The sequence below is a fragment of the Pongo pygmaeus genome, chromosome 12 (assembly GCF_028885625.2).
Source record: "Pongo pygmaeus isolate AG05252 chromosome 12, NHGRI_mPonPyg2-v2.0_pri, whole genome shotgun sequence".
Taxonomy (NCBI): Eukaryota; Metazoa; Chordata; class Mammalia; order Primates; family Hominidae; genus Pongo; species Pongo pygmaeus.
This window is the reverse complement of record NC_072385.2, coordinates 103,683,781-103,754,896: the sequence shown is the minus strand read 5'-3', so window position 1 is coordinate 103,754,896 and position 71,116 is coordinate 103,683,781. Positions and strand designations below refer to the sequence as shown.

General features: G+C 47.0%; 1 protein-coding gene across 2 annotated transcripts; it reads left to right on the top strand.

Moving 5' to 3' along the window:
* Nucleotides 1-39,410: 39,410 nt before the first annotated feature.
* LBH (LBH regulator of WNT signaling pathway) lies at nt 39,411-68,265 on the top strand. 2 transcript variants are annotated; one of them, XM_054476208.2, is made up of 3 exons: nt 39,411-39,832; nt 42,481-42,583; nt 65,667-68,265. In XM_054476208.2, the coding sequence occupies exons 1-3, from the start codon at nt 39,807-39,809 to the stop codon at nt 65,853-65,855; spliced, it is 318 nt and encodes a 105-aa protein (XP_054332183.1). In that variant the 5' UTR covers nt 39,411-39,806; the 3' UTR covers nt 65,856-68,265. The 2 variants fall into 2 exon arrangements, with proteins under 2 accessions (XP_054332183.1, XP_054332184.1); XM_054476209.2 differs by lacking the exon at nt 39,411-39,832 and adding an exon at nt 40,592-40,667.
* The last annotated feature ends 2,851 nt before the right edge of the window (nt 68,266-71,116 follow it).

Genomic DNA, 71,116 nt, shown 5'->3' with positions numbered 1-71,116 from the left:
CACCTCCTGGTCTCCAGCCCTGCCTGGAGACCCCTCCATGCTCCTGTCCTGCCATCACTGCTATCCTCTGCCCAGCGTGGTGACCAGGTCGCATCAGCAGGGACAGACTCACGTTTCTGGGCACAGGCATGGGAGGACTGGGGTCAGACACACACGCTGTGACATCTTGGGATGAGGCAAGTCAGCAGCTGTCCTCTTTCAGGGCTGGCACAGGCAACTCAGCCGGAGCCTCCCTCCACCCCCGATGCAGCTACCAAGTCATCCCAGTGTGGAGGCTGTCATCCCTTGGGGGTCACCTGGCCTCTCTGGCTTGGATGGCAGCTGGCAGGCCGTGGGAAGGTGAAAATGCTTTCCTGATCTAGCAGGGGCTCTGTATTCTTTTTTTTTTTTTTTTTTTTTTTTGCATCTGCATCAAATTATGTAGCCAGCCTTCCCCTCAGGTCTCTCTTCCTGCCCTTCAGTGAGCACCAGGGTCCCTAGGTCTTGTTTCCTTCTCTCTGTATCACCTGGATGGTGCTCTCATCCTTCCTCCTGTTCCTCTTCTAAGCCCAGCTTAGATTCTGCCCCTGCCCCAGCCCACACTTGCCTTCGTCAGCGTCCTCTTCCTTTCCGTGCCCATGGCACTTAATGCAGCCTGGCTCTTGACCTAGTGGCCTTCACCTCTTTGGGTCTCAGTTTCGTCTTCTTTATAATGGGGAAGAGAAGGCATGGCCAGCTCTTAGGAGCCTGTCCCCAAGGAAAGATACACATTTGTGGGCCTTGCTCCTCAGCAAGGATGCGAACAATTCGAAGGATGAAACTCAGGCTTCCCTTGTGCATGCCTCAGTCCTCATCCCTATACACAGCCCAACACAAACATTTTCGCAGTGTGTCTTGAATTGAATTCCTCAGAACAAAGGTGCGTCAGCCCTTTCAGACTCACCTGATCTCTTGCCCAGTGTGACTTTGAGTTTTTGGATCCATCATGTGTCTCTCAGTTCTTCCAGATGTTTCCAGTGGGCTGAATCCATCACAGTAGGCAGCCTGGGTCAACCTAGAGGTGGCATCTCCTGCCTGTGTGTCCATGAGAGGCCACTGCTGCCCCAGTGTGGGTGCCTGGGGACAGCTTCTCTGACGCACTGTAGCCATCCTGCTCCTGACCTCTGTTGCCAGCTGGAGGGTCAGCTGCCCTTTCGTCCAGGCAGCCACTGGCAGCCACTGGGCCAGACACCAAGGGGGATGATGGCTTGAAGGCAGGCAGCCAGTGTGGGAGTCAAGCCTTCATATAGCACAGTCAAAAATTCATAAGTGTTTGTGCAAGGATGGAATCTGCTTTCCAGGGGAAGCAGCATAGGCCATGGCCCTCAACTCTGTCTGGTGATAGAAAAAAGGCAAGAGACAAGTCCCTTGCCTAAAAAGTGCTAGTGCCAGAGACAGTACAGATTTGAACACAAATAGTCGGGAAGACAATTCTACTCTCTGGGCTTCTCAAATTTTATCATGCACAGGAACCACTTGGGGAGATTATTTAAATCCAGGTTCCCAAACCTCACCCTGCAGAGGGTCTGATTCTGTAGCTCTGCAGGGAGGTAAGGGGGTGCTGAAATCCCAGTTTACAGCAAGCACCTCTAGTGATGCTGCTGCCCTCTCCACAGACCACACTTGGAGGGCAATTCCCCCATCAGCGAGCAGCAGGCCACCTACCCTGCCTGCCCAGGCCACAGCCAGTGACTGGGGGCCAACCACGAGCTGATCCACAGATACTGAGGCTTGACTTCAACTACTGAGCCAGAATAAGAGACAGAGAAGAAACTGGCTAGTTTGTGCAGACCTGAGATAGAAGGTCAGGTAGCCTCAAGGGCTGGACAGCTATGCTGGGTTGTATTAGCCTGAGAAACAGAGGAAGCCTGTGATGGGGCAGAGAACAGAGCAGATGGCTGGAGAGAGACTCAGACAGAGAGAGAGAGACAGAGAGAGAAAATAGGAATCACCACTGGAGCTGCCTTTCTCCTTTCCTTCCTTTCCAAGGTCTGAGGCTTCAGCCACATTACCCTGGGTTCTTGTGCACCTGCACCCATCCAATCCACCCTCCATTCCTGGGGTAACTTGGTTTTTCCTCTAAAGTGCTCTGACACACAGGACTAGTGCTAACCCTTGGCTGGAGCAGGCCCACCTCCCTGGTCGTGGTGGGGAGAACCTGCCTCTGGCAGCCTCTAGAGCCCTGGCCCTGTTGATATCAACAGTAGGGTGTGTGATGGTGCATTCTTATTCTCTATTTTCCTTTTTCTTTCTTTCTTTCTTTCTTTTTTTTTTTTTTTTTTTTTTTTTTTTGAGACAGAGTTTCACTCTTGTTGCCCAGGCTGGAGTGCAGTGGTGCGATCTCAGCTCATTGCAACCTCCGGTTTCAAGCAATTCTCCTGCCTTAGCCTCCCGAGTAGCTTAGACTACCGGCATGTGCCACAATGCCCAGCTAATTTTGTATTTTTAATAGAGACGGGGTTTCTCCATGTTGGTCAGGCTGGTCTCAAACTCCTGACCACAGGTGATCCACTCACCTCGGCCTCCCAAAGTGCTGGGATTACAGGTGTGAACCTGTAATCCCAGCCTCTCTATTTTCTAGGATAGATTCCTGAAAGGGGAATTCTTGACTTGGAGGGTGTGAACTTTTTTTTTTTTTAAGTTTTCCTGTATGTTTCTCATATCTGCTTTCCAGAAACCCTGATCACGTGCCTGTTCTGTAGTTACACACTGAGCAAGCAAAACCCCCATGTTGGGTGGAGAGATTCATGGCGAAGGGAGCCAAACAGGGCTGCACCATACTGGGAAAGACTGCTCAATGTCAAGCACAATCGCTGCGGCTTCTGTTTTCTTCAAAGAAAGCAGATTCCATCCTTGCACTAAAACTTATGAGTTTTTGACTGTGCTAGTCAAGGGTTTCTGCTGTACAAAGTTGAAACTATTCTTGGTTTTCTTAAATAGAATAAGGAAATTCTGGAGGGTGTCATCAGCTGAATAATGTCCCCCCACAGATATCCATGTCCTAGTGCCTGGAACCTGTGAATGTGTTATGTTACCAAAAGGGACTTTGCAGATGTAATTACATTAAGGATCTTGAGATGGTGGCATTATCCTGAATTATCTGGTTACGTCTGATATAATCACAAAAGTCCTTAGAAGAGGGAGGCAGGAAGGTCAGAGTCAGAGAAAGACTTGTGACATCGTCAGAGGCGGAGGTCAAAGAGACTTGAAGATGCTGCACTGCTGACTTTGAAAATGGAAGAAGGAGGCCAGGTCCAGTGGGTCACACCTGTATTCCCGGCACTCTGGGAGGCCAAGGTGGGTGGATCACCTGAGGTCAGGAGTTCAAGACCAGCCTGGCCAACATGACAAAACCCCGTCTCTACTAAAATTACAAAAATTAGCCAGGTGTGGTGGTGCGCGCCTGTAATCCCAGCTACTTGGGAGGCTGAGGCAGGAGAATTGCTTGAACTCAGGAGGTGGAGGTTGCAGAGAGCCAAGATCGCACCACTGCACTCTAGCCTGGGCGACAGAGCAAGACTCAGCCTCGAAAAAAAAAAAGGCTAGGCATCGTGGCTCACATCTGTAATCCCAGCACTTTAGGAGGCCGAGGCGGGTGGATCACCTGACCAACATAGAAAAACCCCGTCTCTACTAAAAATACAAAATTAGCCAGGCGTGGTGGCATATGCCTGTAATCCCAGCTACTTGGGAGGCTGAGGCAGGAGAATTGCTTGAACCCTGGAGGCAGAGGTTGCAGTGAGCTGACATCGTGCCATTGCACTCCACTCCAGCCTGGGCAACAAGAACAAAATTCCATCAAAAAAAAAAGAAAAAGAAAGAAAAGAAAAGAAAACGGAAGAAGGGACCCTGAGTCACAGAATGCAGACAACCCCTTTAAGATGGAAAAGGCAAGGAAATGGGTTTCCCCCTAGAGCCTTCAGCAAGAACCAGTCCTGCCAACACCTTAATTTTACTCTGTAAGACCTATTTCAGACTTCTGACCTCCAGAATTGTAAGACAATAAATGTATGTTGTTTTAAGTCACTGAGTTTGTGGAAATTTGGGAGAGCAGTATCAGGAAATTAATACAGAAGGCTCCAAGCAGCTGAGAACTGCCGGGGAGGCTGGAGAAACTGGCTCAGGCAGGGAGACACAGCAGAGCCCTGCCCCAGGAGTGGCCTGCTCAGGATGCTGCCCCTACTGGACACTTGCCACTGCCTCGGTGGGCACCCCTCCCTGGGACACGTGCAACTGCTGCCAGATCCCACCTCACTTCACACCTTCATCTCGCCCACTCAGGACTCAGGCGGGAGGTCTGGACTAACCTTGCGTGGGCAAGTGCCCACACAGTAGGTGCCAGGGCTGAGGACACAGCTTCCAGTTTCCAAGGCGCAGCAGGGTCTCCGGGTTATCTCAGAAATCCCCCAGATAGGAAGGTATTCAGATGGCAGCTGACTAAAATGGCAAATTTCCACCAGAGTGGCTTTGGGCAGGCTGCCAAACCTCTCTAGACCCCAGTTTCCACATCTTAAGATAAAAGTTTATGGCCAGGCATGGTGGCTCACACCTGTAATCCCAGCACTTTGGGAGGTCAAGGCAGGAGGATCACTTGAGGTCAGGAGTTCAAGACCAGCCTGGCCAGCATGGTGAAACCCTGTGTCTACTAAAAATACAAAAAAATTAGCCGGGTGTGGTGGTACATGTCTGTAGTTCCAGCTACTCAGGAAGCTGAAGCACAAGAATAGCTTGAACTCAGGAGGTGAAGGTTGCAGTGAGCCACGATCGTGCCACTGCACTCCAGCCTGGGCAACAGAATGAAACTCTGTCTCAAAAAAAAGAAAAAAGATAAAAGAAAAAGTTTACTGTTTATCTAAGGTCACTTCCAGTATATACATTCAATAAATATTTGTTAATTTAGCGTTGGGGAGGGAGGTGGCCAGGAGTGGAATGGAGCCGTTTATTTGTTGGCGTGGAGTTCTGAGTAAGAGCCCCTCATAGTCCTGGCCCTGGGAACCACCTCATTGTAATGGCCCTAACCATTCTCTACCATAGGTCTAGAGGTCACAGACTCTTGGTCTGCAGACATCTAGGTCTTTACTCATTTAAACCCACAAAATTTGAATTTGTACATTGAGACTCTTTGAGCAGCTGGCTGCTCTTGAGGTGAAGGGAGTGGAGACCGCAGCTCTATATGGACCCCAGAAAATCCTGCACGTGAATCCTTAACAACTTAGCCAGGAGCAGCACAATCATTCTCCTCTTCATGGGGTCACTCAGGCAACATGAGTCTTCAGCAAGAAACAGCCCTGCCGACACCTTAATTTTATCCTGTAAGGCCTATTTCAGACTTCTGACCTACAGAATTGTAAGATAATAAATGAGTGGCTTTTAAACAACAGAAATCTATTTCTCACAGTGCTGGGGTCTGGAAAGCCCACGATCAAGGTGCTGGCAGAGTTGGTGTCTGATGAGGGCCTATTTCTTGATTCATAGACGGTGCCTGCTGGCTATGTCCTCTGAATAAATTCAGAGGCCTTAGGCAGGAGACACACCATAAACCAAATTCCTCTGACCCATTTCCTGCAGAAAACATTCAGAAAAAGGAGACACAAAGCAATATGCTGCTGGGAAAAGTCATCCTGAACACCAGGGTTTCCTATTTCCCTACTCTGTTCTCGGGCAGGGAATCAACTGAGATGATTAACAACTTATACCCAAACCCCACCATGTGCCAGAGAGAGCAACACTGTGAGAATTGCCTGATTTAAACACAAGAATCGACTGAGTCACAAAAGAACCTCCATTATCCATTACCTAGATTCAACAATTATCAAAGGGGATCCAGATTTTCTTCCTGCTATGGTCTGAATGTTTGTGTTGCTCCAAAAATCACACATTGAAACCTAATCATCAGTTTGATGGTATTACGAGGTGGGGCCTTTGGGAGGTGATAATCTCCTAATCTCACCTTCCAAAGGCCCCACCTCTTAATACCATTCTATTGGGTTGATATTAGCAGACCAGACCCTTTTAATGGAGGCCCCAGAGAGCTGCCTTCCCATTCTACCATGTGAGGACACAGCCAGAAGGCACCATTTATGAACCAAGAAGCAGGCCCTCATCAGACACCAAGTCGGCCAGCACCTTCATCTTGGACTTCCCAGCCCCTAGAACAGTGTGAAGTGGATTTCTGCTGTTCAAAAGCCACCTAGTCTGTGCTATTTGGTTATAGCAGCCCAAACAGACTTAAGACACTTCATTTATCCTTTTTTTTCTTTGCTGAAAAGAAAAAAGCACTAAGCACTGTGTCATTTCAGTATGCATCTGAAAAATGAGAACTTTTCCTACAGAGCCCCAATGTCATTGTCACACCTACCAAAATTAGCAGGAATTCCTTAATATTATCTCATATCTACACTCTAATCAAGTTTTCCAATTATCTCAAAAAATGTCCTTTTAGAGATGGTTTACTCTAATTAGGACCTGAATCAGGTCTACACACTGCATTTGGTGATTCTGTCTCTTAATTCTCTTATAACCTAGCAGTCCACCCTCTCCTATTCTTCACTCCAATTTTTCTCCAACCTATTGGTCTGCTACAGAAACTGGGCCAGTTTCATGGGAGAATAAGTTAGCCAAAGATTAAAAAGAGGAGGACATGGTGGTGCTATCATGGAAGGAGGGTGGGTTTGTAGAGTGTCTTAGGATCAAAGCCTGACACTATGTGTCATTGTGTGTCACTGAGCCTCTCAATATATCCACTGGGGTTTGATCAAAAAGGAAGAACCACTGTGAGTGATATAGAATGAAGACATTTGGGGGAATTAGACCTTACACAATTGTGGGAGCTGATTCAACAGTCTACCGAATGCAGCTGTTGCCATGTCCGGTGTTGGTCCTAAGTCAGCAGAGTCAGCAGTTGGAAAGGAGAGATGAGTGTGAAGAGGCAGAGAGCAAAACTAGATTAGAACCCACGAAGACAAACTGGGACGCTGGAGGACCAACTGGAACTCGCATTTGTCTCACTCTTTCAGTGGTGCAAGTGACCTGCAGGATTCATTGGTGCCCCACAGAGCTGCACAAGCTGGCCCAGGATTTGGAGAAGCAGAAGATTCGACAAGACCAATAAGGGCTGTAGACTCAGCTGCTGTTTCACACTCATAAGGTGGCCAGGAGACCAGCAATTGTGTGCTTGAGCCCACATCAACCTTCAGAGCATAGGAATGGCTGCTATTTCACTTCCACTTCCAAATCTCATGAACTCCTCTTGTGGCCAACCCTAGCCTAGAACAGTATAAGAAAGGGAATTGTGAAAATTCCTTAGTATTTTTGGTTAAAGTGATATACATAGGCACCAAACTCACATAAGGATAGCCTTTCCCATAGGAATGTGGCCAAGCTCACACAGGTGTACAGCAGGGTTGGAGGTCTCCCTGGCCCCTTCAGTTCCACTGCTCATGTCTTTCCCTGCCTTTAGGGCTAGCAGCAAATGATGCAAGTGTGTGCTGGTGCAGGTAAAAGTCCAGGGCTCCAGGCGGAGGGCTGTCTTGCTATAGACACAAATCTCTTTGAGGATAGACTTGTACTCCCAGCAAAAACCTGGCCCCTGCAGGAAGGGAATGGAGCCAAGAGTGCAAATAGACATCTGAGCGTCTCCAAACGTGGCTGAGAGCAGGGGTTATTGGAATGTACTTCTTTTTTTTTTTTTTTTTTTTTTGAGACAGAGTCTTGCACTGTCACCCGGGCTGGAGTGCAATGGCACAATCTTGGCTCACTGCAACCTCCACCTCCTGTGTTCAAGCAATTCTCCTGCCTCAGCCTCCCGAGTAGCTGGGATTACAGGTGCCCACCATTATGCCCAGCTAATTTTTTGTATTTTTAGTGGAGACGGGGTTTCACTCTGTTGGCCAGGCTAGTCTCAAACTCCTGACCTCATGATCTGCCCACCTTGGCCTCCCAAAGTGCTGGGATTACAGGCATCAGCCACCATTCCCGGCCAGGAATGCACTTCTTAAAGGCAGCAGAAATAGCCCCTCTCTACCCCAAACTCCATTTAGAATTTGAGCTCACCACAGATTATGTATAAAAATCAACAATAACAATAATGATAACTAATATTTTGATGGTGATTAGTATTTGCCAGGCACTATTACAAATATTTTATATACACACCACTTTAACTCATGTAACAAATCCATCAGCACTAATGGACTAGGCCCTGTTCGGTTAAAAAAAGAAAAGGTGACAACCACAGACTAATACTATTTAGGTATAAGTTACCACAGATGATTTCAAGATTTGACATTATGTTTTTTAAAAACTTTCATCTTATCAAGAGCTATTTTCATGGAAATGGAGTTTCACTGAACAAGAATATTGTAATCTGCCAACAAGGTCGAAGTACCCTAAGCTTCTCCCATCAAGAGGCGGAGTCTATTTCTCACCCCTTGAGTCTGGGCTGGCCTGTGACTTCCTTTGGAATGCCATGCAAGTGACAGCTCACCAGTTCTGAGCCTAGGCCTCAAGGGACCTTATAGCTTCAGTTCTCTCTTAAAATCTAGTTTTGCCACATGGGACAAGACTAAAAGAAGAGATACTACATGGAAAGAGGCCCCAGATCATCCTGGCTGAGGCCCCAGACATGTGAGTGTGTCCAGGGAACAACAGCCAAGCTTAGCCCAGACCGAAAGGACCTCCCAGCTAAGCCCAGAATCAGGAACTGAATAAATTATTGTTGTTCTTAGTCACATGATTTTGTTATGCAACCAAAACTGATACAGAGGGAGACACTAAAAGCTAGATTTTACGTCTGCCTGATATCCTGGGCTCTTAGTGTTCTTTTCAAAATTATTTCTGCAAATTCATGGAGTCACCTGTACCCTTCATGGTGGGTACTGATTGATGGAGTTTAAGGGTGTCCCTTTTATTCAAACAAATATTTCTCCCCTATCAAGTATATTTTTAAATTCTGACAAGAAAACATGGAAAATATAGAAAAGATTGAACAAGGAAACAAATAAATAAAACCATAATTAAATAATCCACAGATAGGGACTGTTAATATTTATGGTTTTTTCTTTCACATATTTTTCCATTATATATTATTTATATATTATAAATATATACATATGCATATCATATTATTATTCTACATGGGTGTATATATTATACACACGTGTATTATATAATTAGTTTATGCAGTTCCGAATCGCACTTTTCTCTTCACAAGATTCATATATATTCCCAGCCATTAAAATTCTTGGAAAACATCACTCTAATGGGTGTAATTGCCCATCATAAAGATATATCATAATTTATTTAACTGCTTCCCAATTGTTGAACATTATTCTGTCTTCAATTTTTTATTATTGTAAGTGGCAATGTCATGAACATCTGTGTACATCTTTGTTCATATCCCTGAATCTGTCGTCAGGAAGATGGAATTGTTGGGTTAAAGAGCACCAGCATTTAAAGTTTTATCCATAAAAGGAACTACAATCCAAACATCTCGGGAAGAATATCTAAAGGAAGACAATGTTTATCTCTGCTCCCGATGTTTAAGCCGGAAACAGGTCTGCTTTTGTTTTACTGGTACTTGGTCGGGAAAGAAATGCTCAGTGAAACAGAAGTCCAGGCATTCAGTTCTGGACGCCAGGGGACCCTAGCCCAGGGCCCCTCTCTACCGAATTGCTCAGACCCTCCGTGACCACTCTTGAGGTGTATTCTCCTGGCTGGAGAGAGGAGATGCAGGCTGGAGAAGACATGGCAGAGTCCAGGGACCATTCTTGTCCTGGCTCCCGGAACACGCTCCTCTTAGGGGTTTCATGTCCCTCCAGGCTGGGAGTGCTGCCAGGGGGCTGAGGAACCGATGTTCCCAAGGCTGGTACATTTGATTTTCACTCTTGGCTAGAATTCAGAGCAGAGAAAAGTAAACTGCCTCTGGGCCAAGGTGAGCCTGTCTCCTTGGAGGTCCTTGGGCTAAATGGAGGAGAAGGGTATGCAGAGCTGAGAGCCAAGGAAGCCGATGAGGAATCGCACTTGGGTGTGGAGAGCAAAACTACGTGGCCACTGATTGACTCAGGAGCTCTGCTGAAGGTGCCCTTGGCTCCCTGCATCTTAATCCTTGCCTGAGAATGGTCAGTCTACTTGAGGGCCAGTAATACGATCTTAAATCTTCATGACTTATGCCTCAGTACCAAGGCCAGTCCCTTCATTTGAAAAGGAAGAAGGAAGAAAACTAGAATCCATTGGCAATTTGCTGTGTGCCAGGTACTTTACAATACAAAGAAGGCTTATGAATGTTCTCATTTAAAAAAATAAGCAAACCAAGGCCACAGTAAACGATGGGATTTGCTTAAGGTTTTGGGACTAATTAATTCAAAAACTGAGACTTGGCTAGGCACAGTAGCTCACGCTTGTAATCCCAGCACTTTAGGAGGCTGAGGCAGGTGGATCACCTGAGGTCAGGAGTTCAAGACAAGCCTAGCTAACATGGTAAAACCCCGTCTCTACTAAAAATACCAAAAATTAGCCAGGCGTGGTGGCGGGCGCTTGTAATCCCAGCTACCCGGGAGGCTGAGGCAGGAGAATTGCTTGAACCTGCGAGGTGGAGGTTGCAGTGAGCTGAGATTGTACCACTGCACTCCAGCCTGAGCGACAGAGCAAAATTCCATCTCAAAAAAGAAAAGAAAGAAAGAAAATGAAAAAGAAAATAAAAAATGGAGACTTGAATTGGGTGCTTTTTAACCCCTGGATGCAGAGGCAGGTATGGTAAGGCAAGGAAAAGATCACTGAACTTAGATTTTCTCCAAGCCCTGACTCTTATTAATTCTTTGAACTTGGGAATGGTACTCATTCCCTCTGAGCTTCAGCTTCCTATTCTGTAAAATGAGCAGTTTCCTACCCTGCAGGGTTCTAGTTAGGAGTGGCAGGGGGAATGCTTGCAAAAGAGCTAGTGCTGCACTTGACCCACAAGAGAACTCATGAACACCAGTTTTAACGTCCACCCCTTTTGCTTCTGTTGCCTATTCTGGGAGCCCTGGCGGGAAAACCCAGTGAGGTTTAGAATACAGGGGTTTGTGGGAGAGCTCCGTCTCTGGAACGAATCCCCCACTCCTCCATCATGCCCACCACATTGGCTGCTTGATTTCTCTGCCACACTCTAGCTTTTCTCTCTGAAAAACAACTTGCCAGTAACACAGCAAGAAGGCTCAGGGCTCTGAACTATTGTGTGCATCCCAGGTGGACTCAGTCCCCAGATGGAAGAAGGACAAGTCCCCATCTCAGAGACAGGGAGTGGGAAGGTAACTGGAATGTTACCCGTGCAAAGTGCCCTACATCCAGGTGATATTTCATCCTGCCCTGTTCCTTCTTAGAGGTCTCCAGTGAGCAGAAGGGTTCCATGAGCCTTACTCCTCTGGTCCCAGGCCTTGCCAGGCACATGCTGCTTTTCCCTGGGAGTAGGGCTGGGCACTTCTGCCTCCCCATGTCCATCAGCCATGGGGTTCCCTTTAAAGGCTCTGGACTGAGCACAGTCACCTCCAATGGGACCTTGGAGGACCAGCCCAGCAACCTAGAGCTGCTTCCCAGGCTGCCTGGGAATCATTTCATTTTCTATTTGCAGAATCACAGATGTTGACTTTTGATCTCTTCCTCTCTCCCTTGGGGGCCTCAAATCAGTGATGACAGCTATTTCATTCCTTTTTATTTATTTTTTTTTGGTCTTTTCCTTATAAAGAGAAAAGGTCAGAAAGGGCTCAGAAAGGCTTTGAAAATATTGGAAGAGCTACATACTGGCTACTGGAATGCAAAAGAAAAGCTCTAGCCCTCTCTATGGAAAGCTCGTGGCAATGACCAGGCAGAGGCTGGGGTGGGCACTCTTTAAGGCAGTCATTTTAACCTTTAGTGTGCCTGTAAATCATTCAGGAGTCTTGTTATTAATACAATGCAAATTCAGATTCAGTAGGTCTAATGCACTCCCAGGCAAGGTCCATGCTGCCAGCCCAGAACTATGCTTAGAGGAACAGGTGCTGAGTTTCTTCCTTGCCTCCACCTTGTCCCAGTCCTGAATCCTGCAATCTGTAAATGCTCCCTGCTATCTTCATGCAGTTGAGTCTTAACAGGCAAGAAGCCAGCCAAGCGAGAATCTCTCAGCAGACACTTTAATAAAATTAAAACCCACATTTAGATTTTTATCACTTTTGATCATTTAAACAGAAGAACTTTCAGATATATATAGATTTCCAAAGAAGGGATCACAAGAGGACACTCGGGTGAGGGGTGGGGAGTTGGTGGCAGTGTTGGGGGGGCTTTCTTCTCTCACCCCATTCTATCCCCTTTGACTTATTTGTTTCTTTTAAATAGCATTTGGCTCAACTCTTATGATATTATGCTGAATCTTTTGCCATCCCATGAATGGGCAAGCCTCTGTATACACAGTGAAAATTACCTTTTTCTTTCCATAGCTCCCAGTTGCTTTTTTTTTTTTTTTGAGTCAGAGTCTCATTCTGTTGCCCAGGCTATAGTGTAGTAATGTTATCTTGGGTCACTGCAATCTCCTGAATTCAAGTGATTCTCCTGCCTCAACCTCCTAAGGAGCTGGGACTACAGGCATGTGCCACCATGTCAGGCTAATTCTTATATTTTTTAGTAGAGATGGAGTTTTGCCACATTGGCCAGGTTGGTCTCGAACTCCTGACCTCAAGTGATCCACCCGCCTCAGCCTCCCAAAGTGCTGGGATTACAGGTGTGAGCCACCATGCCCGGCCTCCCACCTCCCAGTTACTTTTATAAAAATTTTTCTATGTGTTTTGTGCATGTGGACACAACTTAAAGAAAATGCATTCTATGATAACTCAAACATAATAAGATGGATAAATATTGGTATTAGAAAGCAATGTCCATTTCTAAAATGATTCACTGCATCATGCCATAAGCGATGAGCACTTTCTGGGCCTTTAACCATCAAAAAGTGACTCTCAGGGATTCAGACCTAATTGGCCTGAGGAGGTACTCAGGCACTAATATTTTTTAAAAGCTCTGAAAATGATTCTAATGTACACTCAGGTTTCAATACCACTAGACTAAATGATGTCAAGTTGCTAACTTGAAACCATTCCGATGCCTTCCTATACGTTTATATTCCACACCCATTTTTGAGTGCTTGTCATATGCCAGGCACTATGTGGGCTCCTGAGATATGAGCAGATCAGCCGCAGCTTCTGCCTTCAGGGTATGCACAGTCTAGCAGGGGAGATTTTAAAAAGCAGAATTAATTCTATCTAGAGGCCCCACAAACAGTGAAACAGGGAAATGTTGCCTCTATAAATACAAATAAAAGGAGAGGAGGGAGTGGGGGAACCTGCCCATATCTCCCCCATCATTGTTCTTCCTCTCCCTTCCTCCAGAGGGTACAGAACGTGGATTAAACAGGAACACAATGAGTGCAGGGCAGACCCTCAGCTCTCAGATTTGAGCTCTGGAGACAACGGGCAGGGCCGTGAGCAGCTGAGATGGAGCCTTCCAGGCTGGGCGATTTCTTAATGTAGGAGTGCAAAACCTGGCCCTCAAGTGGCAAAGGCTCAATTGTGAAATGATTTTCAGCAGCTCCTCCACCAAAAGTGTCAGGTAGCTAAAGTCAGCCTCCTCCTCCCTGTCTGCATGCTCTCCAGCTGCCTGCTTTTTGTGCTCTTCCTGCCAGATGCCCTCAGCTGGTCCCTTCACTTATTTATTTATTTGAGACAAGGTTTCGCTCTGTCACCCAGGCTGGAGTGCAGTGGTGTGCTCTCGGCTCCCTGCAACCTCTGGCTCCCGGGTTCAAGCAATTCTCCTGCCTCAGCCTCCCAAGAAGCTGGGATTACAGGCGCCTGCTACCACGCCCAGCTAATTTTTGTATTTTTAGTAGAGATGGGGTTTCGCCATGTGGGCCAGGCCGGTCTTGAACTCCTGACCTCAAGCGACCTGCCTGCCTTGGCCTCCGAAAGTGCTGGGATTACAGGTGTGAGCCACCATGCCGGCCCCTTCACTAAGTCTTTATGCCAGCCTGGCTTACCTGCCCCCCGATTACCTTGCAGGTGTCAATCAGCTGGGCGGGACTTCATACTGAGCATGAGTGGCCAAGAGGACGTGCAAGAACACCAGCATGGTAAGATAGGAGACTGTTTCTCCCAGAGAAACGCCAGTGTTGGGGAATTCATGAATGAGATATTTTAATAAATGCAAAATCATGCAGTCCCCAGTCCAAATGAATCCACAGATGTGTAAAGCCAATGAATTTTGGCAGAAAATAGCATATGCCCCAAACCTGCCCCTTCACCTCAATTCTGGGGCTCAGCAGGTGTTGTCAAGTGGAGTTCTCTCCTACAAGGGAGAGGGAGCTTGCTCCCAGGCACAGCTGGCCAACGAGGGAATGGGCTGCTTTTTGAGATGCTGAATTTCCCACCAGAGGCCTTTTGTAAGGTTTTGGGGCAGGAGTATTTAAGCAATGGAAAGGGTGTTGGCTACTTTTAATGTGCCTTATAGGGAACCTCTTAAAACCACTTTGTGACTGCCTTTAAGTACCTTTCAATTCTATAGTTCTTTGAAATATGTGAACTGAATTCAGGTCTCCTATAAGAAGAGGAATAATGACAGTGACAACACTGCAAAGCCATGAATATCAATGAATATTAACTGGGAATTTCCTCAGTCCCAGCTCTGTGACACTCTCAAATACATCCTATCCCTCAAAAATGTGTAGAATTATTATACGTACTTTACAAACAAGGAAAGATGCATAAAAAAGCTGAAAGATTTGCCCAATATCCCACAAAAGACACGTGCTTCAAGTCCAGGTTTCTTGATTTTTAGTCTGATGTTCATAGCATAATATCATAATTTTTATTTTGTTCAGATACAGTAAGAGCTGAAAAAAATCCTTAGAATATGTATCTTCAGGAAAGAAAATGATCTCAAAGAAGAAACGGATTTGGTGGAATTTGATGGCTGGATTAGCTGTCAGGGTAATGCTCATGAGTGGCCAGCAGGGAGCAGAAGCCTGCCATTCTAGCCGCTTACATCCTGGAAGTTAGTGCAGTAAAATCATCGAGAGCAAAGCCTAAGAAAGCAGAAGGGAGCCAGTGAGGACTGCTGCAAAGGCTCCTTTCAGGCAGGATGCATCTGACAGCAGGGTGCATCTGAAGAAGAGGCTTCACCCAGGAGGATGCCTCCAGGACCTAGAGGCAGCAAGAAAACTCTGGAACATGCACAAGATTGGAATATCAGCAATCCAAGACTCCAGGAGTCAATCTGCTATTTTCCAGCCCATGACCCTTTCTCTGCATCTGTTTCCCTTCTCAAGTTACAATACATTGTCATTGTCAAGCTGTGCAAAGGCCTTCTCTTGTTTTATTTCATTTTCCTATCATTTCCAGTTTGTGTTCCCATTCCTCCCCATATTGTTCTCTTTTTCCTGTTGGTTTGCAAGAGCTCTCTGTATAATCTAGGTGTACATCCCCTGTTGTTTGCAAATATATTCTCCCCAACTGTCACTCAGCTATCTGTAAATTTCACTAAAGAGAAATATGGCTTGTGTTTTCCCACCCTGAGGTCACAAAGATATTCCACATTTCCATCTGGAGTTTAGAATATGATATAAAGTTGACTATGATATAAGGTTGAGATACAGCTTTATTTTTCTCCGTAGAGTGAGCTAGTTAGAGCCCATCACCAAGCCCCCAAATTCATGTTTTTCTTACTGTTTGGGGGTGCTACCTCTATCATAAGTCAAGTTTTCATGTTAAAAAATGCTTTTTATATTTTTGAGCTCTTTAGTTTGTTCTGTACGATTTGCTTGTTTCTGTACCAATACCACATCCTTTTACTACCATGGCTTTGTGGTAAGGTCAACTCTCCCTCTCTCCTCCTCTCCCCTCCCCTCCCCTCCTCTCCCCTCCCCTCCCCTCCCCTCCCCTCCTCTCCCCTCCCCTCCCCTCCCCTCCCCTCCCCTCCCCTCCTCTCCCCTCCCCTCCTCTCCTCTCTCCTCCTCTCCTCTCTCCTCCTCTCCTCTCCTCTCCACTCTGCCCCACCCCGCCCCTCTTCTCTCCTCTCCTCTCCTCTCCTCTCTTCTCCTCTCCTCTCTCCTCCTCTCTTCTCCTCTCCTCTCTCCTCCTCTCTTCTCCTCTCCTCTCTCCTCCTCTCTTCTCCTCTCCTCTCTCCTCCTCTCTTCTCCTCTCTTCTCCTCTCCTCTCCTCTCTTCTCCTCTCCTCTCCTCTCCTCTCTCCTCCTCTCCTCTCTCCTCCTCTCCTCTCCCCTCCTCTCCTCTCCCCTCCTCTCCTCTCTCCTCCTCTCCTCTCCTCTCCTCTCCTCTCCTCTCTCCTCCTCTCCTCTCTCCTCCTCTCCTCTCTCCTCCTCTCCTCTCTCCTCCTCTCCTCTCTCCTCCTCTCCTCTCCTCTCTCCTCCTCTCCTCTCTCCTCCTCTCCTCTCCTCTCTCCTCCTCTCCTCTCTCCTCCTCTCCTCTCTCCTCCTCTCCTCTCTCCTCCTCTCCTCTCCTCTCCGCTCTGCCCCACCCCGCCCCTCTTCTCTCCTCTCCTCTCCGCTCTTCTCCTCTCCTCTCTCCTCTTCTCCTCTCCTCTCTCCTCCTCTCCTCTCCTCTCCTTTCTTCTCCTCTCCTCTCTTCTCCTCTCCTCTCCGCTCTGCCCCACCCCGCCCCTCTTCTCTCCTCTCCTCTCCTCTCCTCTCTCCTCCTCTCCTCTCTTCTCCTCTCCTCTCTTCTCCTCTCCTCTCTCCTCCTCTCCTCTCCTCTCCTCTCCGCTCTGCCCCACCCCGCCCCTCTTCTCTCCTCTCCTATCCTCTCTTCTCCTCTCCTCTCTTCTCCTCTCCTCTCTCCTCCTCTCCTCTCCTCTCCGCTCTGCCCCACCCCGCCCCTCTTCTCTCCTCTCCTCTCCTCTCTCTCTCCTCTCCTCTCTCTCTCCTCTCTTCTCCTCTCCTCTCTCCTCCTCTCCTCTCTTCTCCTCTTCTCTCTTCTCCTCTCCTCTCTCCTCTCCTCTCCTCTCCTCTCCACTCTGCCCCACCCCGCCCCTCTTCTCTCCTCTCCTCTCTCCTCTTCTCCTCTCCTCTCTCCTCCTCTCCTCTCCTCTCCTCTCCGCTCTGCCCCACCCCGCCCCTCTTCTCTCCTCTCCTCTCTCCTCTTCTCCTCTTCTCTCTCCTCCTCTCCTCTCCTCTCCTCTCCGCTCTGCCCCACCCCGCCCCTCTTCTCTCCTCTCCTCTCTTCTCCTCTCCTCTCTTCTTCTTCCTCTCTCTCTCTCTCTATTAAAATTGACTTAGCTATTTCTGGATCTTATTTATTTTTGAGACGAAGTCTCACTCTGTCAGTTTAGAGTGCAGTGGCACAGTCACAGCTCACTGCAGCCTTGATCTCCCATGCTCAAGCAATCCTCCTACTTCAGCCTCTTGAGTAGCTGGGACTACAAGCATGTGCCACTATGCCTGGCTAATTTTTAAATTTTTTTTTGTAGAGACAGGGTCTCAGTATGTTTCCCAGGCTGGTCTCAAACTCCTGAGCTCAAACAATCCTCCTGCCTTGGCCTCCAAAGTTCTGGGATTACAGGTGTGAGCCACTGTACCTGGCCTACTCTGATTCTTAGCATAACCCTGAAATATCCATCTACCTTTATGGTCCTTCTTTATTTTTCTAGTTTTATTGCTTTGGCTAAACCTCTAGGACTATGCTGATAGCAGACACCTTTGATAGCAAGGATGAATTGTCCACGTACTGTATTTGCCTTGAATATTTAATAAATAGCCTTCACTGAGTTGAGAAAATATATATTTCTTCTAGTTTTGTGAGTAATTTCTTTAAAATCTGAAGTTGTTTAGATTTATCAAATGCTTTATTAAAATTTCCTGAGATAAATCAAAATTTTTCTCTTTTAGTCCGTTAATGGTGAAAATTACATTCATTTTTTTCCTCACGTTAAACTTTTCTGTATTTTGGAATAAGCTTTACTTGGTTATAACTTTTTAACTACACCATTGCAGAACTGTATCCACAGTCGCTGCTGTCCCGCCGTGGCGGCTCTCTAATGCCAGCGCCACCTCCAGCTCACTAGCTCCAGCCCAAGGACGAGGGGTAAGTGAGGAAGCCTTATGCCATGCATGGCTTCTACAGAGTTGATGGCCCACAAACCTGCAAAGCACCCAGGAAGCAACTGCTACAAAAGCCGCTGGCAGGAGGGCACCCTCTCCCGGAGGGGTGAAGAACCTCATGCTTTCAGGCCTGCCACTGTGGCAACGCACAAACTTGGACATTTTCAGAAGTTCACTGAGCTTCAGATTCGCAAACTCTCCTTCCAGAGTCTGGTGCTAGAAATTGCTCAGAACTTCAAAACAGGTCGTGCTTCCAGAGCACAGCTATTGGTATTTTGCAGGAAGTGAGGCCTATCTGCTTGGCCTTTTTGAAGACACCAACCTGTGTGCTAGTGGTGCCAAACATGTAACAATTATGCCAAAATATATCCAGCCCGCACTCCAGATATATGGAGGGCATGCTTAAGAATCTGTTATGATGGGGAACATTTCATTCTCAAAAAAAAAAAATCTTCTTTCTGTTATCGGTAGTTCTGACCGTTAGATTTTCTCCCCCAAGGGATCAAAAGGTACCTAAATATATGATTGCATGTGGAAAAATAGGAGAGAAACATCTGGTATTGGCAATTGTCTTAGTCCATTTTGGGCTGCTATAAAGGAATGCCTGGGGCTGGGTAATTTATAAAGAAAAAAGGTTTAATTGGCTCACTATTCTGATGGCTGGAAAGTTCAAGACGGGGCATCCGGTGAGGGCGTCCTGCCGCTTCCGTGTATGGTGGAAGGCAAGGGGGGCCAGTATGTGCAGAGATGACAAGGTGAGAGGAAACAAGAGTTTGTGGGGACCTGGATCTAACAACCAGCTCTGCAGAAACTAATAAGGTGAGAACTCACTCATCCCCACCGCACCCCCATGCCCAGGGAGGGGATTAATCTATACATGAGGCATCTGCCCCCAGGATCCAAACACCTCCCACTAAGCGCCACCTCCTAACATGGCCACACGGGAAATTAAATTTAAACATGGCTGGGGCGCGGTGGCTCACGCCTGTAATCCCAGCACTTTGGGAGACCGAGGCGGGCGGATCACGAGGTCAGGAGATCCAGACCATCCTGACTAACACGGTGAAACTCCGTCTCCACTAAAAATACAAAAAATTAGCCGGGCGTGGTGGCGGGCGCCTATAGTCCCAGTTACTCGGGAGGCTGAGGCAGGAGAATGGCGTGAACCCGGGAGGCGGAGGTTGCAGTGAGCCGAGATCGTGCCACTGCACTTCAGCCTGGGTGACAGAGCCAGACTCCGTCTCAAAAAAAAAAAAAAAAAAAATTCAACATAACATTGGGTGGGGACAAACAAGCCATATCCAAACCACAGCAGCAGCTTTTCCATTTTCATGTGAATTTTTAATATAAATGTGGGCACATAAAGCATTCAAGAAAGAATGTTTCAGTGCATAAGTTTTAGCAGTTCACCTTTATCACAATTATGAATAAACCTGTTAAATTTTTCTGGACAATGTCAGCACTTGAATATTTTTTAGAACAAATAAACGTCTTATTGACTAAATGGTATTTGCAGCATTTTTACCATACAGTAGATTCCACCCACTCACTGTAGTTTTCTAAGCCCTACATGCAAGTACTTTTTTTTTTGAGACAGAGTTTTGCTCTTGTTGCCCAGGCTGGAGTGCAATGGCGCAATCTGCAACTTCTAACTCCCAGGTTCAAGTGATTCTCCTGCCTCAGCCTCACGAATAGCTGGGATTACAGGCGTGAGCCACCACACTGGGCCACAGATACATATTTTTAATGTTGTCTGTCTTCTGTGCCATTCCTGTATGTTTGTTATTAAAATACATTAGGCTATAAATAAATAAATACACTATTGGATACCATCAACTTATATTTTATTCTGAATTTTCAAATATGAAATAGCCTTATAATTTTGTGTGTGTGTGTTTCTGCCATCCTTATCTGACTTTGTAATAAAGATTAGAGCAGTCTTATAGCAAAGGAGGAACTCATTTCTATTTGCTGGGGTAATTCATGTATGTCAAGAGATTATCTATCTTTTTTGTTTGTTTGTTTTTGGGAAGAGTCTCACTCTGTCACCCAGGCTGGAGTGCAATGACATAATCTCAGCTCATTGCAACCTCCGCCTCCGGGGTTCAAGTGATTCTCCTGCCTCAGCCTCCCGAGTAGCTGGGATTACAGGCACGGGCCACTACACCTAGTTAATGTTTGTATTTTTAGTAGAGACAGGGTTTCACTATGTCGGCCAGGCTGGTCTTGAATTCCTGACCTTGTGATCCACCCGCCTTGGCCTACCAAAGTGCTGGGATTACAGGTGTGAGCTACTGCACCCGGCCCTATCTCATCCTTAAAAGTGGGTAGAGCTTATCTGTAAAACCATCTGAGCCTAGGGCTTTTCAGAAAGGTTTTTGATTATATTGTAATTCTTAATTGAATACTTGACAAAACAGTTTGTTATTCATTCTTGTTCCAGTCTTAGAATTTTATATTTTTTCAGAATTGTATCAATTTTAGTAGGTCTCCAAATTATAATTCTTCATAATAGTATTAGTCTCAAACTTTTCATAGCCTGTGGCTTTCAGTATTTAATGCATGGTTTTATCTTATCTTTTTTTCCTCCACCAGTCTCATCAGACATTTATATATTTTGTTAACCTTTTCAAAAAACCAGCTTGGTCAATGTCTTGTTGTTGATATACACTATTTCTCACATTTCTGACCTTATGTATATATTTTCCTTTTTTCCAGATTTCTCTATTGAAAAATTAGCTTCAAGAATGTTTCAAAAGTGATTTAGGAATAAGCCATCTGAAGCCTTATATACCTGATACTATTTTTATTTTACTTTTATTTAAATGGTAGTTTGTTGAAGTTCTTTCCCATCAACACTTTAAAATATTACTTTGTTGTCTTCTTCTTCTTCTTTTTTTTTTTTTTTTTTTTTTTAGTAGAGATGAGGTCATGCTATGTTCCCTAGGCTGGTCTCAAAGTCCTAGACTCAAGCAGTCCTCCCACCTTGGTCTCCCAAAGTGCTGGAATTACAGGCATGAGCCATCATGCCCGGCCAACGTCATTGTCTTCTTGTATCTGGTTTTGTTATCAAGGGGTTTTTTGTCATTCTAATTCTTTTTCTGTTTTAGTTGATCTAGTTTTTCTTTACACATATTTTGAGAATGTTCTCTTTGTCATTAATGTTCTTAAATTTCACTACCATATATCTAGGCGACAGTTCCTTTTTATATTTGTCTTGTTTAACACTTGGCTTATTTTTCAATCTGAAGTTTTGTATTTTCTTTATTTCTAAAAAATTCTCAGTCATTTTACCCTCCAAATATAGCCTCCCTTCACTATTTGCTTTCCCCTTCTGGTTCCAAATTCAGCCCTCCTAACCAGTACACTATCCACCTGCTCTGAGAAGGTCAGCTTCGCTGCCCTTATCTGTTTAGGTATGGCCTCCTTCTACCACACCGTGAAAGGCAGGGATAGAGTGCTGTTTTGTCTTTGTACTCCTGGGGCATCAGTACCCACTTTGTGCTAAACGAATGAATGAACTAAGAGAATGGAGAAGTGGAGGTGGCCACAGGGCTGGAGTAGGAGGTGCTGTGGAGCCAGGGCGGGAGCCCCGCTTCATGACTGTGCTGCCTCACACCCAGGCGCATGACCTCTATTGGGGCTGCAGCCCCTTGAGCAGACCCCTCCCTGTGGGAGTCTTACTGCTTGTAAGTTATATATATATTTCCTTTCAATAGGGGCATCCGAAGTCTTAATCCAAAGCGGGAACTGTTCCCTGGCAGCCTGGTGGCAGGGAAGCGGGAGAGATATGTTCCAAGCCCCTCAAATGGCCCACTTAGGCAGTCATGTAGAATCTCAAGAAATACTTCCTAGCTTCCCAGGCACAGACTTTTTCCTGGATAAGTCTCTCTCTCCTGGATGTAGGCTATCAGCTCTCCAGAAACACCCCCTCACTTTCAGTCTCTCTTAATGGTTACTCCCAGCAACCTTTGAACCATTATCGATTCATGCTATTTTCTACCATCTCTTCAATTTCATTTTTCAATAGGTCTGATGTTCTTTCACTATTCCTGCCTTTCTGATCTTCTCTCATAAAAATCTGCCTTTTCTGTAGACGCTTTATTGGAAGAAGTTTTACACATGAGTTAGGAAATTGGATTAGATTATCTTGGCCACCATCCAACCCTGAATTCATTGATTCTACGAAATTTACAACACAGTTGAGCTAAACTAGCACCATTGGGGATCACTAATGATTAAATCATCCACCATACCATGGTGCCCTTCTGCTTAATGAGAAGATACCAGCAAGTTCTATTTGTGGCGTTGAGATTAGTGAGCTACTCTGACATTATCTAAGTTGAACATTCAAACTAACCATATTTCCAGTGTGTCTTAGGTATCTTAGTAATGACAATCATAGTTAACACATATGAGACACCTACAATGTGCCAGGCATTGTCCCAAGTACTTTACATACTTTTTTTTTTTTTTTTTTTTTTTGAGACACAGTCTCACACTGTCGCCTGGGCTGGAGTACAGTGGCATGATCTCAGCTCACTGCAACCTGTGCCTCTCAGGTTCAAGCGATTCTCTTGCCTCAGCCTCCCAAGTAGCTGGGATTACAGGCACTCCCCACCATGCCTGACTAATTTTTTGAATTTTTAGTACAGACAGAGTTTTACCACGTTGGCCAGGCTGGTCTCGAACTCCAGACCTTGTGATTCGCCTGCCTCGGCCTCCCAAAGTGCTGGGATTACAGGCGTGAGCCACCGTGCCCGGCCAGTACTTTACATACTTTAGCTCATTTATTTTTCACAGTTACACAATGAGAGAATCAACATTTTCACCCCTGCATTACAGAAGGGAAAACTGAGGCATGCTGAGGTTATATAATTTACCCAAGATCAGAGTTGGTAAACGATAGAGCTGGAATTCAAACCGAGCAGTCTGGGCTGTTAACCAATGCACATACTACATCTTGAAGCTCAGAGAGATTATTGTGCACCCCCCCATGTGGAATTATGCCTTCCTATCTCCTCACAGGAGGCTGCCAGAACTCCCTTCCCCTCCTATCATTATGACATGTGTCTGGGCTTCACCTTTTGCACATCTGAAAAGAGTTAAAAGAATTAGGAGGCTTTTGAAAGAGATGGATGGTATTGTAAGGAAAGATACTTAAGCCAAAACAAGAAATAGAAAGTAAGTCATGTTTGGGTCAAAGTAAGAAGAGTTAGAGAGGGAAGAAGAGGAGGAAATTCAGGATCTTATGGAGGGCTTGGAAATCATAAGAACACGCCAGATAAAAGGAAACAAATAAAAAGGAAGATGTAAAATCATAAAGATGTCAATTCTTCCCAAATCGATTATACAATTTCAGCTGAAGTCCAACACAGCTTTTTCATTTTTTTTTTTTTTTTTTTTTCTGGGGTTTGGATTGTGTTTGGTTTTGTTCTGTTTTGTTTTGAACTAGACAATCTGATCTCAAAATTCCCTTGGAAGCACAGAGGGCCAAGAATAACTGAGAAACAGTTTTGAAAAAGTACTAGGTGGAAGAACTTGCCCTACCAGATATCAAGATTTATTATCAAAATATTTAGTAAAGAAGACAATATAGTCTGGGCACAAGGATAAGTAAGGGAGCAGAATAGAGGGCCCAGTCACTGGCCTGCCCATGTTTGGAAACAAGACAGGGCAGAGATGATGTTACACGCCAGTGGGGAAAGGGTGTTCTATCTGATAAATGAGTGCTAGGAGCAACTTTTATCCATATGGAAAATACAAAAGTAGATTTCTACATCAGATCATTCCTGGGTGAATTAAAGAACTTAAAAAAAAAGCACAACTTTAAAACAGAAGATGAAGAGATAGAAAAATTCTTTGTGACTTTAAGATGAAGAGTTCATTTAAAAACACTGAAAATAGAAACTTGTGGTAAGTTTAATTTTAAAAGTGGTAATGTGGACTAGTACATTAAAACTCACTTTTGTACAACAAAGGCCATGAGAACAAAGTGAAAACCAAGCCATAGGCTGGAAGATAATATTTGCAATGAATACAATATGTAAAGCGATATCTCAAATTAATAAGAAAAAGACAACATATGGGGGAAAATGGACAAAACTATCGATTCACAGAAAAACTCCAGAAGGTCAATAAAAATACAAAAAGATGCTTACTCTCACTATTAAAGAAATACAAATCCAAACAACAATGAGATACCACTCACACCCACCAGATAGCAAAATTGTATGTCAATGCCAAGTGTTGGGAAAGATGTTAAATCATGGAGTCTCATTCACTGCTAGTAGAACTGTAAGTTGATGCAAGTACTCCAGAGAGCAATTTGGCAACAACTAATAAAGTTGAAGATGATCATGTACAGAAATTCCACTCCTAGGCATATAGTCAAGACGACATGTATTAAGATATTCACTGCGGTACTGGAAACAACTTAAATGTCCATCAACAAGAGAATAGATAATTAAATTGTATTAGAGTTATACAATGGAGTACAACACAGTATGTGTCAGCATAGATAAAAATCTCACAATTGTAATGCTAAGGGAGAAATGAACATTGCAGAAGATGATGATTCTACAGATATGATTATACACTATATAAAGTTTAAAAGCTGGCATAATAACACTTTGCAATGTCTGTGATACATAAAAAATGTAGTAAAAATAGTAAAAGTATAAAAACACGCATGAAGATGATTTACACTGATCTCAAAACAGTGCTTAGCTCTGGGAAATGAGGGAAGAAAATGGGATGAGGGAGGTGTACAGAGAGGAACTCAATTGTATCGCTGATATTTACTTTCTTTGAAGTAAAAAGACATGAAGCAAATAAGGCAAAGTGTTAATATTTGCTAAAGCTGATGTGGCCATCATTAGCGCTGCCCACCAAATATTTCTGGCTCTCTGCCTGCCAGGCCCATAGTAGGATTCTGTGTCTTCACCCACTTTGAATCAAGAGCAGTCTAGAGATTTGCCTTGGCCAATGAAATGTGACTGGAATTGACTTGTGTTTCTGGCCTCTTGAGCCAATGCACAAAAACTTTGGCCAACATGGCAGCCCAGAGACAAAGCTTCTGTCCTCCCCAGTCCCTGAGCAAGCATGACACCCCAGGCAACCCTAGGAGGATGGGAGGATGGGAGGGAGATGAGTGCTGTCAGCCGCTGAGGTTTGGGGGTTGTTTGTTACTACAAGTCTACCCTGGAGAATAGAGCTGGAAAATGGGTCCACTCCTATTCACTGTATCAGTCTCTGATTTTATCTACATCTTGAAATATTATCAAAAAAATTTGTAATACTTTTAAATTGGAGTGGCTTTCTATTTCTTCGTTCACGAAAATTCTCTGTACTGGCCTGCGCAAGGCCCCTCTCTTAATTTATTAATTTTGTGTTTTCAGAAAGTGCCTCTGACTTGGGATGGAAGAAATGTGGAACTGTAGGAGCCTCCTGGTAAAAAGGATGAATGGCGGAAATCATTGATTAAGCCTAGATTTCTGGGTGAGCCCAGATTTCCTCCAGTGCTGTCGGCTAGCATTTCCCATCAATTTGGGGAGCCAGAAACCCAATGAGAAAATCTTAGCTTTTCTCCAGAGAAATGTAAGCAAGAATTTTGATGAATGCAACTGTCGTTGATTCTTTGTATGGCTTTTAGAAAGATCACTTCACCCTTTTTCCCACTTCTCTGCAGTTCACCTCTGGGAGAAATGTCAGGAAAACTTTCCCACACCTCATGACTTCCAGGTTCCTTTTTAGGGCTGCCTGCAAGGCCCACAGGGAATAAAAGCCCAGCAGGAGGTGGAGGAGGGGCAGCATGGTGGGAGAAGGAAGAGAAACTCCGTTCTTGGCCAGTTGTGCTCCGTACTGTGCAGACACACAGGCAGCGCCTGGAAGTCACCGAGAAATGCAATGCCTTTGAGAAGTTCCGTGGAAAGAATGACATCATGACCAGTCACTCCCCCACCCCATCTTTTTTCCAGTGGGAGTGAGAATTAAATAGACTGACACATTTTCCAGTCAGGGAGCCATTCTGGACAGCAAGTTTACCTTGGCACAGGAGCTCAGGTGGGGCTGTGAGAAACCTTATCTGTGCTTGCCTGGTAAACAAGGAGCCTGCAATCTCCCCGGAGTCTTGGCCACTGAGCAGGTGACCGCGGGAGGCAGGTGAGCAGAACAGGTGAGCAAGGTGAGCCTCAGGCCCAGGAGCACGCTGTGTTAGGTAAATATTGCCTTAACTTGATTGATGGACTCACTAACTGTCTGTTTGTTGCCAAGAGAAATGCCATCACCGCCAAATTCAAAGGTAAAATTCCTGTCCCTTAAATCAAGTGTTCTCAAACTGTAATGCATTACTAGGTCACCTGGGGAATGCCATTAAAATGCAGGTTCTGATTCAGCAGATTGGGATGGCTGAGAAAATTGCCTTTCTAACAAGCGGCTGGTGATGCCAAGGGTACTGGTCTCTGGACCACTCTCTGAATTTGCAAAGTCTTAATGCTCAGATGACTGTATGCATTTTACACAGTCAAAATAGTTACTGATTAAGGAGCACTGATGCAGGCTGCAGGTGCTGTACCAGATGTTTGCTATCATCTCTTGTAACTCTTCACACCAACTCTGCAAGGTGGGTGTTATTATCCCCGCCCCCTCCTTGGCTGGCAAGGAAATTGAAGCTAAGAGAGGTTAATTCATGCATTATATGTGTAATTTCCAAAAGATTTCATTGCTACCTTCCCTCCTTTCACAGTGATCTGAAATAACCCAAAGACAAAAGATAATAAACGCCTGTGGTAGAGACGGGCGTTGTCTGCTTGTGGTGATCGGCCCTCTTGGCACCTGGAAATGAGTAATTTCGTCCGTACATTGTCAGGGCCAAGCTCAGGAATTCAGAAATCCTAGTTATCTACATTTGGCCTAGGAGGTCCTCTCTTCAAAAGAGAGAGAGTAGCTCCAAAAGGTGGACAAGACTGGTTTTCAGATCCCTCTGTTGCTGATGTGTTCGCCCCTAGGACAGGCAGTTGGAGAAAGTTCTTAATACCAGGAGGAGTTGCTTTGATGTGTCAGCTTGGAAAGAATGCCTCGTAAAGGCCATTCAGGACTCCAGGAGAGCAACAAAAACAAAAAAGCCCCAGCTCGTGGAAACATCAAAGTGAAGGCAAATATAACCAGACTGACCCACCTGGAGGTATTTAAATACCTTGAAGAATTGTGGTGTGTCCTTGCAAAACCCAGGCAGCTTTCAGGTAGAAACTTGAGTCATGTCTGGATCACAAAGAGTGAGGCGGCCCGACTGGCTGTCCCTAGCCACTCATTATAATCAGGAAAAAGTGAGGACAGTGTGAGACTCTCCCTTGGAGAGTCTGAAGACTTGGAAGACCTGAATTTTGGTGACCACTCAACAAGTCAGGCTGCTCCAGGGCCCCATTAACATTGCAACCTCATTCCTAGTTGTGCCAGGATGCAGCCATGATTTGTACTGCAGTGTGGGGAGGCCAGATTTGGGCCCTCCTGGAAGTCCACAGCAACTCCATCCCTGGAAAGTTGTTGCACAGAAGAAAATACAGCGCCACATCCCAAGACAAACTGAAGGCCTCCAAAGAAGACATATGTAATTTTGTTCTTAACATTTTACATCTTTACAGAAAGTATTCAAGTTTACAAAAACCACATAAAATAGAACAAAGTTTAAAAAATAGAATATAGAGGGAAAGGAAAAATAATAGATAACAGAGGACAAAGCCCAGTGTGGCTGCTACCTTATTGCTGTACGGTCCGGTACACTTTCAAATCAAGCTCTGACTTCCCAACCCACAAAGCAAAAGTTTAAGAAATGCACATATGGCACTGCACCCATGATAAGAAAAACCAGGCAGCTGCTGCAGAGAAGCACATCTATTCCCGATGCTGAGGCTACCCATGGGGCCTCATGAGAAAGAATTGGAAGACACAGTGGAAAGCCACCAAAAGCATCCCCAACAACAGCCCTACCGTACACCATAGAGAGTTTCCTGGGATGGAGTTTCCTGGGATGGTTCCTATGACATCCCAGTGCAGGCTACTGGCCATGCCAATGCCTGGTCCAGCGAGAACAATTATGGGAGACTCCAGAATGACCTCTGCTGAGCTGGCTTACTCCTAGGACAAAAATCGGAGGAAAGAAACTGCTTTGGGAATCTGAGGGGCCCTGCCTCTCTGGGAATCTGAATTCGGGCTTCTCCCCAGGTCTTGTGCCAGCTTTGCTCTTTGCTTTGGGAGGGGAGTCCCTAGGGTTTCCAGCAAAGCTGCAGTCATTGAAGACAGAGGCACAGCACATAGCCCACGCACAGGCCAGGCCCATGGTCTTCCCATTGCAACCTCTGGCCACAGAGTAGCCTCTGGTCAAGCAGAGGCCTGGGAGAAAGAGGGACTAAGTGCTGGTCCTGGGTTCACCAGTCGCTGACTGTGGGAACTTGGGAAAGCCAACTACCCTCTGTGGGCCTTACTTCTGTCGCCTGCGAAGTGGAACAGACGAGCTAGCATCTGATCTGTCCTTTTCCTGAGGCTTCCCCTGGCTGCAGAGCTCTTCAGTGCTTGGCAAGCTGAAGAGAGGCAATGAAGCAGGGCTGGAAGCGTTGGAGTCTGTGGAAAACATGAAATGTGCCACCCGGATCCCCCTTCTACGGAGGGCCTGCTGCCCAGCTGTGGGTGTGGAAACAGCATCCTGCCTCCAGCTGTTTGTTCCTTCAAAGTCTGCCATGGCTGCGGAGAGCTACCTCCCCCAAGACCATGCCCTCCCAGGATAGCCCATGCTGTGGATTGAGGGCAGCAGGGGAATAAAGGCCCAGGCACTTTGTCCCTGTGCAGATCACTCTGACAGGTGATATTAGCTCCAAAGCTCCTCACAGAATTGGCCAAGATTTGTTGAGCCTGCATTTCAGTTAGACTTCTTTTTCTACCCGAGCCGCTTCTTCCTTCTTCTTTGCACGTGTGTTGGTCCCAAAACCTGTCTTGGCATCTGCTTCTGAAGAACCCAATCTGCAGCAGAGGCCAAGCACCCAAGCACAAAGACTTGCCTGGCCTATGACCTTTGGAACAAACACCTGAGCCACCGTGGACCCAAGAGCTAGAGAAACGACCAGCATGGATGGTCTGACAGCACCGCTGGCCACAGCTGCTACTCAGTGGCCATTCATCACATGGAAAAGGGACATGACCCTCTTCTCCCCAAACAGCCCCCTCTTGAATTTGTTTTTCCAGCGGATGATGCCAGTTTTCCAGCCACCCAAGCTCAAGCTCTCCAAGCCTCTCCCAAGTTCCTTTTCCTTCTGCTCCTACATCCGAACAGTTACTAAGTTTTGAAGCTCTATCTTTGCATACACCACCTCCCTCATGGGCTACTGCAGTAACCCCATGAGGACCCCTCCCTCCTTACTATAAGATGCTCACCCCTGGTGCAGGTCCTGTCACTGTGATTCCCGCTGGCGCTCCCCACCATATGGGTCACTGCTCTGTGGAAGGAAGGAATGTCATATTGGAGTCACACCTGTTTCCCGGAAGTCATTGGGAGGTGTTCGTTGCTGCTTGTTAGAAATACTCAAACACAAACAAAAGGTGGTAAAACAATGTGAATTGGATGAGAAGTTTCTGCTTCTGTTTGGATTGAGGTCAGTGTTATTTCCCTAGCGTAGACCCAGAAAACAGAGCACTTGTTCAGCAGAGGAGATGCCCCTAGCACGTAAGTGAATGTGCTTGTGTGGACATGTGGAGGTCTCAAGAACAAAAGAAGAGCTGGGCAACTTGCTGGCACTTGATACCCAGGTGTTTCTTAATGTTCCTGTTGAACAAATAGCTGTAAAATGCTGAAGGAAATGCCCACTTCCCTATGTACAGAAGGCAGGCTGCGAAGGTGGGGCACCATACATTTTAGTCCAAAGAGGACTAGTATAACCTCCCCATTAGGCCACACAAATACCACAGCTGTGTGCGTGTAGCCAAGGTGTCAGCAAGGTGAGACCCCACACAAATACTCCAAAATGTGCTAGAAAGAGGGAGGGATGGAATTTCAACCATTCTATTTGGCATCATTCTCTGCTAAGAGAACAGGCTTGGCCTCTCTTTTTCAGATACCAAGAAAGGGCTTTGCTGCCTTTGCTATGTTTTCCTGTTAACCAGCAACAAAATGAAATCATCAGTTTGGGTTTCTCTATCCCTTCTTTTTACTGTTCTTCAAGTAGGCCCAATAGAGGATAATTTACTACTGCACTTCCGTGTCAAGGAAGCTGAGTGTTTGTCACGGTTGCACAATACTTACTGCACCATAAGCGGAGGGCAGGAAATAGCAGGCCCATTTTACAGAGAAGCAAACCGAGCCCAAATAAGTGAAAGGAACTGGTGGTTCTCTTATTAAGAATGCCTGCAGCATCATATCTGGTGTGTAATCCATTTACTTTCTTCTTTTTAAATGGAGAAATTACTAAGCATTGCGGAGGCTTAGGGTCCTAGAGATGAAGGCAGTAAAATGAAACTAACGCTGGTGAGTGTGTATGAAGAGGCCCTCTCTAGCGTGGAAGTGGAAGCCAAGTGGGTCAGCGCTTTTATTGGTACAACCTGCAACCATCCCAGATAAAATAATCAGGTGGCTAGGAGTGGGGAAGGCCCCCCCTACCCCGGGGAAGACTCAAACACACAGAACATTCTAGCTTTTTGCAGTAATAATATCATGGACATTAAAGAAGAAGATCAGAAAACAGCTTCAGGTGTATCACCTTCTGTCTTTCTGGTGTTCCTTTCTAAGAGGAGGCCTGGATGAGAATGAACAAGAAAGCCAGGCACTCACTCAGGAGAGTGCAAGGCAAGGTTCCTACCTGGCTGTGCCTGTGAATTCACCCACCCAGGGCCCTCGGTGAGGGTGGAAGGTGTGGTGGCCAGTTGCCCCGCCATCTTCAGTAGCTGGGGGCAGTAGGGCCACTGGCTCTGCCTGAGGCCAAAATGTGCCACACTGGCTGCTCACTGGGCTCTGAAACCCTGCATGTAAGCTAACCCTGAGGCCTCACCAAGCATGTGGAAATGACTTTCTGCTGTCATTACTTGTCCTGGCTTTTGCTCAGACTCACAGAGGACTTACACCCCTGGGCAGGGGCGCTGAGTGCCTGGGGTCCCCTTAGTCTAAAGATCTGTCCCTTGGAAGGAAGGAAGGAAGGAAGGAAGGAAGGAAAGAAAGAAAGAAATGGTATGCCCAGATCTTTTTTCCCTCTTCCGAGTTAAATAGCTCAAGTGCTATGATCACATTAGATCTAGGGACAAGAATTCCAACCAGATCCGTCCAGAAGGACTGTGATGGACAAGGAAAGTCACCTCATAGTGTGCTCACTGGATGCACCCACCCCAGCCCTTCCAGGTGGTTCCCCCTTTCTCTCTCTCATCATGACGTGGTTTCCCCTCGGGCTTCTACCATCAACCATCAATTTGCCTCCAGGACCAGAGACTTTCCTGTCACCCACTTACCCCATCTGCAGTGCCACCGTGAAACTGAGGCCTTTGAGGTGCTGCCTGCATGTCATTCTCACAATAGTGTGAATTCATTTGTCAGATCAAGTTCTCTTGCCTGGCAGCTGCCTTGGCTTAGAGAGCTGCAGGATGGAAGTTTCAGTGGAAAAGCAAAGAGTGGTTTTGGAGTTTGAGAGGCTGTTATGAAGGGAGTGTGGGGCTTCCTGAGTTCAGTGGGTGCCTGGGGCGCATTGAAGAGAAGTGTGAAACAAGAGGGGTTAGAAAGGGGAAGTCTCAAAAGACAAATTTCACATACGTGAAATTTGACCTACTTAACACTTCTGCTGAGGCCCCACCTGGCTGGAAGAGAAACACTGATATTAGCTCGAATAACATAGAGGTGAAGGAACCTGGATTGATTTGGCTAATGGAAGTAACAGACTTTTCTTTCTGCTAGAAATTGTGTGCGCAGTCCCTTCCACAGAGCATGAGGCATTTTACTCACAAATAGTTATTCCCTTCAGCATGTAGACTTGGAGTCACGGGAATGCCTCTCCCAGGGTCTAGAATAGATACTGCTGCTGCTCACCCCTAGTTCCTGGAACACACCTGGCCCTTTCTGACCCCTACACCTTTGCTGATGTTGTTCTGCTGGCAGGATCGCCCTTCTCTAGCTTCTCCCCATCCTTTGACGCCAGCTCAGTTACTATCCCTTCCCTTTAGCTATTCCTGCTACCATTCTTTCCACAGATATTCCCTGAGTGCCTGCTAGATTCCAGGCACTCTTCTGGTGGTGGTGACACAGTAATACACAAAACAGACCCACTCCTTGCCCTTGAGAACTTCTCTTCTGCCAGTCAGCACCCCTCTCCCAGTGCCTTTGCCCAGGACTGAACTAATCATATCCCCTCCCATGCTCACATGAGTCTACTGCAGCAGTTATTGTATGATATCAGAGGGAGTGGCATCTAGGTTCCCAGGCACCCCAGTGCCCAACACCTTGCCAACACCAGAGGCAGACTCTCATTTCTTTAAAACAGAAACTCAGGGGTAGCAATTTGCATAGGAAGGGCAGAGGCTAGGAGACTTACCTGCAAAATGCACTTGCTAGCATGTGTGACAGTTCTACTTAGTTTTGTGATTTTTTTTTTGAGACAGAGTTTTACTCCATTGCCCAGGATGAGTGCAACGGTGCGATCTCAGCTCACTGCAACTTCTGCCTCCCGGGTTCAAGCAATTCTCCCTGCCTCAGCCTCCCAGAGTAGCTGGGATTACAGGCACCCAACACCACGCCCGGCTAAGTTTTGTATTTTTAGTAGAGATGGGGTTTCACCATGTTGGCCAGGCTGATCTCGAACTCCTGACCTCAGGTGATCCGCCCACCTCCGCCTCCCAAAGTGCTGGGATTACAGGCGTGAGCCACCGCGCCCGGCCTTAGTTTTGTGATGCTTTGAGGGGATCACTAATGCAGTTTAGGGAATTTGTCTTACAGCTGCAGTGACCTTGCAGGCATACTACCATCACACAGACTGGTTATCTGGGATGGTTACAGGGAGTTACGGAGACAGGAGAAAACTAAACGTTTCCTAAACCGATTCCTTGGAAATGCCAGCACCTGTCTGGCACACAGTGGGTGCTAATGCCTGTTAGAATTGTTGTTGAGAGGGCAGGAGGGTGTAACATGGACCCGGCTATCTGATTCTGAGGCTGGGCGCCATGTGGGTGTGAAGTACACCAGGGGCTCCAGCCAGCAAGAGCTAGCTTGGGTTACAGTTAGGCAGCTGGCAGAGTGTTCAGGAGGAGCTGCTGTCTGGTGCATAACACGCAGCTCGCTCCTCCAAGGAAGAGCAACAACACAGCTGCCCCTGGAGGAAGCTAGCAGACATCCTCTGTACTTGAAAAGAAAACTGAAAGTGCTTTTCTTCACAAGAAACTGTTGTGTTTCCCTCTTTTCATAAATCCTCCTCCCTCCCCTGCCGCCCCAGGTATGATGGAGTTTCTCTGGTCCAGAGTTGTCGGTAAAATAGCAGGAGACGTGGACAGAGTGGTATGAAGGGAGTTTGTGCTGGGCTGTGGTCCGTGCTGTTTGTCTAATTCAGGGAAGGTATCAGGCTACCCCAAGGAGGACTCTGCTATACGATCTGCATCCTGGTGATAGTAACCTCTCTTTTCTGGCTGTTGAAGTGCATTCCTGTGCGGATGTGGAAAGAGAGAAAGCAAGATACAGCCAGGGCTAGGACAGGAATGTGAGTATTTCCTTAATTGGACATGAGAGCCTTGAACTGATTCCAGTTGGAGTGTTTTCTTTTAGGGCCTGGACCCTAAAGATTTCATACAGTTTTCTGTGTCAGAAAAATCCCTTTGGTTCAAAGGCCCCTTGATAGAAATAAAGAAAAAGCCAGGGCTGAATTTCTTTGATATGTGGGAAGGCAAGAGTTTATGAGCTGCCAGATCTCAGGCTTCTTTTGGGGGCAATGAGAGGATTCTGGACTGAAAGATGAAGGTGCCTCCTGTGCCGCCACATGGGAAGAGGGGCCGCTGGCTTTAGGGTGGGCTGCAGAGCCCCGATGGTACGGTAAGGACGTAAAGCACTATAGAAGCAACTTATCTCAGCCTTACTAGACCCTGAGGCCTAAAAGAGAGACTTCTATTGCCTGCTTTTATTGCTTTCCATGTCTGAGACCCAGAGAGGTCGACCCACTTGCCTGAGGACTTACAGCAAAGTAAGTCAAAGGCTGGAGGATTTTGTCTGGTGGGTTCAGGTTGCTTTGTATTGTTGACTGCTAATTCACTGATGACCAAGATAGGAGGTTCACACTCTCAGGCCTCATTCATTCTCTGCGTGGCCAGTACCCAGCTGGGCACTTCCTGGGAGGCACCAAAGACAGAGGAACTCATGGCGGTGAGAGAAGATGGACTCTGTGACCGCAAGAGCGGCCACCAGGCAGAGCGTCACTACTTGCCTCTAACGTCTGCTCCCTAAAAGCTAGACATGTCAGTCAAGGGACTCCAGGAGAAAAATGGGGCAGTTTGTGATGGCAATGAGTAAAAAACTGAAGCAGATGAAATCAGCTCTGCTAAACCCCCTCTTTTTCTCAAATACCTTAAAAACAAGCCCTACGTCTGCTGAGTGCTTTCCAATTTACCAAGTGTTTTCATAACATTATCTCATTTCATTCTCACTTCAACCCACACACATTCTTGCCTTTTAGATTTCTTATGTACGCAAATGAGTTTCACCGAAAAATTGGCTAGAAACTTCCCTTCTCCTACTCACTTTTTTTTTTTTAACCCCAAGCCTTTGACTGATATCTGTAAGAAGCTCCCAGATTCCCAGGGTGAGAAAGTTGTTTATCCTGCCAGCGCTGCCCTCCTGGATGGATCCCAGTGGTCCTGGTCTTTGCTATTGGAACCAGCGGTTTTGTATTCAGTTCATAGTGTAGCTGTGAAAACAAACAAAACCACAGAGGCATCGTAAGTGTGGTACGGTGGGGAAAACATCAGCTCTGGAAACAGCAAGCCTCAGAGTCACATTTTGGGTTTTTTTTTTTAGATGGAATCTCACTCTGTCCCCCAGGCTGGAATGCAGTGGCGCGATCTCGGCTCACTGCAACCTCTGTCTCCTGGGTTCAAGCGATTCTCCTGCCTCTCAGCCTCCCAAGTAGTTCGGGTTACAGACACCCACCACAATGCCTGGCTAATTTCTGTATTTTTAGTAGAGGTGGCGTTTTACCATGTTGGCCAGGCTGGTCTCGAACTCCTGACCTCAAGTGATCTGCCCACCTAGGCCTCCCAAACTGCTGGGATTATAGGCATGAGCCACCACACCCTGCCCAGAGTCATATTTTGGTTCAGCCATTTGAGAGCCATGTGGCCATGGCCAAGGTAGTTAACTTATCAGAGCTTCTGTTTCTTTGTCTATGAAGTGGGGACAATACTGCCTCTGTCTAAGATTGTTGTCAGGCATAAGTGTAATAAGAAATACCAGGGTACCTCAGCAAGTGTTGCCCCTTCCCTTCTCCCATTTTCCTCCCCAGGGTCAAATAGCTACTTTGTAAAGTCCCTTATTAGTAACCAAAATACCAGCTTCATCATCATTAGGCAAAATAAATGCAATACTGTCTTTTTGCAAGCCAGAGGGAGGTAAGAAGTGGGAATGTGTTGCTTAATGATCTTTTTCTTTGAGACAGGGTCTTGCTCTGTTGCCCAGGCTGGAGTGCAGTGATGTGATCATGGCTCACTACAACCTCCGCCTCCCAGGGCTCAAGCGATCCTCCTACCTCAGCCTCCTGAGAAGCTGGGACTACAAGTGTGCGCTGCCATGCCCGGCTAATTTTTTAGTTTTTGTAGAGTCAGGGTTTCACCACGTTGCCCAGGCTGGTCTCAAACTCCTGAGCTCAAGCAATCCTTCTGCCTCAGCCCCCTGAAGTGCTGGGATTACAGGTATGACCCACCGCACGTGGCTGCTAAATGAATTTATATGGAGACTTTTTTTTTAACTAGATGAATGAACTAGCTACCTGTCCTGCATACACAGCATCCTTGCAGCTGAGATAACTCTAATAAGATCTTAAGTTCATTACCTTTATTTTTTTTTTAATTTTTATTTTAGGTAGGTAAGAGAAGGTGCTGGCAAAATGGATGTATGTAATGTCAGAAAGCAAGGCAATTCTGATTGCACCTGGATTTCTATTAAAGCAGAATTGGAATTCAACTCTTTAGTCTCCAAAGACAAAGACGGGAGAAGAGAGGGAGTGCAGAGGCTCTGACTGGGTAATTAGTTCACTGATCTGCATCTAGTAGATGTTCAATAAATGTTGGTGATGGACTATGGTGGTTTACAGAGTCCAGACGTGTTTGACCTTTGCTGCTGACTTCTTGGCAAATGCAGTGCAAGATGCAGTGTTAAAGTGGAAAGAACATCTGACCAGCAGTCTGAAGACCTGCATTAGGTTCCATCTATACCACTTAATAGCCTGGCGACCTTGGACATGCCATTTAATCTCTTAGGTGTCTTCTCACCTGTAAAATGAGGAGACTGGGACAAGGTGATTTGGAAGGTCTCGTTCAGCTCTAAGGTTCTGGGGCTCTAAGTAACTTCATTCGCTTGTGTTTCTGTTTCTTCATTTATTCAAAGGCAGTAGGGACAGAAACCTATCTCATAGGATACTGGGAAGAAATGGTCAGTGTGCATGTTGAAATACTCTGTATCTTTAGAGATATGAAGGAAAGGCAGTCAGCCAGACCTATGTTAACAGAAGGGGAAGCTGAGTATGCCTACAACCTCTGAGTTCCAGGCCCAGCTCAACCACTTTCTGGCTGTGTGATCTTTGGCAAGCCTCCTAATTTATTTCGGCCTCAGTTTACATATCTGTGAACTGAGGACCATAAGTTCTGCTATGTTAACCTTATCACATTCTTTTGAAAGCCAAGGCAATGAAATGCTTCAAAAAAAAAAAAAAAAACCTGCAAGGCATCATATAGACTAGTATAATTGAGAAACGGCATGCTAGTTATGGTTGCATCAAAGCTTAGCACCACGACTCCCATATTTTATTTTATTTTATTTTTTTGAGACGGTGTCTCACTTTTGTCGCCCAGGCTGGAGTGCACAATTTCGGCCGACTGCAACCTCTGCCTCCCAGGTTCAAGCGATTCTCCTGCCTCAGACTCCCAAGTAGCTGGGATTATAGGCACCTACCACCACACCCAGCTAATTTTTGTATTTTTAGTAGAGACAGGGTTTCGCCATGTTGGCCAGATTGGTCTCGAACTCCTGACCTCAGGTGATCCACCTGCCTCAGCCTCCCAAAGTGCTGGGATTACCAGGCGTGAGCCACTGCACCCGGCCACCTCCCATATTTTCAAATGAATGGATGTGTCACTGTGATTCCAGAGGAGAAACAGAAAATGCAGACTGGGGTTCACAACCCCAGGCTTATTTCTACTTTAACTTGCTGACAGAGATGAACTTTAGCTAAAATGGGCATTAAAAAGTTTCCCAAAGAGTAGGCCTCAGGTAATTCCCTCAATGCACTCCAATGTAGAGGATTTTTCCAGAGGCCTGATAACAGCTGGTGGAGGCCTTACTCCCCACCCTCTTCTCCAAAATGAGGCCATTTTGACATTTAGATATTTGGGAAAATGGGGAGGGAGGGAAATAGCTTTCTGAGTTTTGAAAGCTTCACATGGCAATAATCACAAACACATAAAGTGTGTCTGTTATGTGTAAAGGTGGTGCGACAGTCTTTGATCCCAGCCTCACCAGAGATTGCTACTGGGAAGAAATGGCAGAAGGCTTCATCCTGCCCACCCGGGGTCTAGCCCAGACATTTTCCTCTGAGTGCCTGGAAGTCTCAGCCTGGAAACTAGCTCTCCAAGCATTGGCGTCTCCTGTGGCTGCCTAAATGACAATGTGTCATACCTGGCTAGTGACACTGAGAAGCTTCCCCACCCTCTGTGCAGGACATCAACAATAACCCCATCCCTGCAGCATCTCCCGTTTAGCCCCTCCATCAGGCAACACCCCCTGAGGAAGAGAATGCGTTTAGCTTGGGAGGTGGGTGAATTTCTCTGGTTGGAGGGGGCAGCCAGGGGCTTGTCATGAAGCTGTGTTTTCATAGGAAGCACACTATTTTAACTAGGGTTGTACATATAAGCATATAAGTGATTGAAAATAGCCCAGTTATTTTTAAATAAACCATTCTCATCAATTCTTATAATTTTTGTTTGGGCTGGTTTTGCGGGGGCTGATGAAAAGTATGAGGGTCTTCTCTCACGGCTTCCTTCAGGGTCCTACCCCTGTCGAACCTTCACCATTAATTCTGTCATCCTTTTGCCTGAGATAAGCTATGCGTTTCCACTTTCAAGCACATATATACGGATTCAATACACTCACTGCCTTTCTTTTAAAGAGCTGATTAACTTCAAAGCCAATTTAATTTTGCTTAGTTTTTATCTCCCCGAGCCCCCTTTCCTCAGCCCCTATACACAGGTAGGTCAGGGTTCTAAAGCCATTCAATTACAGGCGTAATTGAAGCGGAGGCCACAGAGGGGCAGCGCTGGGTCCCGAGTGAGACTCCCATCATGTGGCTCTTGGGGGCTGCGCAGCTTTGACTGCCTGGACAGACGCCCAGAGCTGCAATTCCTGGGCAGTGTGGGAGGCGTTTGGCTAAAGCTCTTTTTTTCTGACGTGGGAGTCAAGGATGGGGGGCGGCGTGCACACCGCTCGCCCACACCCCCTGCCCCCGCTGCAGACCGTGCGTATGTGTGTGTGTGTCTCCAGTGGAAAAATCCTACCCAGGACGACACCACATCCTTGCTCCCACAAATAAAACCTTCCACGGAACTCAGGGCTGCAGACCAGCCCTTCGCAAGCCAACGCGCCCCGTGGGCACTCGGTCCCCCGGCTCCGCGTCTCTCCCACCTTCCCACTGCTGCTTCTTTAACCATGCTCTTGTTTCCCCTCGCTGATCGCAAGGCTGCGGGCGAGGATTCCAGAGAGAGGCCTAGTCTGGGAAACAAACGCTTCAGAGGGGTCCCGAGGTGGGCTGGGGATAGCCAGTGGATGGGAAGGAGGGCGCTGGCGCCGGGCGGCTGGGGTGGAGGAGTGGCGGGCGCCCTACCCCTGCGCAGAGTAGCCGCCGAGCGGTCACGTCCGGAGCGGCCCCCGCGCCCTCCTTGCGCCCACCTTCGCCGCGCTGGAGTTCGGGGTGTGCGCGGAGGGGGCTGTGAGCGGGAAGCGGCACGGACGCGGAGTCCGGGCCGGTGCGAGTGAGCGCGGGTGCGCGTGGGAGAGCGGCGGGAGGGGGCCGGTCTCGCAGCCGCAGCGAACCACGGCCCCGGGAGCAGAGCCAAGCGCGCCCCCGAGCCGCCACCCGCCGGAGCTGCGAGCGCTGAAGCCATTCATGATTTTGGTGACGTTATTCCAGGAGTGAGCGAGGGAGGGCGGGGCCTCTCGGGGCCAAGCCCCGCCCCCGCCCCTATAAATACGGCTTCCCGGGCTCTTTGTGGGGCTGAGAGCTCAGTGGAGAGCGGGGAGTTGTGTCCACCTTGCCGACGTCGCTAGCCGTGGGGCTGTCCTGGGAAGGCGGACGGCGAGCGCCCGGTGTCCGCACTCGGCCGCCTGCCGTGCCCGTCTGCGCCCGTGTCATCCTCACTCGGGACGCAGGGACCGTTTTTAAATCACAGGGGCGTGTGTCAGCCTGCCCTAGGACTTCATGTCTATATATTTCCCCATTCACTGGTGAGTACCTTGCGCCTGCGGCGGGCGTCCGTCTCGCGGCGGTGGCTGCGGGCCGGGTCGCCTGCTTCGTGCCGGCTCTGGGTGCGAGGGCAGCCGGCGGCGCGGGCGCTCAGCGCTAACCCGCGGCCCGAGCCTGTGCAGGAGTCAACGTCAAGGTTGCAAAGGTGGGGGTGGGGGGAGGGGGTGCTGAGAACATCCAGACAAAGGACGTGAACTCGGAGCCCTCACCTAAGTGACGGCCGGAGGGTTTGTATTGGTTGGCGGGGGAGCCAGGGGTCACGTGTGAATCCCCCCCCAATGAAACCCCCCTATGCGGAGAGCTGCAGGAGGCCCGCGCCCCACTTGGCGCAGGGGGGCTCCTGCTGTTCCCAGGCCCCTCCTCTTTTTCTTTTTGTTTGCATGCAAGTCTCAACGTCGAGGCCGGCTGCAGCGGGGCTGAGCTGGTGCGGCCGCAGGGTTTGCAGAGCTCCGGGGGGGTGGGGGGCGGGAAACGCTCTCCCCACACGTAACCCCACTAAAGCCACAAGCAGCAGGGCACACGCTGCAGCCTCTCAACCCCTGCCCTCTCCATCGCCCCTAAAAACCGACGCACATTGGTGGGGGCCGGGACTGGGAGGAGCCGCCTTCGCCGTGCTGAAGGGGAAGGAGCCCGGGCCGGGCGCGGGGCGTCGGAGGTTTGCAGTCCGGTGACTGGGGATCGGAGCCGGGAGGGATGCAGAGAGAGGCAGGCCCCTGACTGCTGGGACTTCCTTGCTGGCGGTTTCTTCCTTCCTGCGCTGGGTTAGAGGAGAAGCGGCTGGGGGCGAGCGCTGGTAGCCCCGGAGCGCGCTCTCAGGTGCGGACGTGGGGAGCTCGGCCCCGAGTCTCCGGCAGGCGCTGAGCGAAGGGAAAACCGGCGCAAGCCTCGGCGGGGTCCGGCCTGGCCCAGGAAGCGGAAAGTTCATGCTTCTCGCTTCAACTTTTCGGGCCGGCGCCACAGCCCCGAGCGAGGAAGAGCCGCCCCTACGTCACTCTTCACCCTGCGCGCGCTGTTCTGGCTCCTTTCTTTGGAGGTCGCCAGCAGCCTTTCCAGGACCCGGGAGGAAACTGCCTTTGCAGGGCCCAGCTCCCGAAACTAAACTTGCCCCCAAAGCCCCGCATCTTGTCTTAGTCTCCCTGCCCCCATCCATCCCAGCCTGGCAGTGTTTAGAGAGGGGACTGAACTTCCCTCTCTCAGCAGTTCAAGTTCCCCCACCCCCGAGGCTTGTGTACCCTTCTTGTGGGTGCCCCTCCCTTGCCTCTCCCGTGGTGTGTGAGCAGCTAGGTGCCTTATTATAGGTGAAGCTTTGAAGGCTGTTGGAGGCTTTGTGCCTTTGGCTTCTCAAAATTTGCCAAGGTGGGTGTTTGGACCCATTAGGAGTGTTATGAGAAATTAAGGTTTAAGGTTATTTCCATCGATTAGCACTTTGTAGCTTGCAATGCTTTTGTGCAGACATTAGCCCTTAACCTAACTGTGAGGTATGCACTATTAGCATCAGAGTAACAGACAAACAGGACACTTGTGGCTCAGAGAAGTTACAGGACCTGTTCAAGATCACACAGCTCTTGAGGGGCAGAGCCTAGAACCTATTGCTTCTGTTTCTAAATCCAGTGTCATTTCTTATCTACGTAGTAACCATACAATTGAAGAGGAATCTGGTACCCCTGTTTCCTTAGATACCGTCGCTCAAAAGCCTTCCCCGTATTTTTGTTTTAAACCATGTGCACAGGCACGATGGTGGAAAGCATTGGGTGCTGCGTAGCAGGTACCTGGATTTGGTGCTTATGTTCAGCATTATGTACACGGGATCCTGTATGTGCCCAGAGCTTGTGCAAGGATAACAGAATATTCGTATCCTGCTTAGAGAGTACAAGGCACTTTCACATGTCAGCCATTGGTGGGCCAGCTTGGCCCCTCTGGAAATTTCCTTTGCAATCAGAGTCGGGTATCCTTAAGGCTTTTAATCCAGAGGATGTTTTTCAAGCTGTAAGCATGCAGCTGCTGTGTCTGGGGCTAGAAAAAGGGGTTGGATGGCAGATGTGAAACTTGCAGAAAAGCTGACCCCTTGGGGCTTTAAGTGGAACATTTTGCCAAAAGGAGCACCAGAGAGGCAGAAATTTAGGAAAGCTGTATGATTGGACTTTGTTTCCCTCCAGTTGACCTGTTATTGTTATTATGTAATAATAATATATAGAGTTCCCCTTTGGAAAGTTCATGTGAGGATTATTTTTATTCTTAGATGGAGAAGTGAAGGGAGATGTGGTTGAATTGGTTTTAATATAGACAGATGGACTCAGCTACCTACTGTTTTGGTTTCTCTGGTTCTGTCATTTAAAGAAACATTCAGGGTCCCTCTGTGCCAGTGGGGACTAGAGTACAGGAGAAGAGGGAAGAGGTTTGCCAGAGAGGTCTGCAGACAATGGGCTTTGTCTGTTGCGGCTGAGCCCTGGGGCTGTGGGCTTGCAAGGCGCTTCCTCAGGGTGTGAGCTTGTTTTGCTGCAAGTTCTGTTTTGAACACCTCTCTTCCTGTCTCCAGACAGTCCCCTGATCCCACAGCAGTGAATGCATGAAGAGTTAGGAATGTGAAAGCGCGTGTGTTTGTTGACTTTTGGTCTGGGTTTCTTGGCAGCCCCGACTATCTGAGATCGGCCGAGATGACTGAGGTGATGATGAACACCCAGCCCATGGAGGAGATCGGCCTCAGCCCCCGCAAGGATGGCCTTTCCTACCAGGTGAGTAAGTCTTGGCTCCCCTCTGACTCTCTAGAGCCTAGTGGTTTTTGCTGGGGGTGAGGACAGACTTGGTTTTGCATCCCAGTGCCACTTGTAAGAGCTGTGGGACTGTGGCAGAGTCCCCTAATGCCAGTAAGCCTCAGTTTCTTCATCTGTAAAATGGGGCAACAATCGTCCTTATCTCCTAAGATTGCGGTAAAGATTCACCATGACGAGTGGATGTGTAGAAAGCATTCCTAGTGTCTGGGACAGATAAGGGCTCAGCAAGCGTTAGCCATTGTGATGAATTAACCCTACTGGCTCTGTGAACTTTCCCATTCACTGCAACAAAGGAGGAAGTGATTTGTGTAGTCGATTGAGACCAGAACTTTCCTTCCCAGCCATGCCTGGGGTGGTAGTAGAAGCATTGCTGTCGGGGGCTTCTGCAGAAGGTGGTCTGGTGGGGATAGCCATGTCCAATGCTGCTTTCTTCCTTGGGTTGATTATTGACCTGTTGATTCAGAGTTAACATTCAAACCACTTAGAGAGGAAGAGATTTTCCCCAAAGGGAGGCTAGCTCAGGGATGCTATTGCTGGGATCTTGCTTGGAGATCATCCTGTCTGGTGGATCCAAAATGCACAAGGATCACAAAAAGGGACCGGAGTGAGCCCTCTGGACTCTCACCCCAGCCCTCTCTCTGGCTTGCCCTGCTGCCTCTCTGCTGCCCCTGGGTGGGGGCGGGGGCGGGGGAGCAGTGGAGCACCTGCAGTACCCTCTGGGCTGTGAGCTGGTTTGGGGTTTTGGAGGAGAGTTCCTATGTTGTTAAACTGGGGGGAGGGAGGAGTCTGTTCTTAAGGAAGACCTTGGGGCTAGGGAAGTTGTGCAGGATGGCCAGCCCAGGGAAGTCGAAAGGGAGTGTGATGGGTCCATGGGTCCGTGCTACAGACATGAAGGTATGCCCACTGCGCGCCAAGCACTCTACAGACGCTGCCTTGCTCACACCTTACCACAGCTCCCAGGCGGGGATCCTCACCCTGTTCACAGATGAGGAAATGGCTCAGCCTGAGTCAGTGACTTGGGTCTGTCTAACCCCAGAGCCTTGTTCTGCTGATGTATTGTGTGTCCACACCATGGCTTGGTTCCTCTAGGGTCTAGGTTGAGTCTGGCTGGTAATTCCTTAGAACTGTTCCAGGGACATTTATTTTGTAAATTAAAAAACAAAACAAACAAACAAAAAAAACAAATAGAAAGCCAGGGAGCCAGGGTGGGTCCCATGGAGGGAAAGTAATCAGATAGAACCAAGCTAAAAGCTCAGGCAGGGTCACTTAACTTCAGACACGCTTGAGAGGCTAAGGAGGCCCTTTTGTGTTGTCTATACTGGCAGGCCTGTCTTGGAATAAGTAGCCATTAGCCTGAAGGGGGTGTGTGGAGCAAGGGGGAACTCTCTTTCCTACGTTTGACTTTTCTACCCTCCTCCCCCAGAGTGGGTCTGAGGAAGACAATTGAGGGCCCCCCAACCTGGTGGGAGGGGTAGAAGTTTCCTGGCCCACCAGCCAGGGGGTTTTGGGTAGCAGTTTCCAAGCCCCTGAGTCAGAATGAATCTCTTTGTGGTTACAGGTGAGGTTCTCTTTCGGTTCTAGATTTCCATCACAGAACCTTTCCAAATGCAGTCATCTGTTCATCTTGTGCTTTTCATATTTTCCTTTTAAATACATCCCAGGATAAAGGGCCAGGTCCTATAGGGCCGTTTTCTCAATGCTTCGAGTCCTTCAGACCATTCTGCTGGACCTGAGACTCAGGGCAGGTGGTGAGGGAGGAAGGAGCTGAGGGAGGAAGGCCAACCTGGGGCTGCAAGGGCAGGAGGAAATTAAAATCACCTCTGGGTGCCTGACACATCTCAGCACTGCCTGAGCAAAGGATCTGCACATCTTCCCTTGTGGTGCTGGACTGAGGGCCCAGTTCTCAGAGCCCCCTCCCAGGAAATCTGTTTCTGCTACCTTGGTGGGGACCACTCCCCACTTCCAAAATATGTTACTTGGAACTTCAGAGCACTCTGGTCACAATTTTTCACAGCTTTTCTGATTTCAGAAAGGTCTCTTGGTTGCCTGGTGAAGAGGAAAGGGAGATTGTAGTATTTAACCAAGCAACATTTAGGGGCACTTTCCCTGTGCAACCTGCTGTGCTGGCCTCTGTGCCCAGGTTCCAGGGCCCTTGTAAGAACCCAGCATCTACATAATCATCTGGAACACAGGTGGTGCAGTCAGTCCAGGTGGGGGACATACAGAAGCTACAGTGAGTCCAGGCATCGACAGCAACAATGAAATCCAGCTGACAGAATCGGAGGGAGGGCAGACTGGGGCTGGGCTCTGAAAGAAAATTAGGACTTTGAGAGGGCAGCTCCATCTCTAAGGTAATGTTCTTGCACCTTCAGATACCCCTGGGCTTGCCCCTGTTTATGCCAGAAGCAGGGCTGTGTAGTGAGCTGGTCTGACAATTGCAGTGTGACACATATTCTCTGGGCCCACTCGAAGCTAGTGCCATCCAATTAGACACATTCCCACCAGAGCTCTGGGGATTGGCTGGGACTGGCACTTGGCTGGAGCCCCTTCCCTTTGCATGCTCGGGCTCGGCTGAGGCCTGGGGGCAGGGGATCTCGGAGCTCTGTTCTTGGCGTTCCTCCTAAGGATAATAATAGTACGTGGCTTTTACTGAGACCTGCTTTTCTAAGGAACTGAGAGTGGGAAGGAGACATCAATCCAGACTTGGCAGATGAAATAGGATCTCAGGCTTGTGATTTGACCTTGAAACAAAGTCATCAAATAAATGGCACGTTGGACTTTGTCAGTCACTTCACCGCCTTGCAGATCTACCAAGAATGAAGCTTTCCTGATTTCTCTGTACCAGATGTGACCTTTCTTTTAACGCCTGTGGCATTTTGTACTTACCAGTGATGCCGCGCTGCTTCAAGGATACGGGTCCTGTTTTACCTTCTCTTTGCCCAGGTCCTTGAAGGCAAGGGAGGACTTACCTTCATCTTTGTACCCTGCCCCCACCCAAGGTGCCTAAGTGCTATAAGTAGGCGGTGGTTGTTTCCATGAAATTGAGTCTCCTGATTCTAAAGCTGGTCACCTTCTCTTCTGCCTTAGCTTCTGGAAAGGGCCTGCTCAGGCTCATGCCTACCAAGGTTTCAGATAGATGCCCTTTTAATCCCCTGAAAGATTCAAGGAAGCCCTAGCTACTGTCCTGGGGCAGTTAGGGCTGTGTTGTGAGCCAGTGCCTTGTTTTGTAGTAACATTCATTTGGAGAGGCAGTTCAGTAAGGGAAATCCACGTGTGCACATTCACTTAACATGAATTGTGACACCCTGTGGGATGGGTGAGTAAATGGTTACTAGAAAGTCTGAGTACATTTTGGGCAGGCAGGCTGTGGGTGGCGGCCAGCTCGCCAGCTGAGTGGGAGGGTCTCCAGCAGGATGTTGATGTCCCTGATGGCAGCAGCTCCCTCCCCACCTCCATCCAGCCTGTGGAACAGGAATTTCTGCTGCCCAGTGCCTTCTTCCTTACCCTAATTCAAGGAAGCAAGTCAGTGGCTGCTTCTTTGGCTCCAGGGACTCTAAAAATATGGTGTTAGGGAATGCCTCTGCGACTGGGTCTCCTTCGATGCTGTGCCCGAGTTGTCCTGGGCTCTGTCTGGGGAAGGGTCTTGGGAGTTTGCCTGTGGGCACCGACACTGCCTCCACCCAAGGGCACTAGGACCCTGGCCTTGCTACTCTAACTTCCTCAGCACAGCAGCTGAGGCTTCTACAGTTTCATCACCCCAGCTAAGGTCTAGATACAGATGTGGCTCCTTGGTTTTCATTTAAAACTTCCTTCTAAAGCACCTGGACCAAGGTCTGAACACATTATCCTTCCCCAGGCTCTTTAAATTTCTCTAGTCAGCACACGTCCCTTCCTGGCTGCCCTTTGTATTCTTTCTGCTTTTATTCTTGGTCACATCCCCACCATTTGACATCCATCTGTCAGTCAGGCAAGTGAGGGAGGATGCTCTGGGAGGGAGGAAGCCAGGAGGAGCGATTTCTTCACACACCACAGTGCTCATGTGCGCCACACATTCCCTTTGATAAACAGAGCTGAGAGCTTCCTGCATCTTCCCCTTCATTCCCCAGGTGGGAGGGAGTGATGTCCTAGTGCTTTCTATGGTAGGGAAGAGCAGGCTAGGGGGCTGACTTCTCTTGCCTCAGCCTTAGTATTTGCCTCGTGCAGTTGGAGAGCCTCAGCTATGGCCCTGCATTGAGGGGTGGTCTGAAGGACCATTGGGGGTGGACGACCAGCCTTTCCCGGCACAAGATCTCTTGCCCCTTTATCTCTCAGGTCCCAAATAGCCACCTTCTTTCTCTCACCCCTCCCCACTCTTTTTTTTTTTTTTTTTTTGAGATGGAGTCTGGCTGTGTCACCCAGGCTGGAGTGCAGTGGCGCGATCTCTGCTCACTGCAACCTCCATTTCCCGGGTTCAAGCGATTCTCCTGCCTCAGCCTCCCGAGTAGCTGGGACTACAGGAGTGTGCCACCATGCCCAGCTAATTTTTTGTATTTTTAGTAGAGACGGGGTCTCTCCACGTTGGCCCTTCCCACTCTTTGTCAGAAGCAGCAACTCATCTCTCAAAGAACAGGCTCAGTTTGTTTCATCACCAAAGTTAGGCGGTAGCTCGGAAACCCCTTCTCTTTGCTCACATCTCTGCTGAGCCTTTCTTGATGGAGACCTCCTGAGCCTGGCTTCAGTCTGCCGGTTCCACCTGGGTAGAATGCGTGTGTGGAAACAGGTGACGGGTTAAGCCCTTAGGAAGGTTTCTGGTCCGTGGCCTCTGTCCTCTACCAGCTCACCAGGCCATTCTGGGCATAACGCATCCACTCTATCTGCCTCCTCATTACCCCTGTCTCGTTGGTTACTCCCAGCTGTAGTACCCCACATGTCCTCAAGAGTTTGGGAGGCGCTGCTGAGCAGCTGCACGCAAGTCCCATGGTCACCAGGAAACATCTTTCACAATGTCAGACTTAAAAGGCCTCCGTAGTCCCTGGAGAGACATAGAGCTAAAATTCCAAAACATTTGGCAAGAGGCATCCAGCCGCGGACACATGTTCCTGGAATTGCAACAACTTTCTTTTCTCCTATCCCTACTACCCCCACCCGCCTCTCTACTTGACAAAAATCACAGGAATGGGATGTAGAACAGGCAATTAGGACCACGGGTCTCAAAAGCACAAATAATGTGTTTCTCTGAGTGGCACTGGGCCCGTGTCTGCACATTCTGCCTCTATATGAGTCATTGTTCACCTTGTTCAGAGCAAATCTACTTTGTATGAGGATCCAGCACCTTCCCTCCTACACTACCCTGCAGAGGGCTGGAATTATTCCCATGGGGGTTTCCTCCTGGGCCCCATAAGCCCCCTGGTCACAACAGTGAGTCTGTAGCCTGGTCAGGGAGAGAACAAGCTTTCTTCACTTTCCCAGCCAACACGTTGCATACTAGGGCCATACATCCGGACCTCCTCTCAAGGGGCCTGTGTTGGGCCTGACGCCTCTCTCTCCAAGAGGTTATGTGTTAATCTCTCTGCTAAGCCAGCGGCTGTGTCTTAGACTGCTCTTTGTTTCTAAGACGCTGGGCACAGTGTCCTACAAATAGTTGCTTAATGAGCCTGGATGATGGATTCGCCCTTCCTCTCTCTCTGTCCTGCACTGAGAATCCTTTTATCTTGGCAGAGTCTCATGAAGCCAATTTTTATAGGATCAGCATTTTATCTAAGTAGGCCCGGTCTCCCACGTTGGATAGAAAGGATGGTACTGTTAGGGAAAGGGATGAGTTTGGGTGGCGAATGTTGTGACTGTAGCCAAGAGCTATTCCTGGGTGTCTAGTGAATGTCCTGAAATGATCTTGCAGGCCTGAGTCCTGAAGTAATCCTCAGAGGATATGAAGACAGGCCCTCATTCACACAGGGCTTAGACTTGCTGGGGCTTCATTCCTTCCCAGTCTAGTAGCTTCTGTGCTGCCTCTGCCTGCCTCTCACCTCGCCACCTGCCCTTCCCTTGTCCTCAAGCGCAGCTCAGGAAGGCGTCGTTATCAGCACATCAAATCCTCTTCTTCCTTCCTGGGCTGAGGGAGGGCCCCTTATTACACAGATCCACCTTGAAAAACAATTTCAATTTGCCCAAAGTTTCTCCAAACTATAGTCAAGCTAGCATTTTAACCTCAAGGAAACTTTGGGAGCCCCCTCAAGCCCCCTGTCCGGTGGACTTAATTGCCTCACACCGGCAGTAGCTTATTTTAGGTAAACTGTGTAGAAGAGACCCCAAGCGTTTAGCTGAAACTCATCCACTCCTTGCCTCTCAGCCAGGAATTTTATTTGAACCAATGGGAAGGAAAGTTCTGGATTTCTCACATAAAATGGAATTGGTCTAAGCAAAGAGGGTACTCATAAATTTTAGTACAGATACAGCTGGTGTCTAAGCCTGACTTTTTCCTAACTTGATTTGGTGGTTCCCAAACAGAATTTAAAATATACCTTGAACTCATCTTCCACCTTTTCTTAGGAGAGCTTAAAGCACTTGTTCAAACTGGATTTAAGAGGTATCCTTGGCTTTCCCAAATTCCTAAACATTTTCACTAGATGTAGCCCTGCATACAAGCCCTAATTTAGTAGGTGGCCTTAAGGTCAGCCACTTATCCCCATGGACATAGGGAGTGGTGCCAGCGCACATCCACTAACACACATACATTCACACACACAACTGTAAGGGCAGATGGGGTTAATAAGTGGTTGTTTTAGATTAATGTTTTAATTATAGGAAATTTTTCCTTCCCTTTCCCTCTTTGTTGGCAATTTCATATTTTTATTGATAAAATATGTATTTTATTATTTTTATGCTTACTTTTCCAATTTTAAAAGAAACATATGCTCATTATGGAATTTTTATTTTTATTTTCTTTCTTTTTTTTTTTTTGAGATGGTATTTTGCTCTTGTTGCCCAGGCTGAAGTGCAATGGTGCGATCTCAGCTCACTGCAACCTCCGCCTCCCAGGTTCAAGGGATTCTCCTGCCTCAGACTCTCGAGTAGCTGGGACTACAAGCGCGTTTCACCATGCCAGGCTAATTTTTGTATTTTTATGAGTAGAGATGGGGTTTCACCATGTTGGCTAGGCTGGTCTCAAATTCCTGACCTCAAGTGATCCTCCCCCTTCAGCCTCCCAAAGTGCCAGGATTATAGGCAGGAGCTTCTGCGCCCGGCCTATTTTGTTTCTTAAACTTTTTTGTTTTACAGTCACCACAATTTCACCACGCATAAATCACAATGGTTAACAATTTAGCATCTTTGCCTTCTTTTCCAGTGCACTTATGTTTTTATGTAGCCAAGATCACACGTTGTTGTATTTTGCTGCTTTACTTAACAGCATCTAAGTCATCAGCACTATATCATGATAATTTATCTTAAAAATATTCCAAGCTATCATTTTTAGTAACTGTATAATATTATATCATAAAGTTAAAACATAATTTGTCATTCAATTGTTGAAATTTTTAGGTTACGTATATTTTCTCTTATAAATATGTAAATATGTATATAAAAAGTTATATAGTTTTTTATAAATGTTTGTGCACACTTTATACTGTTTCCTTAGAATAGAGACTGTGGAATAGGATTTCTTGAAAAAAGGTAAAAGTGTGAGTATGTATATATACTGTTACATATATGTTATTATTATAAAGGTAATATTCTTTTTTTTTTTTGGAGATAGAGTCTCACTCTGTGGCCCAGGCTGGAGTACAGTGGTGCAATCTCGGCTCACTGCAACCTCTGCCTCATGGGTTCAAGCTATTCTCCTGCCTCAGCCTCCCAAGTAGCTGAGATTACAGGCACGTGCCACCATGCCTGGCTGGTTTTTGTATTTTTAGTAGAGACGGGGTTTTGCCATGTTGGCCTGGCTGGTCTCAAACTCCTGACCTCAAGTGATCTGCCTATCTCAGCCTCCAAAGTTCTGGGATTACAGGCGTGAGCCACCACGCCCGGCCAATATTTATTCTTTATAGAAATTTAGGAAAATACAGAGACATGTGAAGAGAAAAAAAATCCACACCTATATTTCTATCACTGAAACATTTTGGTATGTTTACTTTCAGTATTTTTCTATGCACTTATAGTTAAAAAATAAAATTGAGACCATACTGTACATGCTGTAGTGAATCCCTTTTTCACTTAATATAATATCGTGACTATGTTCTTGTCATTTGGTTTTCTTTGTAAAATTCTATTATGTAACATTTCTTAGTGCTGAATATTTAGGTTGTGGCATATTATGTTCTTACAAAGAACACTATTCTGAACATCATTTTACAGAAATCTCTGCACAGGTCTGATTTGTTTCTTTGGAATAAGTTCCTGGAAGTAGAATTACTGATTCAAAGAGATTCGACATCATTAAGCCTTCTGATTATATGTTACCTTAAAAACAGAAAAGATCAAAGAGTTTATCAAAATATAAGCGCCCAGCATCAAAAGCTCTAGCAAATAGAATCTCCAGGGTAGAACATCTATAAAGATGGGATAATGGTAGAGCTTTTTGGGTAGAGTCAGAAAGATATTTGGCTATTTTAAAGTGTTTAGGAGATATTGTACCTCTTCCTATTGTTCGTTAATCACTTATTTCAAGCGTGATGATAACAGTTGATGATGTTTAAGCAACATTTAGCCAGCATTGCAAAATAGCTGGTGATCATATTCTTGTCCCATAGTAGGTACACTGACACCCTCTGTGGATTAAAAATCTATGCAGGTCAGCGATTGCTCAGCTTATCTTCTTTATTCTATTAATGACATTGAGCATTGTGTAAACCTTGAAGAAGACCAGTAAAATTACATTGTTCTGGAGACCCAAGAAGGTTCACCAGATGCATGCTTTGTCTCTGAACCAACTTGGCTTTCCTGGGGTTCCAGATCTGGCTCATGGATAACTCATTGTTGAGAAATATTCCTTCCCTGGAATTAAGGATGGGCTGAACTCTTTTTTTTTTTTTGAGATGGAATCTTGCTCTGTCACCTGGGCTTGAGTGCAGTGGCACGATCTCGGCTCACTGCAACCTCCACCTCCCTGGTTCAAGTGATTTTCCTGCCTCAGTCCCCTGAGTAGCTGGGATTATAGGCACCCACTACGTGCCTGGCTAGTTTTTGCATTTTTAGTGGAGACAGGTTTCTCCATGTTGGCCAGGCTGTTCTCGAACTCCTGACCTTAGGCGATCCACCTGCCTCGGCCTCCCAAATTGCTGGGATTACAGACATGAGCCACCGCGCCTGGCCTGGGCTGGACTCTTAAAAGTAGATCTTAACATAATGGAAGTCCTGGACCCAGTGTCGAAGGGCCGCGTACCCAACAACTCTCCAAAGGTCTAGGTGCTTTGCAACCCATAGACAGCCCAGACCAGTGCTCCAGCAGGGTCCACATACTCCTGATGGTTTACAAAGTTCATTTAGGTGCTATACAGATGGCTTGAAAAATGTAAGACTAGTTTTCCATTTATATAGTGGTAGATTTTTAAACAAGTATGTTTTAAATAAATGAGTGAAGGAAAACTTAAGACATGTATGTGGACATAACAGGAATGATGAAGGTGATATCACAAGGCTGACACATACCAGCTTACATGAGTGTGAAATTCCACAGCACAATCCTTTTAGGATCCTCTAAAATGTGTACCTCTTTGGTCATGTGCCCCTCGGGTATGGCAGTTGAAGCATCAGGAACCTTCCTGACTGTTTTCATTGGCAGTTGAGTGTTAGAGATTTGTATGCCAAATTACTTCTTAATAATGCTTATACTACTTCACATTTTAACAAAAAGTTAAAATGGGAGGACAGCTGCCTCTGGGGTTCACAGACACTTTCCAAAGGACATGACGGCAGGGAGGGTTTTCAGGAAATCAATTTCCACATCTTAAGCCTTCTTCTCTTGCTTTTTGCAAATTGCATTTCCTGAAGACTAGCTTCACCTGCTTCCTTGTCCTACCTTTCTTTCAAAACTGCCCTTCTCCCCCTTTACAAGAGGAGAACCTGTCGCAATTCAACTCACTGTCGCAGTAAGAAACCTTCATTAAGGCCAGACGTGTGGCTCACACCTATAATCCCAGCACTTTGAGAGGCTGAGGTGGGTGGATTGCTTGAGCTCAGGAGTTTGAGACCAGGCTGGGCAACGTACGGAAACCCCATCTCTACAACAAACACAAAAAAAAATTAGCCAGGCGTGGTGGTGTGCACCTGTAGTCCCAGCTACTTGAGGGGCTGGGGTGGGAGGATCACTTGAGCCCAGGAGGTGGAGGCTGCAGTGAGCTGAGATCGCACCACTGCACTCCAGCCTGGGTAAAAGTGAGACCCTGTCTCAAACAAACAGAAAAAAAAGAAACCTCAATAAAAATTTACCTTTGTGTTTAATAATTATTTGTGATATGTTTGTTGATCAGTTATATACTAATAGCTGCAATAAACCAATCCAGAATTTGTAAATTAACAAAATGTTAAAGTAGGACATTTTTTAAAATGTCAATTTGTATGCATAAATACATCTTTTTATTGTAGAGAAGTATGAAAAGCTAATGACTAAAAACTTTCAAACAAAAATATATTACATCAAGAAAAAAGTCTGTGGAGAAGTAAAATGGAAATACAGTTTTATATAGAGAAAGTAAGAATACAAGATTTGACTTAAGAGCTTGTTCTTGAGTTTTTTTAATAGCTCATGGTTGCTGTCAAATTCTTATGTTATTTGTAATCCATTTAGTACATTTAAAAGAGTGGTATGTATGTTTTATTTTAAAATGTTAATATTTATAATATATCAGGGGTTTTAGAACATGTGAAAGGAGACAGAGTTGTTCAGAATTCTGTTGGGGACTACACTAGAAGTTCGGAAAGCACGGATACGTACACTTTCTTTAGAATCAAAGCGATGGCACTGTAGCTCCTCAGAGGGGAGGGCAGCTTTGAGCTTGGTCCTATCACCTTGATAAGGAATGTGTTCTACAGTAGCCTGACATCGGGTCACCTAGGTATTCTTTGAACACCGTGACACAGAGTCCAGAACCTCTCAGCACAGAGGGATTACAGACTAAGAATCCGGATAACTGGTTTCTAATCTTGGCTTTGCTGCTACCTATGTCATCTCAGGCAACTCACATCACCTATTTGGGCCTGATTTCCATGTCTATAAGTGAGAGAGCTAATCCTTATTGTGTTTTTTTAAAGTTGAATAATGACATGAAATCCACCATCCTGATCCTAAGATGTGCCTGTTGGAGTTTAAAAAACAAAAGCAAAAACAAAAACCTGTTCTTTCCCTACCTATCAGCCTTTCAGATATCAGAAGGCACCTTTTATGTTCCCCTCAAATCTTTACCAGTTTTAAAATATGTTGTTTTTCAACCTTGACTTACATAGCCTTTTTTTTTTTCCTTGAGACACAGTCTCACTCCGTCACTCAGGCTGGAGTGCAGTGGTGCGATCCCAGCTCACTGCAACCTCCGCCTCCTGGGTTCAAGGGATTCTCATGCCTCAGCCTCCCAAGTAGCTGGAATCACAGGCGTGCACCACCACACCTGGCTAATTTTTGTATTTTTAGTAGGGATGAGGTTTTGCCATGTTGGCCAGGCTGGTCTCAAACTCTTGACCTCAAGTGATCTGCCCGCCTTACCTCCTAAAGTGCTGGAATTACAGGTGTGAGCCACTGCACCTGGCCCATAGTCGTCTTACTGAGGATTATTTCTCCAGGCCAACTATTCTCAAACCTTTTGGTCTCGGTCCCTTTCACACTCTTAAAAGTTATTTAGGACCACCCAAAGAGCTTCTGTTCATGATTATGTCTTTTGTTTTGGTTATGTCTTTTGATATTTACTGTTTCAGAAATTAAAACAATTTTCAAAATTTTTACTTATTTATTTAGAGTAACAAAACCGTTACATGTTAATATAAATAACAGTTTTTAATAAAAAAATATATTTTCCAAAACAGAAAATGTTTACTGAGAGGAGAGGCATTGTTTTACATTTTTGCATGTCTGTTTAAAGTCTAGTTTAATAGAAGACTAGGCTGGACTCTCATGTGCTTCTCCAGTCATCTGTTGCAGTATGTGTTGGTTGAAGTCAATGAAGGATATCTAGCCTATGCAGATTTGTTTCTTTGGTACTTCACTAAAACTCAACAAGTAGTAGTTTTTTTCCTTTCTTTCTCTTTCTCTCTCTCTTTCTTTCTCTCTCTCTCTTTCTTTCTTTCTCTCTTTCTCTCTCCTTTCTTTCTTTCTTTTCTTCCCTCCCTCCCTCCTTCCTTCCTTTCTTTCTTTCCTTCTTTCCTTTCCTTCTTTCCTTCTTTCCTTCCTTCCTTCCTCCTTCCCTCCCTCCTTCCTTCCTTCCTGCCTGCCTGCCTGCTTGCCTGCATTTTGCTCTGTCACCCAGGCTAGAGTGCAGTGGCATGGTCATAGCTCACCGCAGCCTCCAACTCCTGGACTCCAGTGATCCTCCTGCCTCAGCCTCCCCAAGTACCTATGACTATAGATATGTGCCACCATGCCTGGCTATTTTTTTTTAATTGTAGAGATGGGGTCTCACTATGTTGCCCCAGCTTGTCTTGAAATCCTGGCCTCCAGCAGTCCTCCCACCTCAGCCTCCCAAAGTGCTAGGATTATAGACGTGAAACACTGTGCCCAGCCAACAAGTGGTAGTTTCTTAAATGTTAGTGGCAATGTGATATCTGACATCTTATCAATGACCTTTTTGTACACTAAAATTCATTAGTCTATTTTGCACTTTGAGTGCATCTTTTACCCATGCTTAGTGTAATGCTCTGATCATTTGGAAAATATAGGTTCACCAAGTTATGCAGGTCTTCAAAATGTTGACTCATTTCATTATACAATATCATAAAATCACATTTCTTAATGTCTCCACTGATCGCAAGCATTAGGAAGCTGTCAGGCTCATGGTGGCTGATACAACTTTTCCAAAATTCTAATTTTCACTTGAAAGCTCTATTTTTATCATTGGTGACAAATACTGTCATTTTCCTTGAAGTGACAGGCTCACTTTGTCACTTTGTCCATTTTTGAGAAAATGCCTGCCAAATACCCAAGTTGGAATAACTACAATTTGTTGGTCATTCTTTCAAGTAGGAATGGTGCTCCATGGCATGAGCAGCTAGTTCAGCTGGCAACTCTGTCACATGACTGCTTTCCTCAAGACAGCTGTTATACTTCTGTCAGCAGCAGAAATGTTGTAGGCTAACTGTCCATTTCACTGTGCCACATACATAAGTGACATGTGGTTGAGTCAATATTTAATATAAATTACTTTTTACCACTTCATCAATGGCATTAATTTTTTTTTGTTTGCTTGCTTTCATTTTAATCGTGAGGGTGAGCTGGCGAACAATTGATGATGCCAAGTATGGTTTGCTGCCACTATGTTAATTCTTGCCAAGGTGCCAGCAGTTTCTTCCACTGTTGCTTTCTATACCCTTAGTGCAAGTGTTAACACTGTGGAAAAGGCAAACGACATCTTAGTATTACTATGAAAATATGTTACCTCCGTGGAGGCTCCCTCCCTGAAAGGATCTTGGCAATTGAGCTTGGAGAGTGGCTGCCCTAGACTAAATAGAATATGCCTGATGAGAGGGTAGCAGGGCCATCAGCTCTCTGTTAATGTGGATGGTTTCATTGAAAGGCATATACCTCTAGGAATATAGCCCTGTTTGCTTCAGTTGTTAGCCTCAATGCTGCAGTTGTGATCAACTAAAATCTCCAAGCTTCTTTTATGGGAGCTACTATCAAGCAAGACTTCTTGTGTGGGGCAAAAAAATTTTTTGTGGGGGACAAAGTGAGTTGTCCTGGTAGTGCACTGCAGAATGGGTAGAGATGAAATGAAAGTGGAGTGAAGGTCGTGGGGTAGGACTGCCAGGAAGGCCTTCGAGATTTGTTTCCACCCAGGGATGTTTTTGGAAGCTACATGGTGGGGGTTAGGAAGGGAACCCAGACAAGAAATGGAAGGAAGGCAATAGGACAGGCTAAATATTCAAGATTTGTGTTTCCAAAACAAAGAATGAAGGGATAGTTAGAAACAGCAGCTGAGAGAGGTGTGACCATGGGACATTGGGTAGTACCAGTGGAGGGAGGATAGACGGATATGCCACCCACAGATGCCTGGAGGTGACAGGGGGCCTTCTTTCCAGAAGGTAATGATGATACGGTCAAAAAGTTGTGGATATTTGAAGTCATCTGTGCCTGAAAACTGTCTTTTGTTATCTGTGCCTGATAATAAGTCTTTTCTCACTGCCCCAGAGAAAAAAATTCTCTAACATTCCAAAAGCCTCCTCATTCCACTGGGCCCAGAGTTAGCAGTAGAAATTAGTGCAATTAATTAGAATTTGGAACTCCTGACTCGCAGGATGGGTGTGTGTTTGAGAGATGTTTATGAAAGATGGTGTTTATCCAAAGGATTTCCTTTTCTTTCAAGTTTCAAGGCTGGAGGCTTAAGCATCTTTGATCCAAAGGAAGGAGGTCCAGCAGTTGTTATAAGCCCCAAATCTTTGCTTAAGTCCTCTATAGGATTAGAGGCACCAGGGCAAGGCAGAACAGAGTGAGGTGGGTGTTCTGTAACCCCAGTCCAGGGGAGATTTAAGGAAGATGAGAGTCTTAAAGATGGACAGTCTCTGAGTAGAGACGAGAATATTCTTCCTTCCCTCCATCTAGTTAGTAGCCCTGCTGCCCCTTTGCTACAATTCTTTCTGTTCTTATTAGCCACATTTCACGTGGAAAAGCCAGTAAAATGCAAATAATAATAATGATGATAATAAAATAGCAGGAGGCAAGTATTTCAAAGACTGAATTTCTTGCCTTCACACGTTGTTAGGGGGCAAAGAACAGGTGGGTTTTTTATTTGAATTAGCTGCTGCTTGTTCATTCATCCCTTGGCAGAGCAGGATGCTGGTAGAGATCTGCCCATTGTTATAAGCCAGCCCATCGTAGGAAGGAAGGAACACACAAGGCAATTCATTGTTGTTCTCCAGGAGAAGTAAGAAATCCAGACTTTGGGAAGCTGAGGGGCAGGCCCCTGGAGTAAGTAGAAGGAGGAGGTAGAAGAAGAGGAAGGCCTCTGGTGGGGGGTGGGGTGGTGACAAGGGCTTGGTTTTCATTCCCTCGGGCCTAACCCACGCCCTGGGGAAACAGAGGCATGGGGAGGGAAGTGATGAATGAAGTTGCAGCCGTTTCTCCAAAGAACTCGGCCTAGGATTTGTGGGCACAAGCCCAGGAGTGCTGCGTATTTGCTCCTGTCCCAAGCCACAGCCATTGACCCCTTGGTTCCTCACTCTAAGTGCTCCTGGGGGACCCCAGCTTTACCTAGTAAGAACCATCATTAGGAAGGTAGAGTTTACAGGGCATGTTCACACATACCTGTATTTGATTCTCTCCAAAGCCCTGCAAGATCAGCATTAGCACTGACCCAAATTATAGAGGAGTAGAGGAGGAGAATGGGCCACCGCTTCGATGAGCCTGTCAGGCACTGTGCTGGCTCTCAAGGCACAGCACCGTGACCATGCCAACCATACCGTAAAGTGGAAGTGATTTTCTCATTTTACTCGGGAGGCAGCTGAGGCTTAGAGGCGATAAAATGATGTGACTGGGGTCATAATGATAATAAGAGATGGAGGCGAGGAAAAAGCCAGATCCTTCGGACTCTGCGGTCTGCCTGTGGGAAGAGCAATTTTCCTGAGCGGGTTTGGGCTGATTGTTCTTACTTCTCTGCAACAAGAGAGGGTAGAAGCTTACTGTGTGGTTTTGTCCACAGTGCCTTAGGGAGCTAGCCTGGTTATGTATCTCAGGCTCTCTCCCCTCCCTCTCCACCCCCGGCGTTCCTCTTTCCTCTTACCGCCCTTGCAAAAAAAGAGCAAGATGTCCAGGCTCCTGAGGTCTCAGCTTGCAGAGCTGGTAATTAGCCCTTTGTGTCCTGTTAACCACCTTTCATCTCCTCAACCTGCTGGAGTCCGCTTTCCCTATTAACATCTCTCAGCTCTTTGCAGAGCCCTCGGCCTCTTTGTGGCCAGCTCGGGTTGTTTGTCAGATGATGGCTGAGAGATGCATACTTAGGGGAGGGTGGCTCTGACCAGGAGCGCTCACATTTTCCATGCCAGGTGCCAGGCATCTCTCTCCTCTCCCACCCCAGGGGCAGCCAGGTTTAGGTCACCTGGCATGGAGGCAGACAGTTTATAGCCCGGTCCCCAAATTTGGGGCCTTTGAAGCCCTGGTGTTGCCTTTCAGTTCCCCTCCACGGGTGAAATGGGAACTGGCTCACCGGCAACTTTTATGCCTAAGCAAGAAGCCTGCTGAGGAATTCCTGGTCTCCAGAAGCTCACCCTCAGGCCCAGGGTTCTCTGATCCAACAGCCTCCACTGTTGGTCGGTCAAACAAACGCCCTGGGATTCCCGGGAGCATCCTGCTGCCTTCATCATCTGCGTACTAAATCATCAATCCAACAAGGCAGCCACTCGCCACACGGGGCCATTTAAGGTTACATTAAATTGATATTTATATTATATCACATATACATTTCTATTAATAAAAATTAAAAAATAACATTTTAGCCACCATTCTTATTTTTTATTGTCAGTAGAATTTTTTTTTTTTTTTTTTTTTTGAGATAGGGTCTTGTTTTGTCACACAGGCTGGAGTGCAGTGGCACAATCTCTGCTCATTGCAGCCTTAACCTTCCAGGCTCAGGCGATCCTCCCACCTCGGCCCCACAAAGTGCTAGGATTACAGGCATGAGCCACCCGTGCCTGGCCAATTTTAGCCACCTTTCAAGTGCTCCATAGTCACACTTGGCAAGTGGCTACTGTATTGGACAGTGCAGATAGAGAACATTTCCATACACAGAACATTCTTTTGGACAGCACTGATCTATACAGCCAGAAATTCCAGTATCTTACAGACCATCTCTTCCTGCTACAAAGTCTTGAAGCTCCCTTGACCTTTCAAGTGAATTCATTTGAGTTCCCAAAATGCCAGGGCCTGTTGGGACTGGAGGCCACCAGGCAAAGATGCCTCTGAAGGTGTCCTCTGTAATATTCACTGTCACCATGGCCAGGCATGGTGGCTCATGCCTCTAATCCCAGCACTTTGGGAGGCTGAGGTGGGAGGATCGCTTGATCCTGAAAGGTTGAGGCTACAGTGAGCCGAGATTGTGCCATTGCGCTCCAGTCTGGGTGACAAAACAAGACCCTATCTCAAGAAAAAAAAAAAAAAAAAAACTAATAAAAGATAAGAAAGGTGGCTAACATTTTTATTTTATTTTTATTAACAGAAATTTATATGTGATATAATATAAACATCAATTTAATGTAACTTTAAATGGCCCTGTGTGGTGAGTGGCTGCTTTGTTGAATAGATGATTTAGTATGAGGATGATGAAGGCAGCAAGATGTTCCAGGGAAGCCCAGGGCGTTTGTTTGGCCGACCAACAGCAGAGGCTGTTGGAGCAGAGAATCCTGGGCCTGAGGGTGAGCTTCTGAGATGAACAATGGTGCTTACTTTTCTACACAGTGGAGCATGCAAGACCTGGGAGGTTCATGGTGTGTGTGAACATCAAGGCTTCATTCCATTTGCAGAGGATGGAACTTGGTGATATGGCTTGGCCGTGTCCCCACCCAGATCTCATCTTGAATTGTAGTTCCCATAATCCCCTTGTCTCATGGGAGAGACCTGGTAGGAGGTAATTGAATCATGGGGGCAGTTACCCTCATGCCGTTCTCATCATGATAGTAAGTGACATCTCATGAGATCTGATGGTTTTATAAGGGGCTTTTCTCCCTTTGCTCGACACTTCTCTCTCCTGCCACCTTGTGAAGAAGGATGTGTTTGCTTCCCCTTCCACCATGATTGTAAGTTTCCTGAGGCCTTCCTAGCCATGTGGAACTGTGAGGCAATTAAACCTCTTTCCTTTAGGCCAGGCGCGGTAGCTCACCCCTGTAATCCCAGCACTTTGGGAGGCCAAGGCGGGCGGATCATGAGGTCAGGAGATTGAGACCATCCTGGCTAACATGGTGAAACCTCGTCTCTACTAAAAATACAAAAAATTAGCCAGGCGTGGTGGTGGGCGCCTGTAGTCGAAGCTACTCGGGAGGGTGAGGCAGGAGAATGGCGTGAATCCAAGAGGCGGAGCTTGCAGTGAGCGGAGATTGTGCCACTGCACTCCAGCCTGGTGACAGAGCGAGACTCTGTCTCAAAAAAAAAAAAAACCTCTTTCCTTCATAAATTACCCAGTCTCGGGGATTTCTTCATAGCAGCATGAGAATGGACTATAATACACTGGGTGTCCATTCGATTCATTTCAGCCATCAGCTTTGGCAGCCCAATGTGGCTGCTGGATGTGGAGTCCAGGGCTGGCAGAGGGAGGAAGGTGTAGGGCTGGGAGAATCACAGCTGGGGGTGGATGCTTCTAGACCTGCCCTACCCTGGGCTGAGGGTGAGAAATGCCTCTGAGAGCCGCAGAGAGAAGGGAAAATGATTTGTGTTTGTTTTTGCCTTTCTGTAGTACAGAGAGAAGGAGCACTTTGGGGTAAGAGGTTTAACCAGAAGCAGTTTCTTTTGGGAACAGGGGCAGTTCTTTACTCCCTGCCAGTTCCTTGCAGGCAGGCAGCATGGCGGGCTGGCCTGCCGCCTCAACCCCTACCTGTCATGTGCTTGGCAAGTCTGACTGAAGTCCTTTTTTCCACTGCCTTCCCCACCCGTCAAATTGCAGTTGCAACCTCTCATTTTTCTGCTGCCTAGATGATTAAAAAGCATGACTTAGTGGAAAAATGTTGACCTCCTTGGGGTCAGCCTCTGAAGCAGCTGTCAGAGATAAGATTGTGCTGGCAAATTACTCATCAGCACTTTGCAAGGCTTTCTGTCTGTCTGTAAGGAAACCAGAAGCTGTTGGTTCTGGGTACTTTTTGTGTTTGGAGAGAGCTACAATTTTGAGGCCCAAATGGGTATAATCTGATAATAAAATAAGATCTCTGATGGAAGGGTTAGATTATTATAGTAATTTTTAAAAATACAATTAATAGGCTTTGTAAAAAAAAAAAAAAATTTTTAAACAGTGCTTGCTTCGAGCAATTCAGGGAGCAAAGTCCTCTGGCAGCTAAGCAGTATCAGAAGTTCAATTCTCAGACCTCTTCCAAGGTCTTAAAAGACTTAATTGTGGAGCTCTCGGTATGAATGGTGCTGTTTGGAATTATTTTAATTACTGTGTTCATATGACTGCCTCTTGCTTGGAGATTGGATGCTTACTGTAGTTCTTTTGAAACTGCTCCAAAGAGGACATTATAGTTTCAATTTCGCTTATGTCCTCAAAGTATTTTATCATCTTTATATTTGCCAAGAACTTGTACCCATCTAGTGAGACAAGGTCACCTCATGTCTCAAAAGGAGAAACTCAAAAGGAGAAAAACAACCCCAAAAGGAGGTGTTTGGGGTTGAGAGGACTTGACCAGAGTTATACAATGGTGGTCAAGGACATAGTGAGCGCCTGGGTTGTGTGACTTAACCCATGTTATCAAGTGAACGCTTCATTTGAAGTCCTACAGGTCTGAGTTTGGATCCCAGTTCGGCTGCTTCCCAGGTGCGTGGCTTTGAGCAAGTCACATACCATCTCTGTGCTTCAGGTTTCTTATCCACAAAATAGGGTTACAGTAGTCCCCGTTATCTCTGGGGGATACGTTCCAGGACACACAGTGGTTGCCTGAAACCACAGATAATACCAAACCCACATATGCTATGTTTTATCCTATTCATCCATACCTGTGATAAAGGTTAATTTATAAATTAGACTCAATGTGAGATTAACAATGACAGCTAACAATAAAATAGAACAATTATAACACCATACTGCAACAAAAGCCTTGTGAATGTGGTCTCTGTCTGTCTCTCTCTCACAATATCTTATTGTACTGTACCTACCTGTCTTGGGATTGCAGTTGACTCTGGGTAACTGAAACCAAGAAAAGGAAAACCGTGGCTAAGTTGGGGGGTGGTAACTAGAATTATTGTGAGGTTTGAGATTCTGCTCAGTAAAAATTTCATCCATCATCATCATCATTAGATTTTTTTCCTTATTTTAATGAAAGACCTGTTTCCAGCTTGAAATGAAATCCAATGCTTCCCACCCCTCTCCTCCTCCTCCTCCTCTTCATCTTCCTCCTCTCTTCCTCCTCCTCCTCCCCCTCCCCCCACCTCCTTTTGCTGGCCCTGCCCTGCTTGTCATGCCTTTTGCTTTTCCTTGGCTTAGGCCGTCATAGTTAGAATTGGGTTTTCACTCTCCCAGCTCTGGCAATGTGGCCCTGGCACAGGTAGGCACAATCCTGGCAGTGAGGTCAGAGGGTGGAGGCAGGGCCAGGCTCTTCACAGGGCAGGTCCCCCTCTCCTCTTGACAGCTTGTGGTGCTGTCTTGGATCCTGAAGGTTTAGAACAGGCATCAGTACTGGGAAGCTCACCTCCTGGGCTGGGGCCCTCACAGCTGCCTGGGCAGTGAAGGCCCAGAGTCTTACTCTCCCTCCCTGCTCAGTTTTCCATCTGTGAAATGGGGTGGAAACCCAGCAGCAGCCTAATCCATTTTCCAGAAGGCTCAGGCACTGAAAACAGCAGATGTAGGTTTGAATCCTGGCTCTGCCATGTGACCCGCAGAGTCCCGGGTCTTACTATTCCTAGAGTGGCAGTGAGCCCTGAATGAGGTGATGTCTGAAAGAGCTTCGTGACCTGTAGTGGGCTTCCCTCCATCAGGGTCCCTCTCACCCACTCTCAGAGCTCATGCTTGGAGGGCGCCTTGTGTCCTCACAGCCCATGGGGGGCTCTGGCTCCACCCAAGAAATGAGGAAGCACCCAAAAAGCCCGCGTGGCAGCTCCTCGATCGGCACATGCACGTCCGGGCACAGCACCGTCCGAGGGCAGAACTTCTGGGCCGGCCTGGTCAGGAAGACAAAGCCCCAGAGTCGGGGTCCGTGTCCCCCTTCCTCCGTGACCCACACTGGCCCATCCCCTCCCTGGACTTGTTTTCCTCCTGGCTGCCATTATGATACCTTTTATGAGCCTCGTTAAGTCTTTAATGATGCCTGGTTGTGCAGCTGGCTTAAGGCTTAATCCCCAGCAATAGGTCTTATTGGATAAATGGTTAATAATCACTCGTTTGCAGGGATTGGGAAAGCTTCACTGAGGCCTGTGATTCCTGGAAGCCCCACGTGGCCTGTGATGTGGTGAGAGTGTGACTTGGCTGGGGCAGCACTGCATGGGGTTGGGTTGCAGTAAGACCGGGTATCCTCAGAGCACCACAGAAGTTGGGAAGGCCTGAGTTTGTAAAAGGGCCTTTATTCTATGTCCTGGTAATGGATGACTCCTGTCTGCTGCCATGGGCCTGTCCCCATCTGGATGGAGGTGCAGACAGGAGCAGGCAGCCCCCCAGATCTCTTCAAATGTGTCCCCACCCACTCAAAGTTTTGCTTTCCTTTCTTGTGCCATGAACAAGCTGTGTGACCTTAGGCAGGTCTCCTGATCCCTCTGGGGCCTTGGTTTGCTCATCTACCAAATGGAGAGGTGGGAAGAGATGGCCGTGAAGGTGCCAAGTGCCTGATTCTGGGAGCCCAGCATCCCAGACAGAGCCTCCTCTCTCTAGCTCTGGAGTGTGTCACTGAGGGCTGTGAATGGCAGGGACCAGCAGCCCAGCGGATTAAGTACTTAAACTGCTGGGCCAAGAATTGGGTCAGCTGTAGTCACAGGGCAGTGTGTGCAAGGGAATCCGCAGAGCCAGATTTGGCCCTGATTTTATAGCTGGGTTTGGAGTTTCTGCCAGCTCTGGGCAGGACAGAGAGTAGGCATTAAAAAACAAAGCCTGGTTGACGGGATTCTGGAAAAAGAAGTAGACTCCTTCAGGTGTAGAGCTGGCAAGAAGCCAGGAATTGTTCACAGGTGAAAAAGAAAGGATCCTTGGATTTTGTTCCCAGCCCGCCTGTGACTGGGGACCATGCCGTTCATCAGGATTTGGCTTTGACTTTACAGTTGCAATGGGATCGGGACCCATCTGCTTGAGGGACAGGCTGGTGTTGGGGCAGGGGAATCGAACAGACCCAGTTTTTGTTTTTTTTTTTGTTTTCGAGACGGAGTCTCGCTCTGTCGCCCAGACTGAAGTCCAGTGGCGCAATCTCGGCTCACTGCAAGCTCCGCCTCCCAGGTTCACACCATTTTCCTGCCTCAGCCTCCCGAGTAGCTGGGTATACAGGCACCCACCACCACGCCCGGCTAATTTTTTTTTTGTATTTTTAGTAGTTCACCGTATGAGGGGTTTCACCATGTTAGCCAGGATGGTCTCCATCTCCTGACCTTGTGATCCACCCGCCTCAGCCTCCCAAAGTGCTGGGATTACAGGTGTGAGCCACCATGCCCAGCCCAGGCCCAGTTTTCAATCTCATCCCCTCCCTCACTCATTTCTAGGCTGTCTGGTCTTGGACCACCTACTCTCCCAAGCCTGAGATTCTTTAAGCTAGCATTAGCAACACCTATTTTTCAGCATGACTGTGTGGGTTGGAAGTGATATATGTATAGCACCTGGTAACCTGCTCACTTAGTGCCAATAATTATTCTGGGAGGTACTTAATGCTGTGGCACCTGTTGTATTCTTTGTACTGCTGGTGTAAAATACTTCCTGCAGAGAGAGACCAGACTTACTGTGGATAACATGATTTGGGATTATTTTGTCTGAAAATAAAATACAGAGTCCAAACAGAGTCATATCAACCTTTAAACTCAGTGGCACTGCCCCCAAACTTTCAACTTCAGGATTAGAATGGAAGTCTGACTGAGGGACAGTTTCCTATGTTGCCCCTAGAATATTCTCCCGTGGCTCATACCTTATATACTCCACAGCCTCCCGAGTGCAAAGCACAGTCCCTGGCCTATGGCATGCACCCAGTGTGCCACATGGATGTGCAAAGAAGGAATGGAATTTCTCTTTTCAAATATCTACGTGACCAGGCACCTGCTCTGCTTTTCTTTCAGATCTTCCCAGACCCGTCAGATTTTGACCGCTGCTGCAAACTGAAGGACCGTCTGCCCTCCATAGTGGTGGAACCCACAGAAGGAGAGGTGGAGAGCGGGGAGCTCCGGTGGCCCCCTGAGGAGTTCCTGGTCCAGGAGGATGAGCAAGATAACTGCGAAGAGACAGCGAAAGAAAATAAAGAGCAGTAGAGTCCCTGTGGACTCCCATGGGTCATACCAGCCAGCATCTGTTCCTGAACTGTGTTTTTCCCATCATGACGGAAGAAGAGAGTGAGCCGCAATTGTTCTGAAAATGTCAAACGAGGCTTCTGTTTTGCACCTGCAGATCACCGAGTTGGTTTTCTTTTCTTGTCTTTTTTTTTTTTTTTTTGAAATTTGCCGAGCAGTGAAGCCCTCTGACAATTTGCAAGGCCCTCTGAGGAAGGAAGCTGCTTAGAACCAGGGGGTTAGGGGGTGGGGGGAGCGAGTGCTGTTTCTGAGATCATTATCTGAACTCAGGCAGCCTAGTAGAGGCAGTGGTGGGATTCCAATGGGTCTTGGTGGGTGGGAGGTGGGGGATGTGCAAAGCAAGCAAGGAACATTTGGGGTAAGAAAACAAACATGAGGCAAAAGAAAAAATACATGTTTTTAAGAAAACATTGAGCAGAGAACTGCAGCCAGGATGCACTCAGCAGACATTCACTCTGGCTGCTGGGACATCAGAAAACAAAGTCTTCATCTCTCTTCAGTTTCACCCACCCCACCCTTTGCTTTCATTTCAGGCGTGTTGGTCTATGACAGGGAGGAGAGTAAAGGAGAGCAGGAGCAATTGGCTGCCTGCAAAGCCAGCTGGAGGTGATGTGCAGGAAAGGAAAGGTCACCCCATTCTTCTCCATGGCCTCTCTGCTCTCAGCTGTGCTAGGCTCACATAGCCAACATGATGGGTTTTTAAGAGGCAGTGCTTTTCAGCTTTTCTCCCTGATATATCCATTTTGCTTCCCAGCACTTTTTAGGAGTAGTGAGAGCACTTCCTGCCCTTGTTGGAAGCCCCAGGGTGGACACTTGGCATGAAGGTCTCTCCCTTAACTGCTGCCCTTCCAAGACTTGCTCCCGAGATGGAGTGGGCGTGGTCTTCCAGGCTGGCCCTTCCTCCTCCTCACCACCACCTTCCCTGCCCCAGCCACAGCAGCCATGGGTACATGGGTCCCCAGCTCAGCTGTGGATTCCCGCCAGTCTGCCCAGCCGCAGTACTCACGCCCATGGAGGCTCTTGGTCTATTTTTCTTGTGGGAGCCGAGTGGAGAGCAAACGTGGCTTTTTCTGTGTCTTGTTGGAGAGGTGACTTGCATGGTGGGGACAAGGCTGTCGTGGCAACCTTGGGATCGAGTTTGAGACTAAAGGAAGCCATGAGATCCCTGGCTTCTCCCCATGTTGTTCCCGGACAAGGGCAGAAGGGAGGCATGGCAAGGGACCTCCGCTGTCCTTACTCAACAGTGGTCCTCATCCCTCCCCACCTCCCACTGCTTCCTGCAAGGGCACCAGTTGTATGAGAAAGTTGGCCTTTGGACTTAGCATTTCTTATTGTAGCTAAGAGCCATCTGAAGCAGCAGGTTGCAGGACAAATGCTTCAGTCCACCCGAGAGCAGTACCGTGTGGCCAAGAGGTGGACTCAGAGCCTTCCTTGAGCTAAACTCGGCCAACCAAGGCACGCAGCATGTCCCCTCAGGTCTCCAGTCAGTCCAGGTTGACCCTCGGTTCTGGACGTGTGTATATAGCTGTATTTAATACCTCAAGGTCATTGTGGCTCTGGGGATGCCGGGGCAGGAGGACGAGGGTGCGCTGTGGACACAGCAGTCCGCGGGATTCCGTTCTGGGAAGCCGATGGTCGCCGGCACCCCTTGCTTCCTCCCTCTGTTGTCTGCCTGTGTGACACACATCAATGGCAATAACTTCTTCCAACTCCTCGCAGAAGTGGGAGAGGCCGGCAGCCTGCACCGAGAGGGGCTTTCCTCTCTCTTGCTCCCCGCTTCGTTCTGTTTCGGCTGCAGAGAGTGGTTCATCCATACTCTCATTCCCTCGCCTCCCCTTGTGGACGGGGGTCTTGCCTTTTCAATTCCTGTGTTTTGGTGTTTTCCCTTATCTGCTACCCTGAATCACCTGTCCCGGTCTTGCTGTGTGATGGGAACGTGCTTGTAAACTGCGTAACAAATCTACTTTGTGTATGTGTCTTTTTATGGGGGTGGTTTATTATTTTTGCTGGTCCCTAGACCACTTTGTATGACCGTTTGCAGTCTGAGCAGGCCAGGGGCTGACAGCTAATGTCAGGACCCTCAGCGGTGGAGCCTACTGGGGGGACCCAGCTGCTCTTGGACAAGTGGCTGAGCTCCTATCTGGCCTCCTCTTTTTTTTTTTTTTTTTTTCCCAAGTAATTTGTGTGTATTTCTAACTGATTGTATTGAAAAAATTCCTAGTATTTCAGTAAAAATGCCTGTTGTGAGATGAACCTCCTGTAACTTCTATCTGTTCTTTTTTGAGGCTCAGGGAGAAACTAGCATTTTTTTTTTTCCAAACTACTTTTTGTCACTGTGACAGTTGTAAATAAAGTTTGAAAATGCTTTCCACTCTGGTCTGGTTTCCTTTTTCCCTTCCTGTTCCATTGGAATGGAGTGAGCTCAGGAGCAAGATGAAGTCCTGCAGGACGCTGAGTTGGGGGAGTCCCAAGAGAGGCTACTTATGTAGCTCACCTGATGGCTTGTCCGGGGAGAATTCACTGGGGAGATTTAACCCACAGCCAAGGTGTGAACTACCCTTCTAAAGGAAGAAAAACCCAAGACATATCGGAAGGTCATTCACGGAGGCTGGAGGGTGAGTGGGTGGGCATGTGGCAAGCTCAGGCTATCATGCAAAGCATTTACTGAGCACCTACTGCTTGGCAGGCATTGGTAAGAGGTCAAGGTCACAAATGGCAATGGCCCTGGTTCTCATGGAACTGCCGTAGTGAAAAATTAAATGACGAATATGGTGAGTGCAAGGCAGGATCAAACTGGGATGCCCTGAGAGTGAACATCAGTTGGGAGGGTCAGGAAGGTCTTTGGAAGCAGTGACAAGGAGAAGTTAGCCAGGTACTAGGTGGCAGGGAGCAGAGGGGATTTGGGGGCATTGGAAAATGATTCCAACAGGGAGAACAGCTTGGCAAGGGCTTGGCAGGTGGGGTGGGGTGGTGGAAGAGGAAAGCATGCAAGAGGGCTTCTCAGTCCTGGCTAGGAGTTTGGATTTTATTCTAAGGGCAGGACCTAGCACAGTCTGCTTCACATTTTAATACAACCTGGCTCAATGGAGATGGGATTGGAGGGGGCAAGATGAAAAGCCTAGAGACCAGGAAGGAGGCTTTGTGGAGGTCAGAGTGAGAGAATAGTGGTTTGTAGAAGGGATTTGGGGGCATTTTTCTAACCCAAGGCCATTTTTGCCTTCACCCAGCCCTCTTCCGGGTTCCTTAACCTTGGTAAGTGTAGAGAATCCAGTGGTTTGTGCTGAAGGTGTCTGCCAGGATTTACAGAATAATGACCCATTTTAACACTAGCCTTAGTGAAACAACTAGATCTATGGATCTGCTGCCCCAAGGATAACTGGCAGGACTTTACCCTCTTCATATGGATTGCCCCTTTATTTTTCTCCAGCAGCCTGAAGATGGAATTTATTAGAATGCAGCCTCCTTGAACACATCCCTGCAGAAAACTGTCTTTATTTGCAGATGACATCATCTGTATAGGAAATCCTATGAAATCTACACAAAAAAGCTACTAGAACTAATAAATGAGTTTAACATGGTTGCAGATCAAAGCTCAATATTCAAAAATTGACTGCATTTCTATGTGTTGGTAACAAATAACGACAAAAAAAAAAAAAAAAACACTGCATGTTCTCACTTGTAAGTGGAAGTTTAACAAAGAACATATGGACACAGGGAGGGGAACATCACACACTGGGGCCTGTCGGGGGGTGGGAGGCAAGGGGAAGGAGAGCATTAGGACAAATACCTAATGCATGCAGGGCTTAAAACCTAGATGGCGGGTTGACAGGTGCAGCAAACCACCATGGCACATGTATACCTATGTAACAGACCTGCACATTCTGCACATGTATCCCAGAACTCAAAAAAAAATAATAAATAACAGAACATTGACATTTAAAATGTAATTTACATTAGCATCAAAAAATATAAACTATTTAGGAGTAACTCTGATGCAAGATATGCAAAACTTCCAAAACAATGAAAACTGCAAAATACTGCTGAGAGAAATCAAAGAATCCCTACGTAAATGAAAGCTCTACCATGTTCATGGATCTGAAGACTCAATGTTAAAATGTCAGTTCTCTCCAAATTGATCTATAGACTCAACACAATCAAAACCTCAGCTAGCTGTTTTGTAGACATTGATGATCTAATTTTGAAACTCATATGGAAATGGAAAGAACCCAGACTAGCCAAAACAACTTTGAAAAAGGAAAATAAAGTTGGAGGACTCTCAGTTCTCAGTTTCAAAAACTTAATACAAAGCTACAGTCATCAAAACAGTGTGGTGTTGGCATCAAGATTGACAAATAGATCAGTGGAACAGAATAGAGTCCAGAAATAGACTCACAGATGTGTGGTTGACAGATTTTTGACAAAGGTGCCAAGGCAGCTCAGTGGAGGAAGGGAAGTCTTGTCAACAAGTGGTACTGGAACAATTGGATATCCACAGGGAAAATAGCCCCTGGTGATGAAAGATGAGTCTTCACTTCTGTCTCCCACTGTCTCCAAGTGACTTTTAAACAAAATAATTATTTGTTTGGAAAAAGTTTCGTCATTCTTTTTCATGGTTAGCCAGTTGCTTCAATACCCTCCTGCTTCACCCCAAGTTGCCTCCTCTTCCCTGAAGGAGAAGGATTGGGTGGTACCTGGCTGACTTTGCTGTGTTATTCGGGCTGACTTGCATTCAAGTCCTGTGCAGCCCCTCCATAGGTGCTGTGGGGCCATTTTCTTAATGTCTAGGATCCCCAGTGTTCTTGTCTGTAAAATGGAGATAAGACTAATAACTCCTGCATAGGAGTGTGCAGATTGAGCACCCAGTAGGTGTTCCACAAGTCAGGATATTTTCTGTCTCTCTTTTGAGGGCCTAGTCGCTAAGGAACTAACTCTGCCTTCTCCTGCTTTTTGCTTTGGGTACTTTGTGGACACCAGATACAAAGGTAGCTTCAAAGTGAAGACAAAATTCAACTCCTTCTGTCTGCCTCCTTTTCTTCATCACCTTGAGAGGGGAAAGGCAAGGAGAAGGGAACTGTAATGCCTCTGCCCACCAAAGATTGGAGAGGGAAGAGAGGGAGGTCTCTCATCAGGGAGGGTCTATAGCTCTGCCTGACTCCTCTTTAAAGAGAGGATCCTTGGGCAGAAATCTCTTTGAATGACAGTTGAGTTTTGACTAGACTGGG

Coding starts and splice junctions, on each gene's coding strand:
- LBH (XM_054476208.2), top strand. CDS start 39,807: ATGTCTATATATTTCCCCATTCACTG. Junction 39,833..42,480: donor ATATATTTCCCCATTCACTG/GTGAGTACCTTG, acceptor GTTTCTTGGCAG/CCCCGACTATCTGAGATCGG. Junction 42,584..65,666: donor AGGATGGCCTTTCCTACCAG/GTGAGTAAGTCT, acceptor CTTTTCTTTCAG/ATCTTCCCAGACCCGTCAGA.